This window comes from Pogoniulus pusillus, chromosome 31 (assembly GCF_015220805.1).
Source record: "Pogoniulus pusillus isolate bPogPus1 chromosome 31, bPogPus1.pri, whole genome shotgun sequence".
Classification (NCBI taxonomy): domain Eukaryota; kingdom Metazoa; phylum Chordata; class Aves; order Piciformes; family Lybiidae; genus Pogoniulus; species Pogoniulus pusillus.
Genome location: NC_087294.1, coordinates 7,495,264 through 7,567,352, shown reverse-complemented (window position 1 = coordinate 7,567,352; position 72,089 = coordinate 7,495,264). Strand labels below are relative to the sequence as shown.

The 72,089-nt window shown below is 42.3% G+C and overlaps 2 protein-coding genes and 1 long non-coding RNA gene across 10 annotated transcripts in view; 1 reads left to right on the top strand and 2 right to left on the bottom strand.

The window, feature by feature from the left end:
- REPS1 (RALBP1 associated Eps domain containing 1) overlaps positions 1-26,384 on the bottom strand; it is a 67,409-nt gene extending 41,025 nt beyond the window's left edge. For 4 of the 5 annotated variants that reach the window (XM_064169481.1, XM_064169482.1, XM_064169484.1 and 1 more), the window contains exons 1-3: positions 26,044-26,380; positions 10,447-10,570; positions 6,599-6,795 (exon numbers count right to left, since the gene is read on the bottom strand). In XM_064169481.1, coding sequence (XP_064025551.1) covers positions 6,599-6,795; positions 10,447-10,570; positions 26,044-26,196 — 474 coding nt within the window. In that variant the 5' untranslated portion in view covers positions 26,197-26,380. Of the gene's footprint in view, positions 1-6,598; positions 6,796-10,446; positions 10,571-26,043 lie in introns of all 5 variants that reach the window. The other variant, XM_064169486.1, reaches the window with a different exon arrangement.
- A 17,640-nt stretch (positions 26,385-44,024) lies between these two features.
- Positions 44,025-48,222, top strand: ABRACL (ABRA C-terminal like). 2 transcript variants are annotated; one of them, XM_064169347.1, is made up of 3 exons: positions 44,025-44,234; positions 46,647-46,713; positions 47,691-48,222. In XM_064169347.1, the coding sequence occupies exons 2-3, from the start codon at positions 46,653-46,655 to the stop codon at positions 47,873-47,875; spliced, it is 246 nt and encodes an 81-aa protein (XP_064025417.1). In that variant the 5' UTR covers positions 44,025-44,234; positions 46,647-46,652; the 3' UTR covers positions 47,876-48,222. The 2 variants fall into 2 exon arrangements, with proteins under 2 accessions (XP_064025417.1, XP_064025416.1); XM_064169346.1 differs by lacking the exon at positions 44,025-44,234 and adding an exon at positions 44,303-44,658.
- A 5,990-nt stretch (positions 48,223-54,212) lies between these two features.
- On the bottom strand, positions 54,213-68,625 carry LOC135189234 (uncharacterized). 3 transcript variants are annotated; one of them, XR_010307980.1, is made up of 3 exons: positions 68,499-68,625; positions 63,115-63,562; positions 54,213-54,780 (listed from the first exon to the last, which is right to left on the bottom strand). It is a non-coding gene; the product is annotated as an uncharacterized LOC135189234 (long non-coding RNA). The 3 variants fall into 3 exon arrangements; XR_010307982.1 differs by having other exon boundaries at positions 54,213-54,777; XR_010307981.1 differs by lacking the exon at positions 54,213-54,780 and adding an exon at positions 57,291-57,401.
- Between the last annotated feature and the right edge of the window lie 3,464 nt (positions 68,626-72,089).

The following is a 72,089-nucleotide window of genomic DNA, read 5'->3' as shown; positions in this document are numbered from 1 at the left end:
TTCATTCACTTTCCTCTGTCCAATCTATTAATAGCCTGAAATATCCTTCACCATACTTTGTGAGAACAGTAGGCTACAGAAAATAGTTTAACTGCACTTCAAAATCCTAACGTGTAACAACTACAATTTGCCTAATTTGTGTTACTGGTAACTCAGCAGTTTTGAATTTCACCAATTCTAGAAGAAATAACCCACCTAATGCTTTCAGGAAGTTTGACAATTTTACTTGCTCTCCACATTCTATAGTTGTTGTACCATTGATTAGATCAGCTACTATTAAAATCATATTTTGATAAACTGTTTTAGCACTTTCAAAGCAATTATAAACATTTATAAGCGCTAACTTTTCATTTCCCTTCAAGCAAACCTGAATAAAAATCATAACAATCACAATGTCTTGTGTTTTGCTATCTTAAGATGTTTATCCTTCCTCTTTACATTATTCCAGAAAACAGATCTAAGTAAGAGTATGTTAACATAAATAGTTAATAACTATTAAATAATTTGTGTGTTAAAAACAAACTGCTCAGAACATTCTTCTCAATAACTAATAAAAAAAGAGGAAGTTTATGTCTGCTACTCAAAAATTCAAGACTCTCAGTTAAAAGAAAGCATTTCAAAAGTTGTAACAAAGGCTTGGGTTTTGAGAAACTGGAAATGCAAAACTAAGACCCTATGAAGGACTCAGAACTTTGGAGTTTTTATTCAGTGACAAGCAGTTACTAAAAATGGTATGTTAATTCAAAGAAGTGACATAATATATGGCTCTCAAAGAACCACCTCAGGTGAAGTCAAACAGACTGGTGTTAGGCAACACAACACTGCTAAAGCAACTTCAGAGAGATCTCAACCTCGGAAGGGCATTGCAAGCAAACATGAGTCAAATGAGATGATAAACCTTTTCCTGGATCTCACACCTCAGGCCAGAAGAAAGCCTCCTAAGGACAACTCCAGAGACAATGAAGCCAGACATGGTATCCGAAGGGTAGCTCTAAGGGTGTTGGGATCCAGGTCCTGATACCACACAGCCTGCATAAGAGTCAGGGAACAGATCCAACATGAAGAAAGAATATGCTAGAGATGGTTAACTGCATTGCAGAACCCAAGTTTTTGTAATGAAGTAGCACTCATACTGAAGAACAAAACTCTGCCTGCTTCAATGTGAACTTCTTCCCATGCAGTACTACACGTTTTGAGAGAGGATGGGTGTGGTTCAGCCAATTACAAACTAGTTTGTCTGACCTGAACAGTTTAAAATACTTTGGGCTCTGAAGAAAACAACAATTAAAAACCACAGAGACAAGCAGAAAAGAGATGAATCACAGCATGGGAAATCCTACTTAAGGTGACTGATACTATTTTCTGGACAAAGGAACTGCACTACATTTAACCTGAACCTCAGCATACATGACTGGGGTGCAATACAATTCCAATAATGTGGCAACTAATACAAGAGCTTAAGGTGCAATAGGACTGGCTACAGAGGGAGCAAAGGCAGACTGCATTGGAAAGGGAACTACACTCTCTCTGTGTTCTTCACAGAGAGAGTGATTTCCCATTGGAATGGGCTGCCCAGGGAGGTGGTGGAGGCACCGTCCCTGGGGGTCTTCAAGAAAAGACTGGATGAGGCACTTAGTGCCATGGTCTGGTTGATTGGTTAGGGCTGGGTGATAGGTTGGACTGGATGATCTTGGAGGTCTCTTCCAACCTGGTTGATTCTATGATTCTATGATTCCACAGGATTGAAGCATAGTGTCTAATAATGCTCTTGAACGACTGATTTGGGAAATGATCTTATTTTCTACTTTAGATAACTGATAATGCACACTAAATAGCATGCTGATAAGCTCTAACAAATGTTAAGGAGATGGATGGATTCCTTCCAGGACACAGGCAACAGTAAAAATTGAATACAGCTTCTTGCATAATGGAAATTAACACCGAAGTGCACCATGAGAATCTGTCAGCTGAGAACAGAAGACTGAAAGCACAGGTCCACTATCAGACCACTGTGGTATGTCAAATATGACAGATGTGTTTTATTCACAACTGCTAAAGTGTACGGGGTGTGAATATTAAGCAGAATTAGGATGGTACCCTACAAAATAGTATTAGGTAAGATGTCATTTGGAGTAAGAAATACAAACCCAGTAAAATGTTTCCAGTAAGAACTAACTCAGATTGGCTCAAAGGCAGAGAGAATGATCATGAGAGTTACTGGCAACTACTTGGAGACAAAACTGAGACTGTGGACTAAAGCAAAAACCAAAGCTCAGAGGGAACACAGCAGTTTTGTAGTAAATACAGTGGTGACCTGCAGCTGCTCAAAGAACAAAGTTAAGTGGGAATTTCCACCACATTCCCACAGCTGTCCCACTATGTCATTATTCAGGCTCTAAAATAGCTCTCCCCAAAATGGCCAAGGTAGATAAAGGGCCATCATTTCAAGAAAGACCTCTGTTTTTGAAAAACTCATCTAATAGAATTCCTCATGAAAACAGAAGGTCAGCCTCGATGACACAAGACCTTTTTCAATTCTGTGCTCCCAATTTATTTAATTCCAGATATTTTACCTGGAATTGCCTGGTCAATCTACAAAACAGAAGCCAATAAAAATGGACAACAGATAAAATCTTAAAGTCACACAATTCCTTCCACAGTTACAAAGTTGAAATTATCAAATTGTGACTGCCAAATTTGATCTGTTTCCCTCAAGGTTGCACTATCAGGACAATAAATAGTGTCATCTAGACTGCCAGTATTATGCTTAATGCACAGAGGTTGTTTTCAGCTTTGTTTTTAAATACCTTTTATTTTCACCTGGATACAGCACAGTTCAGCCAATGCTTCAGCTGTTAAGAGCCTCAGCTTCTATTGAAACTTAACTATTCCCCTTTTCCTGGAAAAGGTGGCAAGCCAAGTGAAAGCATCCTAAAGCAGTACCTGACTAACATCTGGATCACACAAGGACTGGAAGAAGTGTTTGCATTTTGTCTGTAACAACAAACCACAAAAATCATCCAAAGGCAGTATCTAACAGATTGGTATTATGAACATTTAGTCACTTGTAAGACACTTCCAGAAGACAGAAAATACTTCCCAATTTCACATTATTGATTCTTCCAAGAAAACAATTCTGGTCCATTTGTCTTATTCTTTAAAAATAAAAAGGCAGCCAAAAAGGGTTCCACCTGCAATAACAGCTTCCAACTCTACTAGAAGGATTTATTAAAAATAAAACACAACAAATAACAAGAACTCAATGTCATCTAGGTGCTCAAGAATGATCTGAATTAACATTTTTTGTAGCATAGCTGCTTCTATAAAGTTAGAGAGACATGTTTAGGTACATTAACCATGGTGTGTGCGTCAACAAAAGTGCTCCTATACAGGTCACACTGTCAACAGAGGTATTCAAATCTATTCAAACCCTATTATTTTTTAAAGGAAAAAAAAGCTCCTCTAGGATGCAGTCAACATGCTGATATGTTTCATTTACTTGGGTTGACTCCTAGAATCAGTTCTGCAGCTACCATGACAGCTGGGCATGACTTCAGCCATCTTCTATTAACACTAAAAAAAGAACCATAGAATGGTTTAGGTTAGAAGGGACCTCAAGGACAACCTAGTTCCAACCTCCCACCATAGGCAGGGACATCTCCCACTGGAACAGGTTACTCAAGGCCTCATCCAGCCTAGCCTTGAGCACTTCCAGGGAGGGAGCATCCACAACCTCCCCGGGCAACTCGTTCCAGTGTTAACAGCATATAAACTTCTGGACAATGCTATTTTTTACACAATATTTAGGCAGGGTAAACTAAAAATGCCACCACAAAAATGGCTACAGATTGAAAAAAAAAGAAAAAGATGTTACTGAACTTAGCTCACACTTGAAGCATGAACTCATTTATGGCTACTCTTTGGAAACACAACCTGATACCTTGCCTTGAAGCTGCCACAATAATGCATTGTTAAAGAAATAGTTTGAGCTACAACATTTCAGTAGATGATAGTTCAAATGAAATCATTTTACATAAACTATTTGTAATTATAAGTATTAGGCAACGCACAATGAATCTCACCAAAACGAAAAGCTGTGCATAAATGAATCCATTTTTAAGAACATGAACATTATCTTACTAACATCAAACTATTTCAGCCAGAACCTGTTATGAAATCAATGTATTCTGAAGTGCCAGACGTATTATCAAAGCCTGTAAACAGTTTAAGAGGGGGAAAAAAAAAAATCACTAATAGAGCAGCCTTGAGAAGACTCAGAGGGAATCTTATCAGCATCTCTAAATTCTGAAGGGTGGGTGTCAAGATGAAGGTGCCTGGCTCATATCAAGTGCTGCCCAGTGACAGGATAAGAAACAACAGGTACAAGCTAGAACACAGGAGGTTCCACCTCAACACAAGACACTTCTTTACAGTGAGGGTGATGGGACACTGGAACAGGCTGTCCAGAGAGGTTGTGGAGTCTCCTTCTCAGGAGTCCTTCAAAACCTGCTTGGATGTGTTCCTGTGTGGCCTGTCCTAGGTGATTCTGCTTTGGCAGGGAGGTTGAAGCCTGTCTCTGGAGTTCTCTTTAAACCCCCAACATCCCATGAATCCGAGAGTTAGATAACAGTCATATGACAGTCTCTAAAATTGAAACACCCAAGCTTAAGTGTATTTCCAGAAAGAATAGTGATCCCCAGAAACATGGCATGCTATACTTCAGTTCACAGACCTCAGCTCTTTCTGTCCTCATCACTTAACGAGGTGGCATTTAATGAGAATTCAGTCTGAACCTCATTCTACATTTTATAGATCTGAATGGTATCTTCAGGTAAAGACAACCGGATCAGCAATTTCTACCAAAAAAAATATGAATAAAAGCTGCATCAACCTTTCAGAAAATTATCCAATTAGATTATTGGCAGAGTAAGTGAGAAATCTGGGCTCAAGCCTCTTTTTCATTTTGTTTCTAACACAGTGTCTGATAACAGACACTATGCTTGAATTAATTGTATAGTCAGAAATGCAGAATCAGTCACAGAAAACAGAGTTTTACAATAAGTTGTTAATTTAGACAATAATTCCCTGACATTCCAGACCACAGAGCTTAACACTGCTGGGCTCAAAGTTGTGCCATCTGTTACTTTTGCTCCAAGTCTCTTTTCTGGGACAGATCTCGCAAAGAACTAATATACAGTTTCTTTAGTCTGATGATCCCTTATAGGCTTGTGGGAAAGATTGATACCAAGCTGCTTCTATCAGCTAAGACAGAGGAATGAAACTTGGATGCTTACCTATCTTTGTGAATATGTGGCTTCTTTATCCAGAACTTGGAAGAGCTCTAACACTTTGCTGCTGTTTTGAAGTTACACCAGTACAGATTCTCTATCCAATTACAGCTGTTCACTAAAACTCAATACCATGATGGAATCATACAAAGCACTATTTTAACCAAACTAAAAATCTATCACCAGATGAATGAGATTTATGATTGTTGGTTTCTTTGTGAAGAACTTGGTAGATTTAACATACCTACCCAAGACTAGACAATGACATGCTATCTTCAAATCCACTGCCAGACCTCTTTTCATTAGTGCCAGTCTTCAGTTTGGGAAAAAGGAAGCGGCAGCCAAACACTGATTATGAATGATCTCTGCTCATTTTCTTTTTCTATATATTGGCTCCACCTGGACTATTCCCCTGGGAGCTTAATAAATGCTTATGAATGATTCTTTGATTCCTACAGAAATGCTCAGGAAAGAGTATACCATGGGGAAGAAAGCTGGTCGTTCAGAAGTTATGCACAGACACACATGCACCCAACTCAAATTTAGTATTCTTCTCTTCTACAAGCAAGAACATTGAATACAATAAATAAAAAAAATCTTCATGGAGAGAATATGAAATTGCTATAAAAAAGGAGGAATTATGAGGAGATCAAGTAGTAAGTCTTTGCAGATTTTCAACATTCAAGTATCCTGTAGCTGAAGGTGGAAACCAGTGAGCAGATGAAAATCAGTTTTCTCATTATTAGAACACAAGAAAAAAAAATTCTATGTGAAACCTTCTGTCTGTTATTTCTGATTCTCATTGTCTTAACAATTCAATAGCTGATCAATCAAATGTATAGCAAAGTAATCATGAGCTTTAATTTTTTTTCCTAAAACACAATGCTTCAGATTTAGAGGTACTGGAGCACGTTGAAGGATTAGCAAATCAGTCTCGTACCACATTCAGCACCACTGCTCCAATGACCAGGAAGCCAATATGAACTAATAGATGAGGTACCATTATCATGATTTCAACTTCAATGCATATCTTATGCATTCATTTTCTGTTCTGACTCAATTCCCTGATCATTACCACCCATATTTTAAACACAAATTTGATAATGACTTGAAAAGAAAAAAAACAAACCCAAATCACCTTTCACATGGAAGTGCTTCAGAAGCATGTGTGATCTTCATGCAGAACATACACTAGATTTTTTTTTTAAACCAAACTGCACTGAAAGCAGCAAAGCTCAAAACCCTTATCAAATGGACCACTATGTTAAGTTGTGATTAGAAGCCTCATTTAATCTTTTAAGTTAACTTACCTGTTGATCAGTTGATGTACGTTGCTGAACTGCATCATGGCTCACAGAGCCTTTTTTGACTTGTATCCTGCCAGGTGGAGGAGGAATCACACCTGAATATGAAGCTGAGTTATCAGCATCTGAAGAATACAAGGCTGTATGTCTTGATTCCTGCTCATTCTTTGACACAACAAATCTGGGAAGAGGGAGGTCTTTCACTGTTAAAAAAAAAAATATAGTGCAGGCCATTTAGTACACAGAATTATGATGCTTAAAAATAAAAATGCTGTTCTATGGTGCAGATAAAATTTCAAAAGTGCCTTAATTGCTTAAACATTGAAACTGCTGCCATACTCAAGCAACTTCTCAAAAGCTTAATTTTCCAACAAAAAAAAGTACAGGTAACACTCAAATTTAGTCTCTCTTGCTGACTGCTTACATTGGTTACTTTTGGTGTTGGAAGTGAATCAGTGCTACCATCAACTGTACTAAATTAGATGAAATTGCACACAACTTACTACCTAAAAATGAAACTGTAAAGAGTCCATAGTACTCATAATAGCTGTAGTATTCAACAACTAGGTATCAGACATCTTTATGTATCCAGTATTACAGAACACTGCTCCAGATAGAACATAAATTCCTAATTTAAGCCTCTGTCACTAAGCACAATTCAACGTGCCAAACAGCTTTCATTACACAGATGGAACATGCAACACAGTTTCTTTGCCAAATTTGTTGTTATCCATCACACAGACACACTGTTAAAGCAATTCCTGATGCTTTTCTCATTCCTAATTGCTAACTTTCACACTAACGTTGCACCCTGCAGAGGAAAGTCATCGATGTAGCTAAACAGCGAAGTACAGCCAGTATGCAAAAAAATCACTGCATACAGAAGCCTAAGTGGTCTTCATGTACACCATACATCAGATAGACAAGTGGAAACTGCATTCCATTGTTAGAAAAGAAGCATTTTGAAATAGGTAGGTGCTGTTCATTGATTTCTCAAGTTTTACCTTCTTAGAAGAAAGTTTCTGGGACAGCAAAGGAAAACCAGATCTAGAGGCTTGTAGTGTTAACAACTAAACTTAGTATTTTTACTACACTGCGCATCTGAGTGAATCAAATGGATAACACTGGTGTTGGATGGATTTAGTACTGAAAATCTGACTGTTGTCTCCACTCAGTAACTCACCTAAAGCAAGCTTCCTGTCTACTGAAGAGATGCACAGTGAACTAAAGAACAAAATACCAAGCTAAGAGTAATATTGGAAAATTAGTGAATAAAACGTGCATAGAATACAGCCCTAAAAAGTAATGTCCTAATATATAAGCTTTAGGTAATTTAAAATGTTTTACTTTGGAGACAGAAAGAGTACAGAGTTTATTTAAGGATGGCTCTAGTGGTTCCCTTCCTAGATCTTCTGGAGTGTGGGCAGAATCCAGTTGGCCAGGCTGCTGAATCCAAATTATCAAAGAAAGGTAACCCAAGCTCAAGATCATTTTGCAGGTCTTCAGACTGTTGCATTTGAGCTGTTTAGTGGCTGCTAAAACAGCACCTGAATCATTCTAAAAGCAGGAGTTTTGTAGACAGGACTGGAACCACTGCAACCAAGGCAAGCGACAACCAAAGCTAAAAACAGTTAGGGTAAAAATAAATGTTCTGTCAATTTTATTTGTTGTATTTAGCAGGTTTGGAAACAGTTAAAGAAAATTATTCCTAAAAGCCAGGTAATCATTACAATCATTTCCAGCTTGGTCCAGAATCAAGGAAATTAATTCCATTATAAACATTCCATTGGCTGCTGATTTCACAGCAACATATTTCATATTGTGAAGTTAATTCTGTACCCTAAATTAAATTCCTTCCTTCAATTTTTCGTTTTAATATAAGATCTCCTTCCAGTTAAGGAATCTTACCTTAAAATAAAACCATATTAAAACTCTGGGAAAAGCTACATACACAAATTTTAGTCTTTGCCTTCCTCGAAAGACATCTGATAAGAAATTTCACATTTTTTATATCAATTCCCAGTTCTATCTAATATTAAGAGTCAAAGGTCCTTTTTCCAACTTGAGGATCTCTGCTACAATGTGCTGAAGCTTTAGAACTGGGAACACTCATCAGAAAAATGAGGTAAATGATTTATAAAGAGTGGATTTTGAGCAGAAAGGAATCCCAGCAAAATTGTTTCAGTTGACTGAAACCATGCACTTTCCCTAAAACCTACCCAAACAGCCCCATGAAATTAGTATGTACTGTTTGAACAAGCCTTGAATAAACAGAACTGTGAAAGTATATAGACTTAATTCTTGATTTTTTTATAGGTTCATCAAATACTTCAGTCCTACCAGACTGCTTTTAACACAATCTCCTCAGCTACTATTTTTAATCTATATCCTTTAGACACAAAAATCTTCTGAGCATTCTTTTAATTACTAGTGTATATAAGTGACATTTGTAACATGTATTTGACAGACAAAATCTACTAAGAAAGTCACCTTAGTGCAAAGCTGTACTCCAGAGATAGTTTCAAGTTGTGAATTGTGTACTACATTGCAAAAAGCTACAGTGGCATAAAACTCTCTACTTATCTTCCTAAGGTTCTTTTCATCTTACAGAGCAACAATGACATGGATTCACTTACATCACGTAGAAAGCTACAGTAAAGCCTCATATACCCAAGCTCTTTCTGCTGTTCTGAACCATCTTCCTAGAGTGAGCCTTTCTGTCTGACTGCACACACCACAGCTGACCTTTGAAAAGCAGGATTAACAGGTGTTTTGGCTGATAACAGACTTTAAAGGCCAGGTTTACAGGTCTTTACGGAGGCCAGATGGGTTGTTTTGGGTGCTACTCACCCCGCTACTCTTATGAAATCACCCAGACTAGACTCAGCCAAGCTGGAAGTTAAGGAATTAATCTTTCTATTCACAGCTAGCACAATATACAAGCAGATATTTACAATATATACAGCTATATAGAGAAATATACAAGGTAAAGGTAATACAGAAACACAATACCCCTCTCAGAAATCAGAGTCCCCAGGAGGAGCTCCCAATCACCCTTCCACCTTGTTTCTAGCCCCCTATCTTATACCAGAGTTTACCTTACATGCAAAGTGAATTTGGAGGATCAGGAACGGGGTTAGAAAGCAGGAGGATTAGTTACACAGAAGCAGCCCAGGGAGAAATCACAGGCTCCAACAGAGAGCCCCACAGAGTCTTACCTATGTTTAGTGTTCTTGTTTTTAAACATCTCAGCAAGACTATGAGTGAAATAGACATCACCAATGTTTCCTTTTCACAGCCTAGAATCTAATTTCTCTCATGGAAATATTCCAATTAGCCTCAAACTAGCACATCAGACTTTACAGGTCAGGTTTGAACCACTAATCTTTGTATTTGTGTTAAGGGAGATAAAATTGCCAGGCCAAGTGTGAAGGAATGCAACTTTAGAAAAGATGATTTGTTGCAATCAAGCCTTCATAAACTCAGTAACTACAAAAGTCTGCAACTGTGCATTCTTTTTTCCCTTCCAATTCACATTAGTCCCATTAGTATATTCAGAAGAATCCAAGTACTCACATTAGCAATCTACAGAATTAACTTCTACCTACTCAACAGGCAGTAGGAGTTCTTTACCCCACGATGAACACAACACATATTCACTAAGAATAAGGTACTTCGCCTCATATTTATCTTAGCCTAAGAATAAAGTTCCTCATAGTCTCTCTGCAGTTTTTAAGTTAGCAACATGTGCAAAAAGACAGACTACACATTTACAGGGCTAATCTACAACAATCTGTGAGCCAATTATACAATAATTCTACTTATCAAATTGCTGTCACTGCCCTGTGATTTACCTGTATTTAAGCTTTCCACTCTTAGAGGGAGACCAGATTGGGCCACAGCAACAAGTTTTAAAGCAATGTAGAATTGACTTCTTCCAAAATAGCCAAGTCTTGTTGCACCACAGAGCTCCATGATCTGAAACAAAACACAGTTACTTGTACAAATAAACTTAAAACATGAACAGAGGCAATCTCATACATTACACAGCAGCCTGCCTTGTACAGAATGCTTTTAACAACTTCCTTACACAATCATTCAGTAACAACTTCACATGTAATCTCTAAATGTTATATAACAGGAGTCAGAGTATGCAAAAAAAGCAAAAGCATCAAGTCTAAAACTTCTGTTTTTTCCGCAATTATCCACCTTTTCTTTCACCTAGGCTTTATAGGTTCTGCAAAGTTGATAAGGCAGAGTAAGAGATGGTAACTAGCAAAACCAACTCTTCCCCCTCTGAACAACTTTAAAAACACACACAAAAAGAAAAAGGCCAAGAGAGCACATAATAAACATTCTATGTCACTATTAGCTATTCAATTAGAAGTTGTATCATTGAATCATGGAACTGTTTTTGTTGGAAAAGACCTTTTCAGATTGAGTCCAACCATTACCTAGCTATGAAACCCAGCACTAAACCATGTCCCTTGGCATCACATCTACACATCTTCTAAACATCACCACGGAGAGAAATTCAACCACTTCCCTGTAACCGCAATAGAAAACAGCATTCAACATTTTTAGCATTAGTAAACCAGAAACAGAAAATGAAGACTTCCAAATAATTCTCACACAGAATTGAACAGTGCATTAGTGATGAAGTTAAAGAAAGAGTCTGTCTCCAAATGTGCCCCTAAAGAATTTCAGTGACAAGGTTAGAATTTAGTAGAAGTGAAAGAGCTAGTCAGTTGTAAACGACACCTTCTGATACAGGCTTGATAAAGCTCAACTTTCAACTTCTAAAACAAACTTATAAGGCATTCATGCAGTCCACAAAGCATCTGCATACGTGCATGGATTTCAGCACTGAGGTTTCAGGTTCTCCAAGCAATGCCAGAGATGCTGTTTCACTTAAGACATGAAACAAAGTGGTGTCCTGTTGTGATCTTTACAACTACTCAAAGAAATGGTTAACTTGCAATGACATCAGCTAGCTTTCTCAACACCCTCAGAAGAGCCCCATCTAATCTCATGATCTTGAGATTTCTCACAATATCCATCTATCTACTTGTAGTACTAATAATTTCTCTCCTCCTTCAATTTCACACGGAAAGTAGTAACTGTAAACTGAGGAGTAACAACTCAAATGACAAAACTTGGAGGCATCAACGTCTAAAATAAATTGCCTCTACCCAGCCGCACGTCCAAAATAACCACAGTGAGTTTAAGCAACTGCCAGAACTAGAGCAGTGGAGATTAAAGAGACAGGTATCAATTGAAACCAGTGTGATAGCAAAAACATTCCTTTTTTTTTAAAGCACTGTATTCTGGAAGAATGATAAATATCTACAAACTTAACTATACTCAACACAGAAAAAATTTGTGGAGCTGGTGGCCTAGCACTGATAGATGAATAACTGAGCAGATTCTGAAAGAGCTTCTTGTGCAAGGAAGCAATGACATGTGAATTTGGAGCATATGGAATCATTAAACAGTAAGCTCTGGTCATTTTCAAAGCTAGAAATTATCTTGTTTGGAGCTAATCAGTACCACCAGACTGAAAGTTCAGTTAAAATCTGAACTAATAATTAAGCTACCATGACAGATAAATACTAGCAAGACAAGCACAGACTCAAAGTAAATAGATATAAATGAAGAAAATATGCCAGATCTAAGCATTGAGAAAAGAAAAAAGCTAAGAATATAAAACCCACAAAACTAACAAAACCCCCATCCCAACACCCTCTTATGCTGCTCAACAAGAAGCTGTCAAATTTATTCACAGATAGCCAGAGAAGTCCTGTATTTCACACAGAATACAATCCAGTCAGAAACATAACTAAAGGTTGAAGAAAATCACTAAAAGCAAACATCTAATGGAGACTTCTCTGCTGGCAAAATGTTTGAACATAAAACAGGCAATCTATAATCTCCTTGAAAGAGGATTTAATCATTCAACAGGCAATAAGCTATCTAAGACGGAGGGTAGAATAATAAAGTAATGAAGGGATTGCTTCTCCAAGATCAGAGTTTAGTGCTTTCATCTTCTTAGGAAGAGAGAGGATATGGAATTTCCTTAAAGTTCTCAAGGACTGCAGAGACCCCTTCAAGACAAAATACTCTATCATCTCCTTAGATCTGAAGAAATGACACTACTGCAATTAGCTGGATTAAGGCAAGTAACTCGGAAGCTCCAGAACTGCTAGACACAAACAAAACACAACAACCCACAAATGAACAAAGCCCCCACAAAACAAAAATACCAAAGCACCACTCAGTGCAGTAGCTGTAGATTACAAAGTTGCACATGCAGCCATCATATTGAAGTAGCAACAGCACCAACAACACCAGAAGATGGTGCAGATCAGACAGGCACAGGAAATTGTGCTGACAAATGGCACTGTTTCAAGCACATACCTTCTACAACTCTTGCAAGTTTAAAGAAGAGGTCCTTGAACTTGGAAACGTTTGTGAACCAAAGCCACTAAGGCTGGATGGAGAACCCTTAAAAATTCCAAGTGAGGTAGAAAAAACACATCTCCACCAAAACTGGAAAGACACACTTTTCAGAACTCAGAGAAACTCTCCAGGAGAGTTTTCCAGCATATCACAGTCCACCTGCCCCCAGGTTTCTTTTACAAAGCAAATCAAAGCCATCATCTGTAAGCACTGTTTCCGCAAAGGCACAACAGTATTTAGGCGAGGATGACTTCAGTGCTAAAACAACAAATGAAGCAACATGCATGCTACCTACGTATTAAAGATTAGAAACATCTACTCTTTGTTGACAGTTACTGAAGTACCTACTGTTCCATACCAGAGGGTGGTAAGAGGCAAGACCTTAGGGCAGTTTCAGAAGGCTGGAACTCACAACATGCATGGCGTATGCTGACAGCCAGGAGGAGGGAATTAACTCATAGCAGGATCTTTTTTGTATCACCTCAAACTATGACATTAACATAAATCTATCCACTGAAGAGTGGGGAGGGGGGAAGAAGAAAACACATTGATATAATGCAAGAAAAGAAAATCTGGGATTCTGAATCATAGAATCAATCAGGTTGGAAGAGACCTCCAAGATCATCCAGTCTAACCTATCACATTTAGTCCTGATTTTATTAACAAATTCTTAATTTGAGGCATTCTAGTAGTCTAGTAGTGTTTGTATTATTGGTGTAATTAACAAACATATAGAAACCCTATGAGAAATCACAGAATTCCTGCTCAGAATGGTCCTTGAGATCATCCACTCCACTTCCCCTGCTCAAAGAAGGCTCAGCTACAACAGGCTTCTTAGGACCATGTCCAGTTGGAATATATCCAAGGAGGGAGACTCTACAAACTCTGAGTAACTTCAAATGTCTGATCACCCTTAGAATAAGACATTTCCCCCTTACATTTAAATGAAACAATACTATATAAAGTATGCATCAGGGATGCAAACCAAATTTTCATGTTAATTTTACAATATTTGATACAAATAAGAGTTAAATCAGATTGTATGATTACACCTGTCCTTCCGTATTCAGTTTTGAGTTTTACTGTGCATACTGACAATAACCTTTCAACAAAAAGCAAGAAACATTTCTTTCTAAAAAAGGTCATGGTTACCTCAGCTAAAAATGCCCAAAAATTAAGAACAAAAATCAGCACTGAGTTCTAGGTTGTTTAATAAAAATGTAACCCATTAGACTGACTTTGATTCACAGTTGAAAATGAAAAACACTATCACATCAACAACGTTATTTATGTCCCTTATGCAGGAATACACTGATGAGAATTCTAAAGTTCTTACCAAATTTAAGCATTAAATAAATACAACAGGAAGTTTTCTGACTCAGAAGTTTATTAGAATTACCCTCAAACTGAATACTAGAATATCCTGTCCTACAAACATACCTTCCTGAAGTCATGTAACAACAAAAATTAATCCTACATTCACAGTGTAATGTAATCTAGAGCTATACAAGGGCAGTTTAAAAAAAACCCTCTTCTAATCACTGCTGCTATAGCAGAAAAAAGCATCTGACCACCACTACATACCAACTATCTATCCAAAAAATCCTTCATGCTTTTTCTAGAGTAAATATTTTTTTCCTAGCAACTTGTTACCTTCTAATCTTTTTAATCGTCTGTTTAATAGATCAATTCCTGCCACTTCACTTATCTCAATCTGCCTCACTAACTGCAGACCACAGTCTGACAGTTTTCTAACTACACTCTCTCATCTATCATCAAGTGGACAAAGCAACGCTGATGAATTACTCATCAGCAGTTTTCAACTTTCCTTCAGAAAAATCTCACTTTGATAGTAGCTTTTCTCAGATGCAACAGTTGATAGCAGTGTGTAGCAGAAACAAGACAGAACTGACAAAGATCCTCCTTTTGATGAGTTATTTTTAACCAAGTCTCTGACCCAGTTCTCTGCAAGGCTCTAGAAATGCTGGCACACAGTGACACGTAAGGAAAAAAGGTATTAAAAGGACACTGGACAAAAGAAAAGAATCCTTAAAAAGTCCAAGTATTGCTCCAAATTGTTTCAGCACTAATAGCACTGTGTGAGAAACAAATAGTCTTACATCTATCTGAAGACCTTTTGCAAAATCGATTTATGAAGGATACTGAGAACTACATTTAATAAGTGCAGACAAACAGCAAGCATAACATTACCTCTAATAAGTATCTTTATCTTATTAGGTACTTAAGAAGCATAGTAGTAAATATAGTTAACTACTTGATATCCTGTGCTTGGGAATTCTTAGTATATTTGGGACATTGTTGTGCTTTGTTGTGTAACAAGTAACAAAATCTCCCTTTTAAGTCTTACAAACTGTTTCATGAAGATGGATCTCTGACAATAACACAAACCTGGATTAAGAACACAGACCTTTAAAGAAATAAAGGCAGTAGCACTGGAGGACTTCCAAGACAGCACACTTTCTGGCAACAAACTGTTTAGAGTCTCCTACTGTCTGAGCCTCTCCTTATACCTCTCCACCCTTGATTTTCTCACTTCACATATCCACAGTGAGAGCGAACTGCTAAAACACCAACAGTGAGAAAAAGCTACTGGGCAGCTCTGACAGTGATTTTTCTATAGATACTAAGAACTAAACTTTCTCATTCCACAAGACATTTTGAGTTCAATTAAATGAAATTTCAGAATTATCACATCAGAAATAAAGAACTAGCTGCTCACAAAACAACCCAGTATTCTAAGCCTGGGAAGGAATGATTCTGCCCTTGTATTTTGAGATCTGTTTCACAAGGGTGTCCACTCCCAGAGTAAGCACTGACAGATGGGAAATCATGCTTCCACTGTTCACAGAAAAGCAGGAGACAAAAGGCACTGAAAATTTAAGTCTGATTTATGAGAAAGGCACATGAAACATATGCATCTCAGCAAATGGCTACAGTGAGTACCACACACCAAAAAAACAAACCAACAGAATTTTCACCTATTCTTGTACTTTCAAACCACATATTTTAGGTCATTCCTGACTTTGACCCATTCCAGAAGCAGTCTACAGCATCTCCTGTTCTTCCTAAAAGCATGTATGCTCAGGGTGGATTAGCCTCAGTTATCAAAGACATTTCCTAATGCAGTACCTTTGATTTTTCCATTTGCAATCAACATTTGTGGTCTTGCTTACAGCTCCTAAAAAGCTCTTACAAGGCATACACACAAATCTTACCAGCAGAGCTCCACAGCTCAGTAGTTCACCTGTTGATTTGGTAGCAAACTGTAACCAACATCAATCAACTGACAAAAATGAGGCAGATGCACCCTACACTCAAACTACAAAAAAGTTCAAGATATTAGTTTAGAGAGGACATTTCCCCAAATATCTAGACCCACAGACTGTCCTACTTGATTATAACTCAAAACCAAATTACTGACAAATATCCTCAAAAAAAGGACAGAACAAAGAGGCATATTCCCTTCTGACATGTTCAACAGCACCAACAAAGGCAAATCCAGACAACCAGATGAACATTCACCCAAAAAAAGAGTTAGTACCCTCCCAAGTCAAAAGTCACAGCTGAAAGACCTCAAGGCAAGCTGCTCTTCACTTTTATTAAGATTCTCTCTGCTGCTGTTCTGGCAGAGCAGGTGTTCATGAGAAAGGCACCTTACAAGCAGCAATGGCAACAAAGAACCAAGATATGGAAATAAATTAAAAATAAAGTCTGAAGCAGAAAAGACAGCCTAGGGACCTATGAGAACCACTACTAATTTCTGATACACAAAGAGAAGCTCTTTTAAAAGCTGATATTCCACATACCTGTCTCCTCTTACCATGTCATTTTACATCACTACTTAACCTAAATAGATCCTACTTCCTCTACTCTCAGCTGTATGATTCCCCATTCCTGAGTACTAATTGTTGCTGATCTATTTTATCCCAAAGCATTACTTCACTCAGTAGCACCACAAAAAGTTACTGTGTTAGTTATCCACCCTTTCATTAAATTCAATCTGTCTACCATACAACCAACCAACACCTCAGCAGCTAAAAGGCACATGAGAACACAATGGCTGGTAGTACAAGTTTGTCTGTCTCTAAACTTCTTGTAAGGCTGCAGCCTCGGGAAAGCTGTATGCTTTGCATTTAGGAGGGGCAGAAAAGGCAAAAATGAGGCTTTCTGTTCACCTGGCACATTAAGAGCACTTTGTAACTCCAATTTTTTTGCCTTGCCCAACAAAATTCTCCTCAGAAAGATATATTCATGCATCAGGCTAGGAACTGCCCTCATAACAAGGGCACCTCCTTTTTCCTGGTGATGCCATGAACAGTTCAAGCCATAGGAGACAAAGAAAGACAAATCAGCAAGAAAGCTCAATGCCTGAGCCTGTGATGATTTGAGACTCCAAGATGATCCTGTAACGCTCTTGGGATTTTATCTTTTAGAAGCAGCAACAGCAGCCAATGTATCTATATAAGCACCAAGAAAGCAGAAGACACTGGAGAGCTATTTTCCCACAATAATATATTTAGCATTTTAAATTATTACTGCAATAAGTAGTGCAAGAGAGGTTGCATGGGCATTTTAAGTTCTAAGCACTGTGGATGCTCCTGCCATGAAGCATTAAGTTGTAATTTTTCCTGTAAAATGTCTACATAATTGCTAATGCTGAGGAGAGCAGCACATTTTGATTCCTTGGGGATCTCCTTTACAATTAAGGCATTCTAGTAATTGAAATTCCTTGCTAGCAATTTTTTGTTCACTATTCCCGTTTTAATATTTTCTGAACACATCACCTCTCATCACTATGCCACAACAAACATATGGCAAAAGTTCTGAAAGAATGAAGAGAAGTTTCTGGCTTTTTGCTAATGTAAAGTGGAGACTACAGCATTCTCAGATCCCAGAATCAGCAGTTGTGACCTGGGCAAATAGGACTGCCCAGATCTGGTCTTGTTATTCCTGACTACAAGTCTACCGAAGCAACTTCACCCAGTGCTTTTATGTCTCTTTCCCATCTCAATCTGTTTTCCTCTGAGCAATCTGACCAGTGTTAATTAGTTACCTAGCTCTGCCCTGCTCTCCTTCTCCCTAGTAAGGCCCTACAAGGATTAACAATCTGTCTGTCAAAGTTTAAACAAACCACAGTTCTAAAATCCACACATTCACAGAGCTATATTTGAAACTCAGAATAGAGCTGCTAACACTGAGGCTTAAACTATTTTAGACATTTCATGTCAGAAAAAAAAAGTAGTCATATGCACTACTGCAGCAAGAACAGACTTTTCTTCAAAATTAATGACTAAGAGTCCAAATCAGAAGTAAATTAGCACCTAATGCTAGATTTTACTCAGCTCAGTCCTGGCCTCTTCTCTGGGATAACAGAAGTTGAAAGATATATTTGAAACAGAGTCTACTCACTACTCTGTTACATACTTCAGGAGCATTTTAGATGTCAGAAATCAATTACCTCAGAAATTCAGGTCAGACTCTCATCTCTTTCAAGCCCTTTAACCTATCAAAATATAGCTCTTCCAAACAGACAGGCATGCCTAAGTTATGCAGTATTTTTTTTGTGTAACAAGTGCAGGAGATAATTTAACTCTTTTAAACACCAACCTCAATGGGAAAAACAAACAAGTCACAAACATGGTCATCAGTTCAGTGCATTAGTTTAGAAGGAATGACACTGCTGGCTTAATAATACCTCTGTGATCTAAAGGAAGTGTAAGGGGAAAGAACAAGGGAGAAATACATTCTTACACTAATCAATACTGGAACTCCAGCAAGAAAAATCTGATATAATATTGTTCCCACCCTCACTTCTGACTAAGCTTGAGCAAAGAGCAGAATTCCAGTCTGATGTCTAGGAAGATGTCTAGAAATCCTACAAGAAAGACCAACCTAAATGGTTAATATTTATGACCTAACAGGTGTGAAGTTTGTCTATAGGACTAATGTCTTGAAAGACAGAAAACAATTGAAAATTCACAAGACTGTAAGCAAAGTCCTCTATTTTCCTAGTATCTGCAGTAATATTTATTAATGATTAGACTAAGAGGAAGGTATATTTGCCATTTTTTATTGACAATGGGTGAAATGCTCAAAACTTTTAACACAAAAGAATCATCTTTACAAGTAAAAAACACGAAGCTTACTGTGATGGTTTGGGTGTCACACTGTTTTCCTTCCAGAGTCTGTAATCTAATTCTTCTCACCAAAACATTCTAGCTAGCTTCAAACTAGCACACTTACAGTCCACAATTTTTTACAGGTTACTTGATTCTAAGACAGCTGGATTTGCCAAAGGCCCTCATATTTCCAAACAGATCTTAGAATTCTATCCAGTCATGTCAGAAAGGATATTAATCATCCCTGCTGTCATCTGACAGCACATTTAAAAAGAAAAAAATAAACTGTTTTCAAACAAAGCTGAGCTGTGATACTTGAAATTAGCCGAGTGCTGCGCTAGCACATGTAATTATGAAGGAATTATTTACTAGATAAGCAACTACACAGTGTGAATGCCAGTCAAGGCATTCAAAGGCTCAACATAATTACATTTATTTTAGGCTGATTTCTTAGTGTAAGTCAAACACACTTAATCTACACTCTTAAAGTTCTGTTATAAATGTCCTGCCCTTCAACTTGCAAACAATGATTATTCTGTGACTAAATGCCGCTGAGATATGAAGCTACTCAGGCCAATTAACTGCAAAGAGAAAATAGTTTGCAACCTGCTATAGGGTTTGTGAAGGTAGCATCATTGAAGCAAACACTTCCAACAGAATTCTGCAGAAAACTCAAAGCACAGTTCACAGGATGCAGAGCAGACAAAGTGCCATTTCTGGCACAGAAAGCAGACTGCTTATATATCTCTTCATTAAACAAAATGAACCTACTGCTCAGCCAAGAGAAAAGAAAAATACTAACGTTTGAGGGGGGAAAAATGTGCAATTCACAAACTGGGTATTCTTAACTGCAGATTCAGACACTGTATTTACAACAGATTTCTGACAACTCTTATTTCCTAAACAAGACCTGAGCTATAGCACACCACGGGTACAAACATCCTTCAAGTACACAAATACTACATATAGAAATTTAAATATAAATTATGTACAATTATAATCATAAAGGCTATGGATTCATCTGGGTTTTGGTGCTCGGGATAAAATACTATGAATTTGTAAGAAAAATCCTGTAGTTCTACATTTCTACACTGAAAAAGGCCTTAGTTGTGAATACTGTCTCAGAAGAAATTAAACTGTTTTCAAATGTCACAAACAGAAGTCTGAGGTTTAAAGAAAAACAACAAACCAACCAAACAACAAACTCAAAAACTCAATTGAGTGATTTCTTTTTCAAAATTTGGCATTCTTTGCAGATTAGGTAAAGGTTAATACTAGGAGAGGAATACACCTGTGTATTTTAAAGTTCTAGAAGTGGTATTTTATTTTAAAGAGACTGACTCCAGATCCAAAATGCTGAAGGGAAGGCAAGTCATTTGACACTTAAGGAATTCTAACTTCTTACTCCACCAGTTCTGAAAAGATAATATATTAAGCAAATTAACCGGAACGAGGTTGAGTCTTCCACATGTCTCCACCTCACAAGTAATCCTAAGCATGGCTCAGCTTCCATTTGCAGTTGTCACTCAAACTGCAGCTGATGAACAAGGCTTTGTGCTAAGAGTCTGGACTTTACAAGGAAGCAGCTGCATCACAAGTATTCACCTCCTTCCAACTCCTGACACGAAGGCAGCAAACTGACAGAACTGAGGCAGACAACCAGAGACAGCAACTTTTTCTAATCAATGACCTGAGGACAATCAAAACTGTAGAATCCTCAGAAATAAAAAAGCCCACACCAAGCCATAACAAACACCACCCCACATCCCTAAAAAAAAACAAAACCACCACCACAACCCCCAAGCACCTTGGAATTGGCTTACAAGGGCTAAACTTAGGCTTTACACAAAGTTTTTAACAGGCCAGCGCCAGTATATTGGAATTGAAGATACTTGGCATAATTGTACAATTCATCATTTCAAAGGCTTTCTAACACTAAATCAGCAGTCAGGTAACATTGCTGTACAATGTCAACACTAAAGGTGAACATTTTTTTTATGAAGTTCTGGGCCCCCCAGTTTAGGAGGGACATTGAGATGCTTGAGTGTGTCCAGAGAAGGGCAACGAGGCTGGGGAGAGGCCTTGAGCACAGCCCTACGAGGAGAGGCTGAGGGAGCTGGGATTGGTTAGCCTGGAGAAGAGGAGGCTCAGGGCAGACCTTATTGCTGTCTACAACTACCTGAGGGGTGGTTGTGGCCAGGGGGAGGTTGCTCTCTTCTCTCAGGTGGCCAGCACCAGAACGAGAGGACACAGCCTCAGGCTGCGCCAGGGGAGATTTAGGCTTGAGGTGAGGAGAAAGTTCTTCCCTGAGAGAGTCATTGGACACTGGAATGGGCTGCCCGGGGAGGTGGTGGAGTCGCCGTCCCTGGAGCTGTTCAAGGCAGGATTGGACGTGGCACTTGGTGCCATGGTCTAGCCTTGAGAATTGTGGTAAGGGGTTGGACTTGATTACCTCTGAGGTCTTTTCCAACCTTGTTGATACTGTGATACATGCAGATACTCATATATTTCTTGAGTTATAGCAATGTTGTATCTTAAAGTATGATGCCCTGAATTATTTACAAATGCAAAACTGATTTGTTTCTTGTCTTGCAATTCAAAATCAGAGTAAAAAGTGAAAGTTCAAACATTCTGTGGTTAAATGATCTAAATAAGGATTCTACAAACTGGACAAGTGGGACAACCATTACTCCCATGCACAAATACAGATGCAATGTAGATGTACACAGTGTTTATATAATACAAACTTCACAACATGTTTTTTGGTTCACAGTAGCTTTTACAAGCAACTTCATTGTAACTACAGAGGCACCAAGAACTGACTTTAAAGAGCATATCTACATTGGTATTTCAGGTGAGATGCAAAATGTGCTTTGGAAGTCAATTTTCTGATCACACTCCCAGCTCTGGCTCCTACTGTACAGCTACTTCAGAATAGGCAACTAGTTGTTTTTTTTTTCCATGAAGCTAACCTAGAAATACTCTAGAAGTGCACCCAACGAATCCCTGATAACATTCAGCCTACAAAATCAGGCCAGAACTTTACTAAAGGATAACTTCTGAAATAAATACACAGGGCTGATGTCAGCTCATCAGCATCACTTGTGTCATACTACTTGCTAGTACAAACATCGATGCACATGCAATTAAGCCATAACTCAAGCAGCTGAGTCAAGTGAAAAGTAACTCAACAAAACTCGGTAACTTTTGGCTGAACAAGTTCCCTGAACCAGCTCACTGTCTGTTCAAATGAGCGCCAGTGCCAAAATAAGGCAATTCCTGCTTCTAGCGGTTTAAGTTACCATGAAACCCACACTAGTTCACAACTATCTAATTGCTCAAGAAAATAAGTTCTCTTTTACTCCAGCCTTGCTTCCTTCCTTGTGCCAGCACTGACATTCATTCAGCCCCACTTTTATCTGATAAAGTTAAAACCAACAAAAAGTTCCGATTAACTTTCTGCTTGTATAGCCCCCGATGACAGCGTACAACAGCATTGGCTAGCACTCTTGAAAGGAGAAACAGCAGGAGGAGCACATGGCTGGGGGAAGGGGGAGAACTGAATCACCTACTTCAGCAGCAACCCACCGCTAGATTGGTTTAGCTGCAGTGTGAAACCACACCCTGAAAGCAACTGAAAGACTCATGCTAACTGTTGTGAAGTAGCTGGACTTGTTCTCCCAACACACGTTTTTATTCGGCGTTCTATGCAAATCCTGATTTCAGGGATGTGCACAAAACCCCCACAAATATGGGTTAATAAAGATTGGCGTTCTCACAGTGTGGTTAAGGTAACACCTTCGGTATGGTGTTTTTGTCCTGGTAATAAGGCTGTCCTTTTGTAGATGTGTACCAAGTGGATATTCAGCTTTTCTTTCACATGGCTTTGTTCCTTTGTGAGCATATGATTTGTATTCAGCAACCATAAGTGTTCCTGTTTTCCAGAGATTCGTTTATTCCCATTTAACAGTCAGCTAACAATGTCTCTTAGAGACAGAAATGAGAGTGATTAGGAACAATTACCCACATGTATTAACTTCTCATGATGCAAGACAGGTATCACACAAAGATAAATATTCACAGGAAAGGAGGCACATATATACAGCCTTTAAACAACAGCTTTGCAGGCAAAACAAGTTACCAGTCTAAAAATGCAATGCTGCACATTTTCATTTCTAACACTCAATCCTGAATTATTCAGTAGTATGGGTCTGCAGATACCTTTGAAGAGGAAAAACTCTGAGGTAGTTAGGATTACTTGGTCCTGGTGAGTTTGAAGATCTGTACTTCTGCACTGTGTTTTCCACACCTACAAAGGCACTTAGCATTTGCGTGGCTAGTACACTTGTCCTCCAGGATTATATAAGCATTGGGTAACTGAATCAAGTTCCTTTCCCCGTGAGCATCAGGTGCTCCAAATGAACAGGAAAGAACACAACACTACGCAGTCAAAAGAAAACTCTATCTCCTCCACTGGGTTTCCTTATTTCTTAAGCTACATCATCTTGATGTTTCAGTTAGTTACAGCTTCCAAAAGGTCAAATGGAATTTTTCGAAGAAGCCCTCATCCAGTGCATTCCTGCATGTTAACCTGAGGTACAACCACACTCTAAAGAGAACATGAAGTCACCACACAAGTAGATTCTCCTGCTTACAAGTACAAGGCATTTTAGAGGTGACCAACAGTGAGGTACTCTTAATGAATCAAACTGCTAAGGACATTCTGAGTTTCTTTGTATTATTTACAGTCTCATTCCTCAGGCAATCTAATATCTTGTTTGCCATTTTAACTACAAGGTTTTCCTTAAGATCACTACAGTGATAAGCAAGGTCTGCCTGCTTCTTGAGTTAATGTATTTAGAACCTGTGGAATGATGTCTGAATAGTTTCTCTTCTTCAGATGCAACCTGCTTTGCAAGAAAATATCTCAGGGGAGATATTTTCAGGAGACCTTATTGCTGTCTACAACTACCTGAAGAAAGGTCGTAGTCAGGTGGGGGTTGGTCTCCTCTCCCAGACAACCAGTGACAGATTGAGGGGACAGTCTCAAGCTGTGCCAGGGCAGGTTTAGGACGGATGTTAGGAAGAAGTTCTTCACAAGAAGAGTGATTTCCCATTGGAATGGGCTGCCTGGGGAGGTGGAGTCACCGTCCCTGGAGGTGCTTAAAAGGAGACTGGATGAGGTAGTGCCATGGTTTAGTTAATCAGAAGGTGTTACGTTGGACTCGATGATCTCGAAGGTCTTTTCCAACCTGGTTAATTCTGTGATTCTGTAACCTTCTGTGCACAGATATGGACATAAAGTGGCCACTTGTATTTAAAATTCCAAGTCTTCTCAAGTTTTTGTACTAAATCCTTGCATAAAACAAAATCCCTAGCACTACCCTGCTTTACCTATACAGTGATGCACATCAGGTTTTTTGCAAAATAGATTTAAAATACAAAAAATATGTAAACATTCACTTTCCTGGGATGATTTTTTCCAAAATTGGTTTGTCACACGGAAAAGCAGCAGTGAGTGGCCCCTGAGAAACTTCACTCATAATACTGAGCATGCAGACTCTCTTAAGTCCAGTCTAACAAGTCCTCAAATACAGTATTACTAGTTTTACCAGCAAGAAGCACTTGTTATTCAGCAAGAAGCACTTGTTATTCAGTCCTCTTCCACTTTTCAGCATCTTAAACTATTTTAACTATCCACATTGCACTCAGGAGCCCAAAGCACATCAACAGTAACCCTAGCTACTACTGAAGTACTCTCCTAAGCCTGGTACTAAATTGCAGAACACTGAAATTTGTGTAATCTATTTCTGGCTATGACAACTTTAAAGCTCTGTTAAAAGGGCTGCTTATCTCATTAGGTTGAGGATGAAACTGCATAAAAGGCAGCGCAGCTTTTTAGATAGAGTTAAAACTACATAAACTTTAAATCGCTAAATAATGGCAAAGGGAACGGCAGAAGCAGCAAATTATTACAAACAGTGATCCATAAGAGCAGCTCACTGAGAATACACTCCTCAAAGAATCACACATGGTGCATCAGAACAGACTTTTTCTTCTGTAGGTCAGCAGCTCTACAATACTGCTACTACTTTCAGGCATAACCTGGCTAAGGAATTAAGTGCACTTATGTACTGCAAGTACAGGTTCGTGTCATTCTCAACACTGCATTTTTCAGTGTTGGAAGTGTTTTGATGACTGCAGGTAAATCAATACTTGCTGGGTATCAGTATCAAAAAAACACGCACATTTTAGGGGAACTGGATCAGGGTCAGGAGCACCCAACGATACAAACCCAGACCTCCTTCTGTGCTGCTCTTTATCAGTAGATTGTGGGATCAATCTGACCCTCGTCCCCAAAATCCATTGGGATTCTCATGCTTTGGACGGCCTCTGCGACATGAAGCAAACAAGACGCTTTCCTACCAGTTGCTGAACACGGCCAGCAGAGATTATCAGCAGCCCTTCCCAGCCCTGTAGACAGAGGCCCCACAAGTACGTACGCGGGGGCCTGCTGCGGCCACACTCCTCAGCGCAGCAACTAACTGCAGCCCCCACCCTTCACTCCGCGTCGGCGAGATTCAAGCCTTCTGCTCCTGCCTGGCCTCAGGTGGCCGGTTCCTGGCCCGGACAATAGCTCCCGAGTACGCCGGCGGGTCCCGCTCCGGCCTCCCAGCGCTGGCCCGCCACTGCCGGCGGGATGACCCCTGCCAGAGGGCTGCTGGGGGTGAGGGCCGAACTGAGCGCGGCAGAGGGGAGGGGCGGCAGCTCCCAGCAGGGCTGGCTCCCCGCGGGCACTAACGGCGAGCGAGTGCCGAGCCCGCTGCCCCCCCAGGAGTCTGCAACGGCTACCTGCATGACCACGTCGTTGGGCAGCTGCGCGGCGCGGAAGAGCTCCAGGACTCGCCCGTTGGACGCCACTTTCTTGGTGCTCTCGGTGTCGCAGTAGGAGAAGAGGTCGCAGTAGTAGCGCTGCTCCGCCTCGCTCAGCGTCAGGCCCTCCATCTTACACCCCGGCTCCGCGCGGCGCTGCTCCTGCTGCTGCCGCCACCCCGCATCCAACGGCGGCGGCCCGGCGGGCGCGGGGGAACTGCAGCGGAGAAGGCGCGGGGCTGCTCCGCGCCGCCCGGCCCGTCGCGGGGGTTGGGGGGGGGAAAGCGCCGCCGCCAGCCGCCGCGCGCGAGCAGCTGCTCACACCTTCCCCCCACCAACCGCCCACCCGCTCCGCCCTCCCGCCCGCACGGCGGCGCGCCTGCGCTTCCCCCGCGCCTGCGCCGACCGCCCGGCGGCAGCGCGCCCTGGAAAGGGGGCAGAGAGAGAGCGCCCAGCGCCAGGCGCCACCGAGCCCCGTGGGCAGAGGGGACCCGGGCCCCGCTGCACGAGCGGCGTGGGGAGCGCCAGGCCGGGGGGCGGGGCTAACAGGGAAAAGGGCCAACCGTGTTCGCCGCCGCCTGCGGGCCCGCCCCCCCGCGGAGCAGCGCCGACACCGACAGCGGCGCACCAGCGGCCGCGGAGAGCGTGAGAGGAGCGCTGACTGCCGAGGCGCTCTGCCCCCGTTCCGGGTCCCGGATGTGCGGTGCGGCCGGGGCTGACAGCGCCCCCTATGAGCGTGGCGGTATGGGGAGCGGGGTTAGAGATGCCTACGGCGCTCCGGCGTGCCGCGCTCACAGCGCTGGTACGCAGGCACTCCGCTCTCGGGGAGAGCTCCCGGGGCTCTCCAGACAGCGAAGTAGGCGTCCCTCGCTGGCTCAGCTGTGTCTGCCGTCAACTGCTCAGGGCGCCGACAAAGCTCCCCAGGAAACGACGCGGGGATACGCGGCATCGCTGCATACGTAGCCGGCAAGGCTTTGCGGGTCTCTTGCCCCGCTTGCAAGCTCCACAGCATTCACCTTCTGCGGACCAGTCTGGAAAGCAGAGGAGAGCAAGCCGGCAGCACCAGCGGGAGGCGGTAAGGCAGGGCTGAGCAGCGTTCTTGCCGAGGGTGCCGGCACACAGGGCCACCACTGGTGCAAGTTTTCCTGGTAGCCGGTGAAGAATTGCCCATTCAGCCACACAGGCCCAGCTGGCAGTCACTGCTGCCCTCAGCATGCTGTCTCAACACCTCGTCACACACAAGTGGCACGGATCATAACTCTGTAGTTGTGTCAGTCGTCGGACATGGGAGCAGCCGCAGCTCCCCTCACTTTGCACATCTGGAACACGAACCCTATGAGGAGAGGCTGAGGGAGCTGGGGGTGTTTAGCCTGGAGAAGAGGAGGCTCAGGGGTGACCTCATTGCTGTCTACAACTACCTGAAGGGAGGTTGTAGCCAGGTGTGGGGTTGGTTTCTTCTGCCAGGCAACCAGCAACAGAACAAGGGGACACAGTCTCAAGTTGTGCCAGGGGAGGTCTAGGCTGGATGTTAGGAGGAAGTTGTTGGCAGAGAGAGTGATTGGCATTGGAATGGGCTGCCCAGGGAGGTGGTGGAGGCACCATCCCTGGAGGTCTTCAAGAAAAGCCTGGCTGAGGCACTGAGTGCCATGGTCTGGTTGACTGGCTAGGGCTGGGTGCTAGGTTGGACTGGATGATCTTGGAGTTCTCTTCCAACCTGGTTGATTCTATGATTCTATGATCTCTTGGCTCTATATTCCTGGACCTGGTGTGTTTCTCTGAGTAAATCTATACTCCTGCTGCAGTACCCTAACATAGTTTCCTCCAAGTAGCATTGGTTTCTGCAGAGAGTTTAACGTCTCTGAGAGTAAAGGGCTTATGCAGATGCTGTGATCTCTTCTACACCCTTTTGACTGCGATCTGTTTAAATCCTGCTATGGTGGCAGTCCCTTATTTCATAATCAGAGACACTCCCTCATTTATCCTTCCTTTTTCCACTTCACCTTCCTTAAAAACTCTTTCAATTCTTCTCTTTACAGATTGTTGTTATCATCTGCTCTACTCCTTTAAGCATCCTTTCTGCCTCTTAGACACTGATCTTCCTTGCCTTCTGCAACATGCAGTATGTCCTTTAGCTGTTGACTAAAGTTTCCAAAAGGTACTGATATGTTAGCTTACAGTTAACAGACAAAAAGATCTTCACAGAAATGTGCCATTATTAAGCTTTTGCGACCTTGAGTGGGATTCATAGAATCAACCAGGTTGGAAGAGACCTCTAAGATCATCCAGTCCAACCTAGCACCCAGCCCTATCCAGTCAACTAGACCATGGCACTGATCACATTTCTCAGTTATGCACATACAAAATACACTATACTGAAGAAATAATTCACTTTTTTGTTATTACCAGGTTATTAGGATTTTACAGACAGAATACCCAATAAAAGGTATAATTACTAATAACCCTTTGATACAGTAGATTTCAGCCTTTGGTGCGTGCAAACCTTGATTTAATATCCTTGAATTATGATTTGAACAGAGTACAAAGACAAACTTTTCTTGGCTTTCTAGGTATTGTGCCTTTATTCTCTCTTTTTAATGTATCTTCTTGGAATTGAGAGCTCTGAATAGCTAGGAATTATGCTATTCCCCACAAAATGCTCAATTATACTGCTTTTTTATTGTCTGTGAAGCAGCTCTTATATGTCATATATTAATATCAAAGCAGATATCCTTTTAAGAGCTCAGAGGAAATCATCATCATCAGAAAGCCAAATCTAATGACCCATATGGAAAGAAGTACAAAGTTGGTTTGCTGCCCATAACAGCTCTTAGAAACAGAGACAAATTATACATCAATAAAGCATTTATTTTGTTTTAGCAAAGGAATGCTTTTCCAACTTGGTATGCAACCAGAAATACGTTTGTGTATTGCTACTGAAAAAAACAACTTCAAAGTAATGTTTTATTCCTTTAAGGGAAATGCCAATTAAAACACTGCTCAGATTTCAGAATCTTTGTCAGCTGTGAAATTACTACTGGTTTTAAAAATCTAGTTGGAACACATACCTCTAAAACTAAAAAAATCATACACCTATGCATTAACTGGGAGGTCCATGTCTAGAATCTGCCTGCTTTTGATGGGCCTCTGAATCTCTTGAGTTCTTATGACACTTAGTGAGTCTCCTGTACTACCTTATGTGCACTAAAGTAAGCTATATGCTCTGATTTATGTTTTTATTTTATCAAAACACTTTCAAATAACTTGCAACCTTGTTAAGTATGTATATGGGTCTACTTTCCATCTTGCACCTGGTTCCCCAAGCTTAGAAGAATGGCCCCAAGGTTGTTTGTCATTGCCTTTCTAAATTCTTCTGCATACATAATGCTGTAGAGCAGGTTTTACAATCTCTGCCAATACACTCCTTTACTTACAGCTCATCAGGAATTACAGGAACCTGTTCTATCCTGATTCTGTAGTGGAAAGGCAAGTAGATTAAGGTGAGAAATGAATGGGAGATGTTAAAAATAACCTGATGTCTCAGACTGTAGAGCTGTTTTATTGCTACTGCCTGATCTGCTCAAAAAGAAGATGCCTTTGGAGGCAGGGTACCTTCTTCCCAGACAGGAGAGTATTTTGAGAATGTGTCAACACTTACCAATGCAAGAAGCCTTTTCTAAAAGCATCCTTGTGTACCATTTCATGTTTGTAAATTTCTGTTATGCATGTTCTGCGTGCTACAATTTCCAACCTCTTTCCAACCAATCTTGATGTTTCTATTCTGGCAATTTTGAAAAACATCTGCTTGTCATATGGTCAAATTTCACCTGCTGCTGGTTTTACCATCTACAAAATGGCATCTTTATTACAAAGAACCTTCCCTCTGTTCTGCTAGTCCTGCTGGGATGGTTTCCCCATCAGAAGGACATCCCACATTTAAGGCTGTAGTGGATGAAAAAATCTTTTCTGTGCAGAGCCATGTAGCAGACAGCAACAAGGAGTGGGGCTATTGTACAAGGGGAGTGCCTTTGCAAGGCACGTACCAAAAGGGAAAATAATTACTTCTTTCTCAGCAGCATGTTGTGCCAGCACCAAAATATGTATGGAATCCTAGCTGGAGACACCTACTATCTGTGAAACATCTTTCTCTGTGTAGATTTCCTCAATGGAGAATGACTACTACCTTTTTCATATCATTCACTGTTACATCCTCTCTCCTGTAAGAGAGATTTTAACTGGTATTTATCTATCATGGTCCTTGATAAAAATTGTACATATTTCCAAAGTTGCCTTTTTTTCATCCAAATGTATCGATTTATTGAAAGGAGTCAAATGAAAGTCTCCCAAGGAAAATGCTTGTGGTTAGACAATCCAAGTGGAGGATGGTGAAAGGGAGAAATACCTGCTCCTTTATGATTTTGGCAGATTTCTGCATGAAATGTCATCTCTGCGTGGTAAGGCAAGGGGCATCTACCCTCACTTCAGCACAGCTATATGTATTTGGTAGGTTCCAGGAAGGAATTCCTTCAGAGTATTAATTGAAGACAGAGTGCCTTTGCATGTTTACCTGAGCACCTCAAAAACCTGAGCAGCTGGTCCAATCCCACCTCTCTTGACAGTTTAAAACTGTCCTTGTTTCTTCCAAAACGAGATGATCACAGAATCATGGACTGTTAGGGGTTGCAAGGGATCTCAAAAGATCATCAAGCCCAACCCCTCTGCTAGAGCAGGATCACCTAGACCAGATCACATAGGAGTGCATGCAGGCAGGTTCTGAATATATCTAAAGGTGCAGACTACATAACCCCTCTGGGCAGCCTGTTCCAATGTTCTGTCATCCTCACAGTGAATTTGCACTATTGAAGCCACCAGCTAGTTTAAAACTATCTTACACCTCCTTCACTACTTTTATTTACTTAGCCCCCACATCCCCAGATCCTTAAGCAGTTCTCATTGTTCTACTTTTCACTCTTTCCTCTTGCTCCCTGAACGTGGAAGTGCACTGTAACTTGCTTATGGAAGAGGATGTTATCCCTTCCTAATGGATCATTATTCCATTGAATAATGATCTCCATCTGGGAGGGCTGTTAATGGCTACCTCAGGAAACTTCTGACACATTACTGAATTTATCAGAAATCGGTTACAAGGTGGCAAGAAGTCCTGAAAGCAGAATTTCACCTCTCAGTTTCCCATATTACACATACACTTCACCTCCTTTTCTTTTTCCTACTCTTTGCTTTTAGCTGCATGTGTAAATGTACCTTTCCTTTTCCATGTCACTTGTATTTTAGTTTCTTACTTATTTTTTTAAATTTATATTTACTTATTTTACTTATCTTACTTATTTTTCCTTAGCAGTTTTCACCTATAATCAGTTACTCAAGGATTTTATTTCCCCCCTTTAATCTTTGTATGTATTTCTTCCTCATACTAGCTATACAATCCCCGATATTGATAGTCTTGAGTGTTCACACTCCAACTCACTCTTTCCTTGTGCTTTGGTACCTTCTTTATTCAGAATTCACCAGTTTGTTATTTCATAGCATGATTCTGCCTTCTGGTCAGAATTTAGCTCAGCCTGTTTTCAATTAAATTCAGTTTCCCAAGGATTTTAATCCCTTCCTTTTTGTCTATGTCACCATGTGGGCTGCTCTTGACATGTTAAGATAAATAAAATGTAAAACTCCCCCTGTGTCTTATGTTTGTTTAAGATAACAACAGTCTAGTTTATTTCTTTTTCTCAAACTCCTCTAGATCAAAATCATCCCACTTACTTTCAGATCTGCCTGTAGAAAGGAGACAACTAATTAAAGGTCTCTCCCTCAGTGTAGCTTTGCTTTAATATGTTATAGACTCTCATTTCTTCACATTTTCTCATTTTTAGGGTGGTTTTTTTTCTGTTGCTTGTCTTTTATTTTTCCTTTTCTTTTTTTTTTTTCCCTCTGAGCATCTTGATTTATTTTGAAGAATCTATTTCAAAGTGCATCTCTTTATCCACATTTGTTGTCAGGGATTAGCAAAGGAAACCAGGAGCTGAGTGTGATGACAAAACAGGCAGTGGCCGTCTTTGCTGACTAAAGTCTCATCCTGCCACCCCTAGCCAGGGCACTGGGCAGGGCTGAGAGGTCTGGAGCAGTAGACCATAGCCAGGAACATGCAGGGTTGTGATGCAGCAGAGCTGCAGCTGTAGACAGGCTCTACAGCAGGGCCTCAGATGAAGAAAGCTCCTGTGGGACAAGATTTGCCCTGGCTGTGGCTGCCCATGCAGCAGCTGTTTTGCAGCTGTCCCTGACACTCGCAGCCAAACCTCTACCTAAATTTAGGTCATTGTCCTCACCTCCATGTCCCAAACTTGTATATATGGTTGAAAAAGCCAGAATATTTCTGTCACACTGAGAAGTGTAAACTTAGCATTTACATTGTTGTACTTGGGAGCAGGAACTGATGTTAACTGGCAGCACTTCATTGCACAACCTTTCCTATTCCCAGAAACCCCTTTTTTTTTTTGAGTTTGGCAGTAAGATACACACAGCATACACAGAACTGGTATTTTTCTTTGCATTAGGAGTATCATAATGTCACAGAAGAAATATGTATTTTTTTCCCATTAGAGTCAGAGAATCAGAGAATGGTTTGAGTTGGAAAGGATCTCCAAAGGTCATCTAGTCCCCCTGCAGTCAATAGGGACATTCTCCACTACATGAGGTTGCTCAGAGCCTTGGCATTCTGGGCTGCAAACACATGCTGTTGGCTCATGTCCAGCTTCTCATCCACCAACACCCCCAAGTGCAACCCCATTACTGATTAATGTGACCAAGAATGAATATGTAAGAGAAACCTAGAGGTGATGGAGAGGGTGTTTCAAACACCAACCATGCAGAACTGCAGAAAACCTGACAATCAGTTGTATCACTTGAATAAACACTTAGCCTGTCTGCTCTGAGCCACCAGAATGTCACTGATGCTGTACTGAAGCAAAGATCTTGCCACTATAACTTCCTGATAAACTTGATTCAGTTAGCAAATACTAATGACAGTCCTGTGATGTAAAATCAATATTATCTAAACCAAATCTACTATTTGAGCAGGGTGGAAATGTACTTAATTAGCACACATTCAAATATTCTGAAGAAATTACATTTATTTTTGAAACATCATGTTCTGTTCCAGTCATTTTACAAGGACTATATTTGGTAGAATTGAGGCTAAGCCTACACAGTGCTGTGTAACTCTGAATTTAAGTGGAATCATTGCCAAGTACTTCATTTTTCCATGTTCTTCTAGGGGAAAAAAAAAAGGTTCAGATCTTACAGTTCTTTAATCATATGAGAAATTGGCAGGATGGTAACAGGTTGAACTTGATGATCTATGAGGTCTTTTCCAACCTTGGTGATACTGTGATACTGTGGTCTAGCCTTGAGCTCTGTGGTAAAGGGTTGGACTTGATGATCTATGAGGTCTCTTCCAACCTTGGTGATACTGTGATCTAGCCTTGAGCTCTGTGGTAAAGGGTTGGACTTGATGATCTATGAGGTCTCTTCCAGCCTTGGTGATACTGTGATACTGTGAATTAATAAATGTGCATAAACACAGAGAGACAATTGCATCTTTTCCTATGCATCCTCCTCTTCCAACCCAGAGATGTCCTAGCAGCTTTCTTCATGGCCAGCTTTGGGTGGTGTCTGAGTAGAGTTTGTTTTTATAGCTGTCTTACAAATGTCTGAGACTGCAAGGCCAAGCCTCAGGCAGACCATCTGCAATTCTTTTGAAGGGGGTCTCGGATGGATAGAAGAAACAGCACTGAACAGCATAACAGAGCTTGCTGGGAGCATATGGGTGGTTCATTCTTACTTCCCCAGATTGCCAGTTACAGCTTGTCACCAAATGAGGGCAGAAACTTCTTGTACCTCTTCCCATTTTATTCCAAGGAAAAAAGCCTGGGACTAAGGTAGCCAAGAACGGTCCAAATTTGCTTAATGAGTCAAACCTTTCTCTTGTTTATAGTTGATACTCCAGACACTGAAATGATTGGAGACTTAGGAAAAGCAGCTGAGAAACTAAACAACAGTTCATCAAGATTTTGTGAGATGTTTATGTATTTGTATAGCTTGGTCTTACTATCTTACAAGAGAGAACCTTTTGAAGGTTCATATGTCATATGAAAGTAAAACAAAAAGGTAGCAGCTACCTTTGACATACAACCTTTTTATCAATGAAGGCTTTTCTGGCACTGTCTGTGTACTACAAGAGCCACTTATGTATAATTAGATATCCAAATACACTAAATGGAGACGATGCACTCCAAGTGGTAGACCTCTTTTTTGAATGAGGCATAGTGAAAAAGGAGGCAGGAAACTGTAAGAACAATAGGTCTGGTTCCATTTTCCTCTTCTCTTTATATAGAGATTTTGAAGGAAATGCAATAGCTCTGTTTCCTCACATCTGACCTGTGAGAAAAATAGCCTGTGCAGTCAGTTTTTCACTTGGGAACACATACAGACTTGATTTCCCAGTAAAGAAACAAAGGATGTGTATTCCTTAGACAGTGGGATCACTAAAGAACACCTCCATTTCTTCTGGTGTGAACTTAGGCTTTCCATCTTCTGGTGCCTCTGGCATGGAAACGTTCTGAAGTAACCAATTAACCAGTGGGACAAGTCTTTATTGACAGCCATTCACTACTGTGAGACGCTGTTAATACTGAGGATAATTAGTTTATTTGCTTAGAGAATCTGTGGTTAATTGATGGAATGGGGTCTACAGTACAGACTCAGTACTTTATATGTTTCTTAGCTTACAGATGTGACTACATGCCTTTAGCTACCTAAAATCATAGAATCAGCCAGGTTGGAAGAGACCTCCAAGATCATCCAGTCCAACCTATCATCCAGCCCTATCCACTCAACTAGACCATGGCACTAAGTGCCCCATCCAGTCTTTCCTTGAACACCTCCATGGATGGCAACTCCACCACCTCCCTGGGCAGCCCATTCCAATGCCAATCACTCTCTCTGGGAAGAACTTCCTCCTAACATCCAGCCTATACCTCCCTGGCACAACTTGAGACTGTGTCCCCTTGTTCTGTTGCTGGTTGCCTGGGAGAGCAGAGCAACCCCACCTAGCTACAACCTCCCTTCAGGTAGTTGTAGACAGCAATGAGGTCACCTCTGAGCCTCCAGGCTAAACACCCCCAGCTCCCTCAGCCTCTCCTGTCCCTGCTGAGCTCACCCCTGGTTAGCTTCTTTTTGGCTATCCACTGAGAGCATCCAGGCTGGCTAATGCTCCACTATCAACCCTTTGCTGCCCATCCAAAACAAAGAGGGGTGGAGGAGGCTGTCCTTCATCCAGGTCTCATGGCAATGCAGGGAAAAGTGTGGGATGGACTAGATGGAAGTCAGTTGTCATGTCTGACATAGAAGCACTCTAGACTATAGGGTCACTTTTTGGAAGGTGAAATATTTATCTCTCTTCATTACTACAGAGACAGAACTATATATGCAGCAAGTCAAGTAACTAACTTAGTCACCTTATTTTCAAGTATCTAAAGTCTGTTGAGATGAATGCTGATTTAAGGTATACACACAGCTAATGCAATTTAAAAGCCTGACTGAAAATGAGGAAACTTTCAAGTCCTACCCAGAATCTTAGCCACTGCATTCTACCCAATGGTTTCTTATGTGCCTGATGACTCTATGCAGTTCACATTAGCTGTTAGCTAATTAGCAGTTAGCTGTTAGCATCTGCAGATACAACTGTCCATTTCTGTTCCCTTGCTGTAAGAGCAAGCTGCTCTAAACTTGCATAAAGAAGACTTGGATTCAGAGGAAGTGCAATGAGAAGTGTCTGTAATTTTTCAGTTGTTTAGTTTCACTGAGAAAACTCTTGTCTGTCTGCAGAACAGCTTTTGTGCTTCAAAATATGATGTCACAACACCTGGTGATGCAATTATTGTTCATATACATGCAACAGAACTACCTGGGATAACTGAACCAAAAAAAGATGGTTAAACTCTATTTTCTTAATTGTGTTTTTAAATCTAAGCTTCTGTTAGCATTTCTGAATGCTTAGGCAAAAATTCCTTGAGAAAAGCTAAAAAATGAAAAAAGAAGTTTGGGATTCACCATTACAATTAACTTTGCAGATGAAAAATGCAAGAAAATTCATAAAACACAGATGAAGGGGAAAAAAATGGCACATCCTTTGTAATCAACCCACATGGTGTGTTTAAAAGTATAAATTAATTTGCTATTCTCATAGTGCCTCCCTGGTAGATATTTATCTACTATTTGAAATCAGCAGACAGTTTGACCTTCTCTACACCATGACATAAATTCCTCCTGGGCAGTTAGGTAAACAGGTGAGACCATCAGCAGTGCACTGTGGAATGCTGCACTAGGAGTCTGATTGCTCTTGGGTCTTGCAGTTTCAAACAGCATGAAATCAAATTATTTGGGATCAAAAGGCTTGTGGCTGCAGTGAAATTAATAAAGTTTGATTAGTTACAAATTTGAGGCTCATTTGTATTTTACAGCTCTATCTTGAAAACAGAAAAGAATTCCTAAAAGGCAGTTTATATATAAACTTAGCCCTAAAAACACACTTTGCCATATGCAGGAGCCAATAAAGTGCTCTTGTATTTATTTGGCTTCAAAATACAGTATAAAATCAGTGTAATTGCAAAGGTCATCCTATTTGAATGAACCAGTGTGCACCTTATGCAGAGTTTTTGCACTATGAACCTGAAAATCAGACCAACAAAATTACAAGTTTATCCCTAAAAGTGGTTATAAACAAGATCTTTGCATTAAATGGATATTAACTATAACTAATCCAGTGATAACAGAAGTTTTCTTATGTTCTTTTCTTTTTAGCCATCCATAAATTTCTGTGCAGCATCCTTGGATGGCCAATAGGAGGTCTTGGCATTTCATTTAAAAATGTGAATGTAGTAACTTTCACTGTGACAAGACTTTGTATGTTAAATAAATGCATTTTGACAAGTATCAGTCCATGGTTCCATTTCAGCAACATTTCCTTCAGGAAAAGATTTGATGTGCTTCTGTTGTGAGTCATTATAAATGCCTGAGCTTTAGGAAGAAAATATATATGAAACTAATAAATAAAGATATTACACCTAAAGCTGTATTTGATGTGGATGTGAATAGCAATTCTATATTAATGCAGCTGTCATCTCTGCTACAAATTATATGACATCTTCATGCAAAGGCAGTATTTTTGGCTTTCTGGAACAGTGCCCTGAGTGTCAGTTTGTGTGTGTAAATGTGTAGAGGAGAAAGGAGGAGAGGATGTGATTTCTTTTCTTTTTCATGATACACACTGAACAAGAAGAGTACAGAAGGACTGTACTGGGGCCTCCAGCATAACAAAGACATGGATCTTCACCTGCAGGGCAGAAGAGGGACATGAAGATAACCAAGGGGCTGGAACACCTGACTTAAGATGAAAGGCCAAAGGCTGTTGAGATTGTTAGCGTGGAGAAGGGAAGGCTCCAGGGAGACTTTATAGCAGCATTCCAGTACTTAAAGGGGAGCTACAGGAAAGATGGGGAGGGAGTGTTTATCAGAGAGAGTAGTGACAGGATGAGGGGCAAGAGTTTCAAACTGAAAGAGGGTAGATTTTCATTACATATAGGGAAGAAATTCTTTACTGTGAGGGTAGTGAGGCACTGGAACAGGGTGCCCAGAGAGGCTGTGGATGCCCATCTCTGGAAATGCTTAAGATCAGGTTGAATGGGGCTTTGGGAGGTTGAAATTAGATATCTTTAGGGTCCTTTCCAGCTCAAACCATTCTGTTTCTACGATTCTATGATTCAGCTGTTGCCATGCTGTCTGAAGGTCAGAGGTACTGCTACTTCTCTGCCACAAAAGATCTTTTTGATACTAGAGATCTGAGAAAATAATTAGTCTTCATGTTCCTCTTCTCTCTCTCATATTCAGATGTTATCACAAACAACACCATAAAACACAGCCAGCTATTTATAGATTTTTCTTTTCACACTGTCACCAAACCCTTTTTGATACTTTACTCTCTCCAGACATCACTACACATCCTCTTTACTTCACATGCGGAAAAGCATCATCCAGGCTCAACAATACTCCCCCTACTAATTCTGACCTTGAGAATATTTAGGGAGCTTCCAAGAAGCTCCTCTCAGACAGATTATTAACATCCTGCTTTTACAGTGCATGCTGTGCTGATACAGCATCTTTCTGCCATTCCACACAGACATTTACTCTTGGTTTAGGTGTCCAGCAAGTGACTTTGCTGATTTACATCAAGATTTTAAATAGCTTATCTTGAATAGAGAATTCATCTGCAGTAAAGATTTACATGCCTAATTTAGGAAGCAGCAGCATTACACTGTGGGGCACCCAGAGGATAACAAGAAGCGTATGATGCCCCAAGACCATTTCAGAAGAAGTCACCTCTCCTGGAGAGACACAGGTGAGTGTGGGCTCCTCAATTTAAGGAAAATGTTGAGGTGCTTGAACGTGTCCTGAGAAAGACAACAAGGCTGGTGAGGGGAGTGGAGCACAGCCCTATGAGGAGAGGCTAAAGGAGCTGAGGTTGTTCAGCCTGGGGAAGAGGAGGCTCAGGGGAGACCTTATTGCTGTCTACAACTACCTGAAAGGAGGCTGTAGCCAGGCGGGGGTTGGTCTGTTCTCCCAAGCAGCCAGTGACAGAACAAAAGGACATAGCCTCAAGCTGCACCAGGGCAGGTCTAGGCTGGATGTTAGGAAGAAGTTCTTCACAGGAAGTGATTGGCATTAGAATGGGCTGCCTGGGGAGGTGGTGGAGTCACCATCCCTGGAGGTGTTTAAAAGGAGGCTGGATGCAGCACTTAGTGCCATGGGTTAGTTAATTAGAAGGGTTAGGCAGTAGGTTGGATCCCATGATCTCAAAGGTCTTTTCTAACCTGGTTAACTCTGTGAGTAACCGTGTACATGGATCACTCCATTTACCTCAATGGAAGTACTCTTTAAAGTGCCAAGATAGCAGTCACTGTGTTTGTATTTGTAGTCTCTATTGTTCTGAGGCTGCTCCACTGTGTTTTCTTTTACACTAAAAGAAATGGTTATGTTTTGCCAAATTACTTTTTCAACTCACTGAGAGAGAAAAGAGAGAAAGGAAAGCGAGGTTTTCTCGTCTGGTTTTGGGTTTGGTTTGTTTGTTACAGGAAAAGTAAAGCTATGAGCCTATACAATTCATATTTTAAAATATGGCTTTACAGGCACATTTTTCAGAGCATAACTTTTCATTTCAGTAAAATATTTTTCTCCCTTGAAACAACTACTGACTTAAGACAGAGAGAACAGACAAGTAAGACAAGGGACTGCACCAAACATAACGGAGATGCTTTGGATATGGAGCTCATTAGAGTGCTATTTTCCTGGTTGGTTGGCTTGCATCAAACAATATACTTGTTCTACCTCTAACAAACATACTCTCTGACTGTTGCATGTTCCTCTTAGATTTCTACAACATCACTGATTTGCTGTAATTTTTTCTTCTTTCTTATTGTAGTCAAGGATCCTGTCTTATCCTAGGAGAAGGTATCTAACTTTTCCTGTGGTACTGTGCTAGTTTGAAGCAGGCTAGAATGTTTTGGTGAGAAGAACTAGATTACAGGCTGGGAAAGGAAAACAAGGGTGATGTCTACTTCACTCACAGGCTTGCTGAGATGTATAGGAACAAGAAATAAAAACATTAGATAACCACTCGGCACCACTCTCGCTGGGGCTGCTGGCTGAGCTGTATCTCTCTAACCTCACCCTCCATTTTTGGCTAACCCACTTTGCTTCCTAACCCCCTGGCTGAACCTCCATTCTTCCTTGGGACTGGGGTAAGGTTGAGAGGGACAGGGGGAAAGTGAAGGGGTGGTTGAGAGCCCTGCCTGGGGACTCAGGCTACTGGGAGGGCTGTTGTGTTTCTGTATTACCTTTCACCTTGTCTATTTCTGTCTATAAGTGTATCTACTGTAAATATCTGCCTGTATATTGTGCCAGCCATAAATATAAGCTTCATTCATATTCCCAGAGCTGGCTGAGTCTAGTCTGGGTGATTTCTAAAGTGGGGGGTGGGGGGGGTGCAGGGAACACCCAAACCATCACAGATATTACAAAGTCTACAGGAATAAGGAGTGTAGTAGATGCTCTACCACTTGAAATCTTTCCATCATGCAAAGACAGATTTTTAAAGACCTGTTTTGGCCTGGGCTAAAGTGGCTTTACAATTTCATCTTGAATCATAAGCCTACAGTGCGTTGCATAATACGGCACACCCGTATTAAGAAGTGACTCATGGCAAGCCAAAGGCACTGCTACGTGATGGGCTTGGGCTAAGACAAGACAAACACACGTGCACTCCTGGTTGAATCACAGCACTGTAGCTTCTGTCCAGCTTTGGAGGCAGTAAGGAGAATCCCTGGCACTTTGCACAGGTGTAAATTGCTGCTGTTAAAGTAAAGGCATTGGACACAGGCACATGTGATTTGCCATTGGAATGGGCTGCCCAGGGAGGTGGTGGAGTTGCCATCCCTGGAGGTGTTGAAAAGAACTAAGGAAATAAGGAATTACAGATTTGTGTTCATCTTTCTCAGAGGTACAGTTGATCTGCTTCTTATTGTTTAGGGGCTACATTTCAAAACAGAGTTGGAAAATAATTTCTAACACAGATAGCAGCAGCAGCATACTTTTGGTCTGAAAAGTCCCAAACTATTATTTGATCAAAAATTAATTACCCATAATAACAGTCACATTATGCAGAGTGAAGGCCTACAGTAGTTGTGCAAATGCAAATGTTCTGATGAGTAAGGATTCTAGAACACGTGTGTGATACAGCTGAAAGCATGTTCTTAATAACAGACCCAGAAAATAAGCACTTTCATTCTGTACTGCTAAATCACTGGAATATTTGCTGTATTTGCTAGCATGCTAATAAGAATAATAGAATCAGGAAATCAAAGAACAGTCCAGCCTGGAAGGGACCTCCAAAGATCATCCAGTCCAATCTCCCCCTGCAGTCAGGAGGGATATCCTCAACTAGATCAGGTTGCTCAGATCCCTGTTGATTCTCACCTTGAATATCTCCAGGGACAGGGCCCTGGGCAACCTGTTCTAGTGCTTCGTCACCCTCATAGCAAAGAACTTGTTCCTAACGTCCAATCTAAATCTGCTCTCTTCTAGTTTGAAGCCACTGCAGACTTGGTAAACAGTCTCCACCCTTCTTGCAGGCCCCCTTCAGATACTGTACTAGGTCTCCCTGGAGCCTCCTCTTCTCCAGGCTGAACAACCCCAGCTCCCCTGACAGTCTTTGCAGCAGAGGTGCTCCAACCCCCTGATCATTTTTGTGGCCCTCCTCTGGACCATCAGGTCCACGTCCTTCCTATACTGAAAGCTCCAAACCAGAACGCTGTACTCCAGGTGAGGTCTCACCAGAGTAAAGTGACAGAATCACCTCTAGATCTGCTGGCAATGCATCTTTTAATGCAGACCAGGAGAGATTGTCTTTTAAAAGGTTTATCTCAGAATTTCCTTCCAAAATTATTATCTATTAAAATATTATCTATTAAATTCTATTCTTTTCACCATTGACCTGGCGATGCTGGGTTCATGGTTGAACTCAATGATCTTTGAGGCCTTTTCCAACCTTAATAATTCTATAACTCTATACTGTAGTATTTAGCATTGTGTTGGCTAACAAAATGAAGATCTTAGGAAACACAGTGTCTTAATACAAGCACGTATGCCATCATATGCACAGAGCATCAATGCTTTTCAGATCCCACCTTTTTTTTTTTTTTCTGAGAATTTTCTATTGTCTTTTGAGTCAATCCAGACAGATTTTTATTACATTAATTTCATTATCATCATAGAATCATAGAATCAACCAGGTTGGAAGAGACCTCCAAGATCATCTAGTCCAACCTAGCACCCAGCCCTAGCCAGTCAACTAGACCGTGGCACTAAGTGCCTCATCCAGGCTTTTCTTGAAGACCCCCAGGGGCGGTGCCTCCACCACCTCCCTGGGCAGCCCATTCCAATGCCAATCACTCTCTCTGTGAAGAACTTCTTCCTAATATCCAGCCTATACCTACCCTGGCACAACTTGAGACTGTGTCCCCTTGTTCTATTGCTGGTTACCTGGGAGAAGAGGCCACCCCCCACCTGTCTACAATGCCCCTTCAGGTAGTTGTAGACAGCAATAAGATCACCCCTGAGCCTCCTCTTCTCCAGGCTAAACAGGCCCAGCTCCCTCAGCCTCTCCTCATAGGATTTGTGCTCCAGGCCCCTCCCCAGCTTTGTTGCCCTTCTCTGGACATGTTCCAGCACCTCAACATCATAGGGCAACTCCCTCAATCTTAGCTTGCATTCGTAACTTCAGGGTTTGTTTTTTGAAGAGTGTCTCTTCCTGATGTCAAATACAGCTAATCTGCTTGGGAAAATGGTTTTATATGCTGTCACCTGCTGAATATACATCTCCTTGAGTAGAAAGCAGAAGTGTCTAAGTGGGAGTGAGTAATTAAAGATTCTTTTACTGATACATAGTGATTGTTCTAAGGAAATGCTAACCTTGTAACAAAAAGGTTATATACAGCCCCGGAGTGATAACAGTGGGATCTTCTTGGCATTGTTTCCACTGTGCAAAACGATTTACCTAGCTGCAGGGTTTGCCGAACGAACCCTAGCTGAAACTTGCTGTAGTGGTTTACGGTGCCAGTAGCTACGTCCTCGTCCTTATACCAGGGATAGGAGAGTGTAGTAAGGGACCAGATCTAATTGGCACAGCTCACAGGATGAGAAAGTATCACAGCTTCACCTTCAGAAGCTAACGCATGAAAATGTCAATTGAAAGGGCTGGAAATAGCTTCTCGTACCAACTGTGCTTCAGAGGCAGTCATGCCTGATAGTGATGTGGGAGAGACAACTGGGAGCAGACGTGCCTTGAGCTGTGCCAGTGAGAATTTCCTGGAGATGCCTGGTGTGAGCCTTGCCTCTGACTAGCTGCTTGGCAGCATCCTCATTACTTTGTAGGAGTTAATGCAGCTCTCAGTTTTAATCCCTGTGCCTTGAGAAAACATGTAAACATTTGAGGCGAAGAGGAAGCAAGACAGACACAACCAGTTGAAAATACCAAGACAGAAGATGGAAACAATTAAATTGCATTTTCTCTGCAGTGTGGAGTGCAAGGATATCACAGAATCATAGAATCAACCAGGTTGGAAGAGACCTCCAAGATCATCCAGTCCAACCTAGATATGATGCTGAACAAAACATTAGATAACCAAACCTTGAATTTCTCCAGGGTAAATGATGTTAACTTAGCCCATTCGCTTTTTCTAGACCAAGAACTGGTTTTCTAGTACACAAATGTGAGTGACTTAAGAAAACAGTGTGGCATGGTGTCACCTGGGGGAGCCAGCAGAGGTGGAAGGTGCGAGGCATAGTACAGTGAAGCAACAGGGAGAGCAGACCTACAGGAAGAGAGGGAGTTACGGAAGGGCAGGCTGTGGGCGGCATCTTACTCACTCCTTAATGCCTTTGGCCACAAGAAGGGAGCTTGTTGGTCAAATGGCACAAAGCAGGGAGTCGTTGCTGTGGCATCACAGAATGACAGAGACTGGAAGGGAACCCCACAGAGTATCGAGTCCAACGTCCCTGCCGAAAGCAGGATCACATAGGGTAGTCCCAACAGGAACACCTACAGGCGGGTTTTGAAAGTCTCCAGAGGCGACTGCACAACCCCCTGGGCAGCCTGTTCCAGCGACAGGAGCGAAATACTCACAGTGGGGAGATCACCAGGCTTCTTTACCCGGGCACGGAGTGCCAAGTCCCGGGAAGGTGCCGAGGGAAAGGCGGGCTCGGCGCCAGCGGCACAGTGCCGGCGGGACGCTGCCGCCCTCCGGCCCCGGCGGCGCACGCCCACGCCGCCGCCCCCAGCGCCGCCCCACGCAAGATGGCCGGGGGCACCGCACCGGGAGCGCGGAGCTGCGGAGGGGCTGGGCGGGGCGAGGCCTCGGCGGAGGCCGGGCAGCTACCGCCCCCCGCCTCCCCTGCCCCCACCTTCCGCCTCAGGACCGTGGGATCCTGCGCTGCTGGGCGCCCTTCTCGCTGGCGGCGGCACCTCGCGGCGACGGCAGCCACGGCAGCGGGTGAGTGGCGGAGGCGGCGGGGAGCGGGCCCGGGGCGCCGCTCTGGGGCAGCCGTCCTTCGCTCCGCTCGGCAGAAAGGCGGGCGCTGCCCAGACGCTTGCCCGGGCAGCCTGCCGAGCAGCGGCGGGCGGTGCGCCTGCGGCTCCTCTCACCCGGGTGGGGCCCGTTTCCTGGTGCGGCCTCGGTCGCAGAGCGGTACGAGCCCCGGCTCGGTCGTGCCCTGGCAGAACCCGGAGGGACAGTGGGGGTCTTGCTGGGGGGTGCCTCAGTGGGAAGGGGACCGGCTCTACCTGTGAACACGGCCCCGCCGAAGAGCCATCTCCTCAGGTACTTGCAGTGTGTGCAGCGATCGAGGTCGGTGCGGCTGCTCGCAAAGATGGATTTCTCCTCATTAACCGCGACGTGAATTTCCAGCGATCGAAGGGCAGTATAGCTCTCGTACTACAGACTGAAAAGTCATGCTGATTTCTAGCCATGTGTTGACATCGTTTGAGTAGTTAGAGCGCACTTTCGGTCCTCCAGAAGAAGACAGTATAATGTAAATATTTAAGTGTGCTTAACTACACAGAATCTCATCGTCCTTACACAACCAGGGCCTTCCAATCTCAAAAGTTTTCCATAATAATGGAGGTTTTTATTTTGGTGTTAATTCTAACCATCACTATTTAAATCGATAGAAAAGAATTTGAAGAGTTAAAGCAAAAAAGTCTCCAACGTTCAAAGAACATCTTTAAACAGAAGCCAATGATGCCATTGTAACGACCGATATTAAAATGGGCAATCTGACAAATTAAGAAGGACAGATGAATTATTTTTGCTAGATGGGTGATATTTTCCGTGGTGCCTTGTACAATGTACTTAATGCTCAGTTAAGCAATGTCTGAATGTTTGTAGAAATCATCTAAGGCGGTAAAATTCTGCAGCCCTGCACCATGTCCATTTAAGGCAGCTTTGCCGAGGCGATGCCACAGCAGCGCATCATCCTCTTGCAATGTTACTCGTGGGTTTGTTCATGCCCACCTGAGCGTTTGCTGTTGCCATGTGTTAGAGATGACACTGAGGCTTGGATGGGGGGGTTGCATGAGACCCGTGCTGATACTCAGCTTGCTCGGGTTTGCATGTTAAAAAAAGACAGATTTTTTTCCGAATGAATTTGAAATCTGAAAATCAGCTCACTTTAAAAGGTTTTTGCTTCTTGGGTAAGTCATGAGGGGTCAGGAGGAGGAACTGTGTCACTTACTGTTACTCATTTAAAAAAGAGAGGGGAAGCCTTTCTTTTAGGAAGAATTTGTGGTATATCCAGATGTCAGTTTTCTGACTCTAGTTACTTACCAGATCTGCACAGAAATCCGAGTTTCTTGAACAACGGAGAAGGTCTCAGTGTTCACGGAGCCCTTTTTGGACAGTATTTTGCTCTGGAAAGTCTCAACCTTTTGTTCTGGGCTCCGCTGTTAGCACCTATGGAAGCTGCATTTGACTCATTGCATTGTCTGTGGTTTCCAGTTTTTCGTGATTACCTTGATGCCAGTTTTTGCTTACAGACTCTCCTATCTAAAAATTTCATTGTGTTGCTGCTGCTTTACACAGCATAGATACCAAAACGCTTTCTGGGTGCCTGCAGTTAAAAACCATGAAGGCTTTGTACCAGAATAGTGGTTTGCGTGACTGTAGTGTTGCCATCTACCAAGCTGAAAGGCATTTGTGCACGCCGATGAAAACTGTGGTGTTTGACAAGGATACACAGCATATGTTTGGCAGTGTAGCAGTTCCTTGGGATCACTATCAATGGAAATAAATATTGACCTTCTTAGGGCGCTGGGGTAGTTTGTCTCTGGTTCAGTTCCGTTCTCAGTAAGCAGGAGCGTGGTGAACTTTCCCGTGCCATGTGGATAGGCCTCACATCAGCTGGATGTCTGCAGTGTGGTGCCAGGATAAGTGGAAAGCTGTGGTGTGATGTAAAAAAACCCAATGAATCCACCACATATCCCATATCCCAGAGAGGATTTTAAAGGACAACATTCCATTTTTATTGAGGGCATTGATAGAAAGTTGCAAAGCCCTGAGGGCCTGTGATGTCAAGATGCTCTGATTCTGTGGCAGCCTAATCTCCTTCTTTTAAAACATGCACACTTCCCCACCTCAACTTTACCACATTTTTCATGTTTTGAGTTTAACTCCCTATATTTGTGTTTAGATTGTACTGAGTTTATAATCTCTATTCCCTTCCCCACAAATGTGGAGGTGCTGTGGTTCTTCATCCATTCAAGACTGAAATACCAGATTATCCTGTAGCCACATGTTTTCAGGCTACTGAAATTTACTGCAGCATTCCTGATGAAATGTGAGCAGGCCAAGATAACACAAAGGATTTATAGGTCTAATAACTTTGCAAACATGTATTTTATTTTTTAGACCACAATGAATGTGGAACACGAAATTGGCCTCTTGGTTGAGGAGATTCGACGATTGGGAACCAGAAGTAAGTATTGCAGTATCTCTGGTCTTGCAGATGTAGTCCTATTATACACACTTGTATATGTATATGACATACATGTCATACAGATGTAGTCATATCAACCTGTAAGCTTGGCCCATTTAATTAAATGGGCTCAGGTAACCTGAAAACCCATGTACATATTTCATGTGGGACTATATGGTACTGCAAGTATCTCCTCCTTTAAAGTAGTTCTGTTACAAACTTAAACATTGAAGGCTCTGCAGCCTCTGCATGCCTGAAATGAATCCAGGGGTTCTAAGTGTAGTCTCAACCTTCCTTCCTTAGGAGGTAGCCTTTTCTCTTAAGATTGTTGTTGCATGTTAAAAATCCTCTTTGCAAGTATTTATGCAGTTCGTGTGTGTGTGTGCTGCCTGCTCTCAGAATTCTCTTCTGCTGCAATGTCATTCAGTTCCGTTTGTTTGTCCAAACCTAAGTGCACCTCCTACATTTTATATGGCTGCAGCTGCATTCTAGGAACAACTTAGCCAACCTTAAGACATATTTTTAAATTCTTTTTGTGTGGAAAATGAATTCACATTGCAGGTTTTTCAGTGTGTACCTTAAACATTAGTAAGTGGATGCAATTGTTTTTGAAAAAAATAATGAACATTTTAATGATTTCAAACTAAATTTCTTCACAGTATCACCAGGGTTGGAAAAGACCTCACAGATCATCAAGTCCAACCCTCCTTATGCTTCAGAGCAGTTCAGTAGCCTGTGCTGGTCACAGGTTTCAGAAAGTCGTCAGTAAAAATAGACATAGCAAATACATGGTCTAGAAAAAGGGGAGGAGTTCAGCCTATGATTTACTGTTACCATTCAAGATACGTTCCCCAATAAACTAGGAAACACTGTGGGGTTTACTTTCATCATGCTGATGGTGTGTCACTTTGTTTCCCTAATAATCTCCTAACTTAAAGAAAACCTGCATGTGTTTTTGTGTTGTATCTTTGAATCAGATGCTGATGGACAAGTGAGTGTGAAGTTTGGTGTGCTCTTTGCTGATGAAAAGTGTGCCAACCTCTTTGAAGCCCTAGTGGGAACTCTTAAGGCTGCAAAACGACGGAAGATTGTCAGTTATAATGGAGAGCTACTTTTACAAGGTGTTCATGACAATGTTGATATCATGCTGCTGCAGGACTGATGCAGTATTTCAGCTATGCATCAATGGAATTGTTTGACTCAGTGACTTGCAACATCCTCTTAATAAGGCTGATCATTCTAAAGTGTTCCGATGTATTTTCTATGTCTTTATAGTCAAAAGGAAATTGTCCTATTTTGAAAAACATTCCCTTTTGTAATTCTTCCTAAAATGGTACTGTATGTGAGTAAGGTAAAAGATGCCAGTCTCTCTTTAAAAAAAAAAAACAACTCAGGTATTCTTTTCCAATGTCTGGTGGTTATTTTCAACATAGGAAGAAGGAGGCTTGTAATTTAATGTTTACAGATCAAAATGTGCCATGCAATTATAAAATAAAAGCACATTCTTCAGTTTGTGTGATTCTTATTGCTGTCCTTTCTCATTTTAGTTGCAATACGAAGTGCAAGCAAAGTGAATTCTTGTAAGATGCATAGTTAAGTAACTGCAGAAAGCATGGCTGTGAGAGAGAAATAATATTGCAGCATGATTCAGATGAAGAATGCTTTTCCTTCAGAGTAACCAGGTTATGCACAAAAAGCCATGAATGATGAATGTACTACATTAATCTCTGTCAGGATAATATCATAGAATCATAGAATCAACCAGGTTGGAAGAGACCTCCAAGATCATCCAGTCCAACCTAGCACCCAGCTCTATCCAGTCAACTAGACCATGGCACTAAGTGCCTCATCCAGTCTTTTCTTGAACACCTCCAGGGACGGTGACTCCACCACCTCCCTGGGCAGCCTATTCCAATATGCTTTCATTTTTCTTTTTGTCCTCTAGATTTTTGAAGGAAGTGGGTGAGGAGCTTCCTCAATGCAGTGTTAACTAGAAAGACTGTACAGCAACTTCAGGTTGCTATTATTTTCCCTACAGGAATCATACGTTCTCTAAGTCGCCCCAGGCAAAAAGGCGGAGGGGGAAAAGCCCTTTCGATTGTTTCGGTTGCTTACTGTTATTTCTTTGCAAGTAAAAAGGCTTCCTTCAATAAAGGAGAAAGAGTTGGTTCATGAGGAAAGCAGCAGTGGGTAAGCAACCTGCTTACTGCTCTAGGCTTCCACTTTGCAGCTGCAGCTATTGAAAGTTGTAGGGCGGGTAAATTTCTCTTCACTTAGCTGTCTTTTTCAAATGCATAATGCTTGAAAAGTGTTTCGTTATTTCCAGATACAGGAAATGCACACGTGGTTATGGGATCTGTGTAATTCCAGCTGCTGCTCCTTTCATCTTTCTTTGTTCAGCTTCACAAAACAGGAAAACAACTTAAATCCTGTGTGCAAACAGATCTGGGCTGCCTCTGCCTGTGCTGGCCCCAGAATCTGCAGAGCAAGGAAGTGATACAGAGAAACTTGAGCTGTCTGGGTCCAAGCCAGCTGGAGCAGAGAAGCAAAGTAGAAGCTCAGCACAGCTTACTGTTTCCAGTGTCCTATCGCTCCAGTGCAGCTATTGTGCTTGTAGACTTGAGCTGACAAATGCCTGCACCCTTGTGCTCCACAGGGAAAGAAGGGGGACTGAGATCCAGGCCGTCTGCATTAGAGCTGCAGCCAGATAGCTGTGAGTTACCAGATGATCACAGTTGATTTTCTCCTCTGCCTCTATTTTGTGAAAATCTTGAGTGTTCACAAGATAGCCTGAGTGTATGCTGGTGGATGCTGAGCACTGCCTGACTGAGATGATGGTTTTGGTGTGGCAGAACACCAGTCTGCCCCAGACAGGGTACAAATATGTGACAAAATACACTGGGATTTTTTTCTGCTTCCCTACAGACCAGTCAAATTCTGCTTTGGAAACTGTACATTAAACTTAGGAAAAAGACCCAAACTGTTTCCTTTGGTCTGTTTATTGTGTACCAGAGAGAAAGACAAGGACACAAGAACTTCTTAGTGCTCTCCAATACATAAAGACAGAACCAAAGCCAAGACTGTTAATGTTACAGGCGACACTGGAAAACAGTCTGCTTTTGCTTGAAGGTCTAGCATCTATTCTGACTTAGATCTCCTAAGGATTTGATTTTCAAGGTGAAATATTTTTTGTGTTTCAACCTCAAGTGGCACTCCCAAAGGAAATGAGTAGCAAGTTAAAGAGTTGCTCTAGTGCAATTATTTCAAGGAACCTTGATTCTTTTCCATATTTCCAGGTAGTCATGGAATCACAGAATCAGTCAAGGTTGGAAGGGAATACTATGCTCATCTAGTTCCAGACCCCCTGCCATGGGGGGGAACACCTCACACTAGATCAGGTTGTCTGGAGCCTTATCCAGCCTGGCCTTAAACACCTCCAGGGATGGGGCTTCAACCCTTTTAAGAAAGAAAAAAAAGGCATCTGAATGGGTTAGTTAAGAATAACCATTTGACAGCATTTCTAGAAAGCCATTATAGAAACATAGAATCATAGAATGGCAGGGGTTGGAGGGAACCTCTGGAGAGCATCTAGTACAACACTCCTGCTAAAGCAGGTATGTCTAGAGAAGGTTTCATAGGATCGCATCCAAGTGGGTTTTGAGTATCTCCACCAGAGAAAGAGACTCCACAACTCTTCTGGGCAGTCTGTTCCAACACTCTGTCACCCTCAAAAAAAATTATTTCCTTAAGTGTATTTAAGATCTAGTTACATAAACTGCTTAACATGAAATTGTTTTAATAAAGTTTTCCTGAGGGTGGCAGTTCATTTTAGTTCTGCCACTGAGTACACCTGAGTACGCGAAAGCACTGCAGTTACATATTTAAGCAGCTGAAGCAGTCTCCTGGCAGGTACTTTGCATAATACACCAGAAGAAGCATTGTCTTGCAGTGTAGCATAGATGTCACAGCAGATTATATTTATCACTGCCAAAACAACTGAGCAATTTGGGGAGGTTAAATGCCAGGCTGGTAACCTGGGGAGGGCATAGTGCCATCTACAAACACGCTCCAGAGTCCTGTCAGATCAGATCCAGATCAAACATCTTTTCAGAGGAATGCTTAGAATCAGACCTGAGCATTTTCCACTACAGCATTTTCACAAATACAGCAGCATTATGTCCATGACCTTGCTCCTTTCTGGAGCTTATTCCTGCACAGCCACTGCACGCTGAGTGACACTAAGAATCTTATGGCCACCTTGTCATTCTAAAGCTATTCTCCAGAGAAGACAATGCCACGTACTTGTGTCTCTATATTATGCAGATTGGTACAACAGGCACTCAAAACCTGACTACATTTTTGCTGTCAGGAAACTCTTGAGTACATCAGCAATTATGTTTGAATGGGAATACAGCGAGCTGCATTTTCTGGTCTTGTTAAGTCTGCTACCTGCCACAGAAGATCACATTAGAGTAATTGACAGTTTGTACCTTACAGAATTAGGTCTTTTATGAAGCTTTGGTGATAGGAGACATATTATTGCCAGATCCATATTAGTCAAGAGGCCTTAGTCTGTCTCTACACCTAATGTTCTAAAAACCTCCCTTTATAAAGTATTTTGAGCACACTATGAGTTTTTGGAAACCTGCTTTCAGTTTTCTTGACATAAAAACCATTAAAAATATGTAAAGAAAACAGCAGTTGGACATCACTGGTCAGCAGGAGTTCTGCACAATATAGCAGTTGACACAGAAGCCAAGATCCAGACATGGAAATAACTGCATCACAGGTACCTCAAACTGTGCCAGGGGAGGCATAGGCTGGATATTAGGAGGAAGTTCTTCACAGTGAGAGTGATTTGCCATTGGAATGGGCTGCCCAGGGAGGTGGTGGAGTTGCTGTCTCTGGAGACGTTCAAGAATGGATGAGGCACTTAGTGCCATAGTCTAGTTGATTGGGCAGGGCTGGGTGATAGATTGGACTGGATGATTTTGGAGGTCTCTTCCAACCTGGTTGATTCTATGATTCTATTCTTGATGCCCAGAGACACTGCCATGTTGTCTGTGCTGAACACCAAAGTGCCCATCTCACTCCAGAGGGGATCCAGTGCACATTTAAGCCTAAGCTTCCCCATAATCTATGCTGAGAAGCAGGGACACTGAGTGGTCCTAGGTCTTGGAAAGAAATGTAATTTTCTTCTAAAGAGTCTCTTAAGAGACCTTCTGTTATCTTGAGAAATGATTGTGGATTGAAGGGGGTGGGTGCAGGTTGTTCCTAGGCTGCGTGTGCTTACTCCTTGAATGGCATGCAGTGTGCTGGAAAACATGTCAGCAGGTGGAATCATGACATAAAAACCCTGTGCCTTCAGTGCCTTAGCAAGTCTGTCTGTGCCTGTGTTAGCAACACCAAGGCTGAATGGTTTGCTCAGAGCCAAGAGTGGGAATCCCTAACCGGTGTCTTGCTTTGTGTTGTGGAAAACAATGCCGCTCTGTGTGCTTACAGTTGTAGTGTGCTACACTCAAGCAAGCCCAGCCAGCTGCCCCTAATAGTGAGGAACTGCTGTAGAGGGACTTTCAGAATTGTCTTCCTGGTAAACACCTTTGAAAGTTTATGGAGTTAGAGAATATCTCAAGTTGGAAGAGGCTGCTGAGTTTGTAGCACACATCAACTCAAATATCTTGCATGGTGAGAAAGAGAGCTCCCAGTCGTGCCTATGACAAGGTTCATAGATGTGTTTCCTGGTGAGGGTCTTTACAACCCCGTTGACATTACTGAACACATCTCGTCTTAAAAGTATAATATGCAGAGCTCAGCAAAGGAAGCATTAAAAAACGCCAATACCACAGTCCCACTTTCATCACTAGATTCAGGCTTGTACCCATGATGCCTCCCTTACACTTTAAAAGCAGGATTTGCATTTGAATGTCAGAGCCAGACCTTGTCCTCTGTGGTCTGCAGCCAGAGCACTAGCAGGATGTGGCAATGGGTGACAGCCAGGGCTGAAACACAGCCTTGGGCTTCTGCAGAAGAGAAAACGAAACTCATTCACTTCAGCAGAAGCAAGAGGAAGTGAATGGCATAAACAGCACAAAATAAATGATAATGTGAGGTTTTGCTATACTGCAAGCCAGACTGCTCGAGATCATGGCAGTACCTATTTTAAATGGCTACCTTCATAATCTCCATTTTAAACAAAAAAAGAAACAGCACTTGAAACGGTCTAGGAAAAACCTGGCTTGAGCTATACCTTTTAAGCTGTATGTACTGCTGCCAAGTCTTACAACACTCCTTTAGATTTAAGAGACAAAGCAAATCATCTTTGCTCTATTAGTTATAGACACAGACAACAGCAATAATTGTGGCCAGCTAATGATGCCTTGAGGGTCAAATGCAGACAGTTGGCACTTTATCTATTTATAACCATTTTTAAAATGGCAGTGCCATCCCTGCACTCCCACTCTACATCTCCCACACACACTCAGCACCTTATGAGTCAGGCTGCGAAAATATATAGAGAGGCTGATGTAAAGATGAGCTTTTGGAAAGTTAGTGTTTCAAAGAATGTTTGAGGTGCTTTTTTTGGTTGCCTTTCTTTTTTTAATGGCTGCAAATGGGTCATGTTTCTAAGCCACTGCCTGCAGTACGAGGGTAAGGTTTTTATTAAATCTAAAATCTGAGGATACTCTGTTGTTAAGGTAAGGCCATGAGAGAATTTCTCCCCCCCCCCCCATCACATTTCTAAGAATATTTTTGCCTTTCATAGGACCTTCAGTTTTGCAAGTACTTAAGAGTCAATGGGGCTGTTCATATGTGATCAAGCCATATATATGGCTGTGCCTATAGAAGCCAGGGGATCATCAGTCTGAAAATCACAAGTGTCACTGCTGCAAGCACTATTTATTAATGTTCCCATCCCCAGCACAAGTAGCTTGTGAGCTACATCCAGACATAATGACTGCATGACCACAGTATCACTGACCAGATGGCAACAAGGACACAGCTTGGACTTATGATAATATTCTGGATACATTTGTCTCATGAGAGAGGTTTTTATTACCCTTTTAACCCATTAATATTATTGGTTAATAAAGTACATGTGGCATGAGATGTGTTTCAAGTTTAAAGGTTCACTGGGCTAGTACAGGTACGAAGGCTGCTAGCTGACCGTGGGGAGAAGCCCAGGCTGAAACTTCTGAGTAAGCTTGAGGTACAGCTGGGTGCTTAGTCTAGTCCTGCCCGTGGTTGTAAGATGGGTCTCCACTCCAGGGACACTGCTATCTCTACCTGGGAAACACCCATGTAGATCCTCCTTACCCAGCCATCCACAGAGTCTCCACATCCCACTGCTCTGAGCTGTGGTATTTGGGGTCACTGTCCAAATGGGTGACTGTCTGCCTTTGCAGCAGAAAGTGTGAGTTGGTGCAACAGTTTAGTCTGAGGGCTAAATCATCTGCTCCCCCAACAAAAAAGTGAGGAAGGTAAGACATGCAACTCAGGACTGAGATAAAGAGTTGAGAGTTTAATGTAACATAAGATATCATAAGCACAGTGCAGAATTACCCTAGCTAGTAATCCAGTCAATCTAATAATACAAGGCATGATCACCTTAGTTTAGCCTAGTTGCAGAAGAAATGCAGTGAAATACAGAGGGGAAAAAAAAGCCCAGCATAAAACAGAAAGCCAAAATCCAGCAGCTACCCAACTGCCACTCTTTCCGCTGCCATGCCTGCGGAAAAGAGCCAACATCCAAAAAGTTGGAACCCAGAAGCAGCAACCAGAACAGGAAGCCTCCCATGTTGCAGTCTGAACTTCAAGCCCCATAATACTTTGCTTCAGTTAGCACTTTAATTTTTGAAGCTGGCGTGACTGTGGCAGGATGGAATAACAACAGCAGGTTCAACTCAATTCCTAACAGTTGGTGTCTCTCTAGCAATAGCAGTTCATTTTACATGCCTCTATTCTTCAGTTTTGGCTTGTATCTCCAGGATAAACTCTGTCCTAGTGAGACCACACCTGGAATACTGTGTCGAGTTTTAGGCTCCTCAGTTCAGGACAGACAGGGATCTGCTGGAGAGAGTCCCGTGGAGAGTCATGAGGATGACTGGGGAACTTGAGCATCTCCCCTGTGAAAGAGAGACTGAGCGACCTAGGACTGTTTAGTCTGGAGAAGAGAAGACTGGGAGGAGATCTGATCAATGTATACAAATATCTGAGGGGTAGTTGCCAAGTGGATAGGGCCAATCTCTTGTTGGTGGTTTGCAGCAGTAAGACAAGGAGCAACAACCACAAACTGCAGCACAGAAGGTTTCACCTCAACATGAGGAGAAACTTCATTACAGTGAGAGTGACAGAGCACTGAACAGGCTATCTATAATGGTTGTGGCTGCCCAGGGAGGTGGTGGAGTTGCTGTCCCTGTAGGTGTTCAAAAAAAGACTGAATGAAGCACTTAGTGCCACGGTTGAGTTGATTGGACAGGGCTGGGTGCTAGGTTGGGCTGGATGATCTTGGAGGTCTCTTCCAACCTAGTTGATTCTATCATTCTAAGAGTCTATGATTCTATGTCCCTTCAGATATTGGGCACTTTGTGTTTGTACACAGGACAGGCCTCAGATGGATTTTCCCATGGTAGATCACTCCAAGGAGAAATTCCTCCTTTTGGGTCCTTTGAGCTATTAAATAATTTCCTTACAAGAAAACAACTCCGTTCCTAAAGAATGTTTGCAGAACTTCTTGCTGCACTTTCAGATAAAGGCAAGGTGAGTGGTAATCACTGGTACCAAGTGGGACCTGCTCACAGGCTCCTCTGTTATACTGAGGAGGTTGAGTTTATCCTGCAGCACAATGCAGGGTGAAGGCCATGATGGACATGTGGCATGGCACAGCACAGGCTTGGGACTGTTTAGATTCACTGTGGTGTGGATGACTGACACCTCAATGCACAGAGCTCTCCTAGACAGGATCACTGCACAGATGCTTTCAAGTCTTCAGTTTATTCCTCTCAACAAGCTAAGCTACCTCTTGGCTCATCTCTGAAAAGTCGTTTAACATACCAGTGGTAACAGGAGTCAAAATTGGGAGAGTAATTTCTGTTGTTTTCAAGTAGAGTAGTGTCAAGGGTTAGGGCTGGATGTGCCACTAGATATATGACAGACACTATTAAGCCTCTTCCTTCCCAAAAGGGAAGAGAAGGGGAGTAAGGAGAGACTTATGAATTGGAAAAGAATACTAGAACCACTTCAATGAAAATAACAATAAAATTAAATATGTACAAATATACACAGACAATATCAAAGCCAACTCCTATAATGGCAATTATGTCATCATCACCACTTGTGATGTGGCAGGCACCGGAGAAATCCCAGACTAGATTCAGTAGCAGATGGGAACCAGATTCAGGAGCTAGATTCTGGAACTGGATTCAGGAACACATGGATCAGGACAGTCTTCCTTGGACACTGGCCATTAAAGTTGAGAGCTTGACCCTTGTGATCCCTCCGCTTTTCACTGGACATGGTATATATGGAATGGAATACCTTGCTAGTCAGTTTATGATCACCTGCCCTGTTCACTCCTCCCTGCAGATGTGCGCCCCAAATGCAGTTCCACAAGAGCAAGCATGAGCAAGAGCCTTTCTGCATACCAGCCACAAACATCAGGTGTTATCACTTCCAGAAGCAGACACTGTCTGCAAAAAGATGCCACTAACTTTAAAAAGTGCAGTTACACAGGAGAGACTGAGCTGAAAAGTAAAATCACTGAACAGAATTTGTCCTGTTGTAACTCAAACCAGGACAAGTACTGGTCTTTCACAAAACCTGGGGGTTCATGTGCCAGGGTGGAGCTTAAACACTGTCCTAAGGGGAATCTTCCAAATGCAGATTTTGTTACGGAAGAACTATCACAAAGAGTTGGAATAGCAATAAATACCTAATCCTACTGGGTGTCATGGCCTGTTTCTGCCCCTTCACATTCTTACAAAGACTTACTCTTTTCAGATCTTCAAGGCTGCCAGGTGCTCTGATGTTGGCCCATGCTATACTAACCCACACACTTCTTTTCCACCCTGTCATGTTTATCCTGCTGATTCACTGTCTGTGAAGGAGACTGAGGGAACTGTGGTTATGGTCAGGAAGGAGAGTCTATAGCAGTGACAGGGACACAAGGAGGTTTATCTTGTAATATTCCAAATGACATGCCCTCTCCTGAAGTCTCCTGCCTTTACTCCTTGCAGATATTTCATTTCCTACATAGTAGAGCAAATGAAGCAAGGAGCCTCATTAATTCCCAGTCTTGCTTCTTTTTCTTATCACTGTTCTCACCATATGACAAGATTACTGTATAAAAAGAGAAGAACATTTAACTAAAGGTTTTCTTCCATTGCATACACAAGGAATTGGATTAAGGCTGCATGGAAAGTGTCTAGAGTGTTTAACCTCAGCCTAGAGCATATTGTGTATGTGCTGTATGTACAAGCACGTATACATATTGATAAGCATTACCTCCATATTGATAAACATTTATACATACAAGCCCTCCACGAGGAAAATGATAAATAGGGTCTCACTCTATGAGTATGAGTTATTCCTGGTAGCACACTCTGTCCTCCTCCTTTGAAAGGGCTCATGCTCATTTTTTTCTGGCAGGCTCTTGACTGTGCAAATGCAGATGGCAGAAGGATCAAAGCAACCTGAAAAACATTTTGTCATCCAAGCTTGAATGAAGCTCCGTGGAAGGCAGGCAGAGCACTTGTCACCACTGTCTTCCAGACTTGTAAAGCCTTGCTACAAGGCAGAGGTAGCAACTGAGCTACTCCATAAAGAGGTCAGATATAACAAGGCAGAGGTAGCAGTTTAGCTCCTCCAAAAAGGGTCAGATCACAAGGCATAGGCAGCAACTGGGCTTCTCCAAAAAGGGCTAGGTATCTTTTGCAATAGCAAATATTAGTCAAGCTAAATATGTAACTCTTCACAATTTACACATACAAGTCTAGTTTACTGTTCCACATCATTTTTACTGCTGAACCAAGTCATGGTGAAAGACAGGGAAACTTCAGAAGAAAGACTTTGGGTATGCTTAGAACTTGAGTAGACTTGGAAATGTTTTATTCTTTTCTCTGTGGATGCACACTGGCTTTTAGAAGCAAGCAGAGTGTCTGAATACATCTCATCTTATCCAGTACCACTAATTACATCTAACTGAGCATCACCTGTTGACAGCTGTTTGTTCCTAAAGCCTTTTTAGAGCTTTCCTTTCTTAACATTTCCTATGAGCACAATACCACATCTCAGACAGTGCACATCCAGCATAAATAATACATAAACTGGATGCAAGCTGCGTTTTCCCTCCAGTGCTCATACTGCCTGCAAGCATGGTTAGAAGACCAGATGGTAAAGATGATAACATTTTCCTACTCTCCAGATTATGTTGGTCATAGAAATGAAGCTGCTGTGCTGTCTGTTCTTCTTCTACTTCCATTTTGTGCAACTTCCACGATTGTGTGAATGTCCTTCATCTTTCCATCTTTGGTTTTTTTCCTTATTATAGAATTACAGAATCATAGTATGGCTTAGGTTGGAAGAGACCTTAAATATCATATAGTTCTAATGTCCCTGCAGTAAGCACAGACACCTCTCACTTAGACCTAATCAACCAAAGCCACATCCAACCTGGCTTTCAACAATACCAGTGACTGGGCATCCACAACTTGTCACTCTGAGGAATCTGTTCCAGTGTCTCAGTACCCTCATGGTGAGGAGATTCTTCTGTACATTCAGCCTAAATCTACCCTTTCTAGTTTATTACCTTTGCCCCTTGTCCTGTCACCACAAGCCCTGCTAAAAAGATTGTCCATATCTTTCTTACAGGCCCCATCTAAATACTGAAAAGCTGTCATAAAGTCTCCCAAAAGCCTTTTCTTCTCCAGGCTGAACAACTCCAGCTTTCTCAACTTGTCCTTACAGGAGAGGTTTCCAGCACTCTGATTATTTTTGTAGTCCTCTTCTAGACTCACTTCAACAAGTTCATGGTCTTTTTATGTTGTGAGTGAACATATGTAGAGTGAACATAGTTGGTTCACATTGAGGTTCTTCTCAACTAACACCCCCAAGTCCTTATCAGGGCTGCTTTCTATCCAAACTCTCCAAACTATCAAACTGTATTTGTGCTTGGGATTCCCTTGAGCCAGGTGCAGGACCTTGTACTTGGCCTTCTTGAATCCCATGAGGTTTGCACAGGCCCACCTCTTCAGCCTGAATTGAAACCCTTCCCTCCAGTGTGTTGACCACGCTGTACAACTTGGTGTTGTTAGCAAACTTGCCAAGGTTGCACTTAGTCCCACCCTCTTTGTCACTAACAAAGGTGTTAAACAGCATTGGTCCCAACACTGACTTCTGAGGAATGCCATTTTTCAGTGATCTTCAAGCTGTTGAGCACAACTCTTTGAGTACAACCATTTAGACAATTTCTTATCCTCTGAGTTGTCCATCCATCAAATTCATGTCCCTCCAATTTAGAGATGAGGATGTCATGCAGGACAGTGTGCTTTGCACAAATCCATGAAGATATGACATCAATTGCTCTTTCTTTATCCACCAATGCCATACCCCTGTTATGGAAGGGCACCAAATTGATCAGGCACAGTTTGCCCTTAGTGAAACCGAGTTGGCTGCCACCAATCACTTCCTTATTTTTATTATACCTTCCCATACTTTCCAGGAGCAGCTGCTCCACAGTGTTGCCAGGCATAAAGGTGAGACTGGGTGGCAAAATGTTGTAGATCAGAAAAGGTGTTTGTGCTCAGTTTGCACAACAGCAGGTTATTGTGCCAAGTGCAAACTGCTGTACAATTAAGCCTGGTGTTTCTAAATATATACAGAGCCAGAGAGGGTAAATTTTACTGGAAGGGTTCCAGCAGAACGTATTTGATCTTGCAGCTTGTACTTTGATGTTTGCTGAATATGTCTCAATCAGAGATGTAGGGTTGGGCTCAGTGTATCTAAAGCAGTTTGAAGCTTTCAAGACCATGTCTTTCTTTTCCATTTCCAAACCCAGTGGTTTCAATAATCACATTCCACCGCAGCTGAAGTGATTTATAAGTCTTAGCAGTGCTGCAAATTGCAGCCTTCTAACCTGGAACTCTCCCTGCAAGGTATGAATGCTCCCCAATGATTTCACATCACTTCACTTCACACACTATAAAAAGGGCTACGTTATTAACACCCTTAAAAATTCCTTCTGTTTGGTGAAGCTTTACATTTGAATCCTAGACATGTAGAAAGTCAGGCTGGTACAAACCATAACATGTATTAAGTTGTACATTTGAATGTGAAAGGTATTTCTGAAGCTTTTTGCTCTATCATTCAACTACACTTATTGGAGTCTGTAAAATCATTTTCTGCCTCTTAACTTCAGCATGTTCTAGTAAAAAAACAAAACAAAACAACCCAAAGCTAGGAAAATTGGTGGGATTTTTTTTGCATAAAAGGCAAACTCTGCCACTATTATATTAATATTCCCTAAACCATATATTGTCCCTGTTTCTCACTATCCTTTCTTCTCCATGGGCTGTACATATTCAATGCTCACCATAGGGTATATTTCATATAAACAATGGAGTGGCTCTGATACCAAAGCTGCATACAAGGGTTAGAGTATATCTGCTGTATTTCTCCCTCCTTCCCCTTTTCTACGATCCAGCAAAATGAGGGGACATAGAATAAGTGCATGTGAGTTTGGATCAGTCAGTGTTATGTTGGTCAGAAGCAGATTTGTTGTCAGTGGATACAAAGGTATTTGTACAGGTGGAGTAAGAACAGTTCAGTCTGGAAATTCTCCTTCTGTTTTTTGTTTGTTTGAATGCAGAACAGGGTAAACTTTTACTTTCTGGAAAGAAAAAGGGAGAGTTTATTGCCTCCCCTAACTCTGCTTGGAAGCCCAAAATCTATCCCCTTCTATCCTTGTGCACATAAACACCACATTCACTTATTCTGGGACTGTGTATAGAAGAACTCTTCCAGCCAGGTTCAAAACCTTGTCTCTTCCTCATGTTTCTTTCGCTCTACCACACTTTTGTTTCCTCATACAAGTAATGTTCCTGTTGGTATATATAACCTCAGAACTATCGTGAACTCCATTTGCTGCTGGGACAGCAACTTCAGCCTCTGAATGCTTACTGCCATTTCTCCCACCAACAGAGTTTCCCACTGTGCCAGTAGTGTCCACAGAGGCCTGTTCCTTGGTGTTAACCTGAATGTTAGAGCCAAAATCTGTTAATTTGCCTCATCCCGTCACTCTGTGCCTAAATTCTGCTGTCAACACATCACTGGCACATCACTACAGCCAGTCCCATTCAAGGGTATAACGGCAGGGCAAGATCAGGTGCATACAGTAATTGTGGTACAAAAAACAAAGCTTTTTTGATGAAAGGATCCTTTCCTAAAGAATGTGGCTAGAGGATTCCATCAGCAGCTCCAAGAGCAAACAAGCTGAACCACATACTGCTTTTGTAGCAGAGAGAATTACTGATGTGATAGGAGGGTAAATCAATTGGCAGCTCCCCCAGAGAACTCAGTTTGGCCAAGTGTCTTGTTTTCTCTGATAAGTTTGGTGTTGGGGATTTAAAATGTTACTTATTTATTCATTATGTTTTCTTTCTTCTGTTGTGAGAGGAGAGGGATCCAAGCTGAACAATACCTGTGTGCTTATTTGAAGACAGGCACTCTTATGGGCCTAGAAGCAGTGTTTCTGTAGGATGAGCTGAGTTATAACAACAAGAGTAAGAAGTTTGTACTGGCTTGCCTTTGAAAAGGCAGCCAGCTGTGGGACTATGAATCATGATGCCTAGTGGTGCCTCTAACTTTAAGGAAAGTTCAAGCTATTGGTTTTATTATTTAATGAGAAGCTTTTGATCTACATCTGCATTTTTATGCACACATACAGAATGCTGAAAACTAAAACAAAAATGAAACATAACCTGATCCTCAAAGCCTGTAGCTGTTTTGTTGGGTTTTTTATTTTTCTGCCTGCTACTTTGCTACTATAGAAGCAATCAGAAGCCCCTAGAACTACCACATGGGGCTCCTCAAGATCACAGTTCCTCCCAACAAATAAAGAACAAGTTAGCAGAAGCCCAAAATTAGGAAGTGCAAAATGCTCCTGGCAAAGAGCAGAATGACAGAAACACAGGATCACAGAACTTTAGGGTTTGGAAAGGACCTCCAGAGATCATTGAGTCCAACCTCCCTGCCAAGGCAGGATCCCTAGGGTAGTCCACATAGCAATGCACCCAGTCAGGTTTGGAAAGTCTCCAGAGAAGGAGACTCCACAACTTCTCTGGGTAGCCTGTTCCAGTGCTCCATCTCCCTCACTGTAAAGAAGTTTCTCCTCATGTTGAGTTGAAACCTTCTATGCTCAAGTTTGCATCCACTGCTCCTTGTCTTATTACTGTGCACCACCAAAAAAAGATTGGCCCTATCTGCTTGACATCCACCCCTCAGATATTTATAGACACTGCTAAGATCTCTTCTCAGTCTTCTCCAGACTAAACAGCCCCAGGTCTCTCAGTCTGTCTCCACAGAGGAGATGCTCAAGTCCCCCAACCATCCTCACAGCCCTCCATTGGACTCTCTCCAGCAGGTCTCTGTCTCAATCTGGCTGCCCCAGATGATCCATGGGACATAAGAGCAAGTTTGCTGTTGCCTGCTGCTCTTTTAGAGGAGCTAGCTTGAGTCTGATTCCACAGATCAGTTTTGATGCCTGAGGAAGCAGGATGAAACCTGACACATTGGAGAGATTGGATGCCTGTTTCCTGGTCCAGGCACTGGCCCCAGTCCTTTCTTTGACAGCCTAATGACTCATTTTTCCTCTATGTAAGACGAAGGTGGTAATATTGTCTTGGGTTTGAGCAGGCAGAAAAGCTATTTTACTCCTTCACAAAGAAGTAAGATAAAAATGCTCCACACTGGGCTGGAAGTTTAAATGGAAATACTACTGACATATACAGAAATACACAATGCACAAATCCATATTCAGCTTGACAATCTCATTAGGCCAAAACTTTCCAAAGCCTTTCCACCAAACCAGGCCTGAATCCCAGGCTACAGTGCCCCCCATACCCAATAAAAACTAGTCTAGCTGCTCAAGGCCAAGAGCTTCATCTCCCCTGTAAATACCAGAGATATACCAGCTTGGTGTACCAGGAGAAGAGAGAGGGAGAGAAAAAGGGGGAGAAAATGACTATGCAGCCAGTTTATACAGGGAAGAGAGATGCAGCCTGATGGGAACAAAACAGCAAAAGTTTACATTTTCTGGTGTCCACCTCCTGGGCTGTCTAGTCCCTGGAGGGCTGCACTCAATGGTTAAGACATCCCAGTTCTTTAAACCCATCACAAGTGTGTACTTACCTGGCAAGGTGAAGTGATGATTAATTTGCCTTCGTTTTTACCATCTGATGTGCAGAGTGTGATTAGTTGCCATACTTGCACACATGCCCCCAGGCAGGCTGTCTTCCGGCTGCTCTCTGTGGCGTGAACGTGCACCCCAGCAGAAGCAGCTGCTTTCAACTCTTCCTGAACCAGGGAGGGAGGTGCCTGGGTCTTCCCTTCTTCAGTCCCACACAGTTGTCTTTTACTTGAAGATTTAGTGCAGATATGGGTGTTCTATTATCTTCTCCTTTTTGTGCTTTCAAACTGCAATGAGAGCTTTTCTCAGCTTTCCCCTGAAATTATCCGAGGTGGACTCCATTCATTTGATGCAACGCTCAGCAGCGGAGCCTGTGAGAGAGACCGCAAGGTGCAGCATTCACTGCCTGGACAGTGCCACTCTGCAAGCAGCCCAGGAGGACCTGCATACCTGAGAAGAAGGTAGTAAAGCCAAGCATAAGTTATAGTGTAAATAAGCTCAAGGAAAATGGTACTGGGAAAATCTCTGGTGAGCCAGGTGCTGGTGGCTGGCCATATTGGACTCCCTTCTGAGAAGCTGTTTGCAGCTTACTGGTTTCTGCTTTCTTCAAGGAAGCAAAGTTTTGTACATTATTTGTAAACAATTGGAGCTGTGTCAAATATACTAATTTCTCATCATTTTTTCCTCTTTTATAAAAGAAAATTACTATAGAACCTTGAATTTTGGCTAAGAGTCAGGGCTAAAACACAAAAAGACGAGGAATGATAATTTTAAATCACAAGACACGTTTGGTTCTTGACAGGCATCCTGCAGATTTCCCTGGAGCCTTCTCTTCTCCGGGCTGAACAACTCCAAGTCTCTCAGCCTGTCTTCAAAGAAGAGGTGCTCCTCTGAAAACCTTGATTGATGCAAGTTATATGTAACTGCATAAGACAGTTGGTTTTGTCTCCATTTAATACTAATGGAAAAGGTCTGGAAGTAAACCAGTTGCAAAAATAATGTAAAAACAGTTAGTTGGAAGAGATCTGTGAATAACACCATTGAGGCTAAACCAATAGGTTTAATTTATCTTTTTTTTTTGCCTTGTTTTCATACAGCTGCAAATTATAGCTGCCCCTTTGCTACAAAACATCTTGTTCAGGGCAATTAAAAACTCGTGGATAGTGTTTTGGTGAACAGCAGAACTTGAAAACAGAGCAAGGATTTGCTTGAAAACTCAGATAGTCTTACTTGCTTTTTAAATGGGAATCTGTGGATTTCATGCTCCTAAAAGTAAATTAATAGGGCCTGAATCCTTAATATGGGCTTCAAAGACCTTGTGACATTTAGTAAGCACATTTTCTGTTCTTTCCTGTACCTGTAATTCATTATGAAATCCTTAACAGTAGCATCTTCCCTCCCCTCCCTCCCTTTTCCTCCTCCTCACTTTGCCTCATCTTGCCTTGTGTTGCATCTCTGCTCCTTTTTGGCAGGTCCAAAAGCATTGTCCTAAGAGCTCAAAGCTGCCCAGTGCACATTGACCCCTGTGGTCACAAACAAATATAAGCATGAGCTTCTTCTGACTCTGTAAGTCTTTGTAGGACTGAGATGTAGTGCAGGCTCTTTGGAATCCACCCATTTTTGTCAGGCATATTTGACCCATATGCTAAGAGACAGAACTTGCTGGATGCTAATAGCAGGGTAGAGATCCACTACCTGGTGTTATCTAATCATACCAGTCCATTTCTCCTGTGAGTCTGGGGGAAATAAAAACAAACCAAGAGCTCACACAGACATCTAAGCTATTCTACAACAGGTTTAAAGCCTGGGATGTCTTTCTGGAAAACATATTTACCCTTTGGTATACTGACACATGCTGTCAGAATGATCAGTCTAGATTAGCTCTTAAAATAAAATCAAGCTTTCAGTAGCAGCAGCCGTAACAGGGCTGTCATCAGCAGGACCCAGACTTGGTGCATGCTGAGGGGAACAGCTGGTGCAGAGAAATGAATAGCCAGCCATTGTCCTTGCACCTGGCCGGTACCGGCTCTCGCAGCCAGAGATGGCAAACAGGGCTACCACAGAGACAACTGGTGTGTTCTTCTGAGAGGCTTAAATTAAATGATAATTGTGGCAGAAGTGTATGATGTGCAAGAATTACATATAAAAGAGATGTGATGAACACGATCCTCCAACGTCCCCCATCAGCGAAAGCTTTTTAGCTCTCTTGTCTTAGAGACAGAAAGACATTGGGGGGTCCTTTCATAAAATGGAAAAATGGGGAACAGCCAGATCAGAGAATGCAAATGAGCCTCCTGGAACACTGGATGAGACTCTAATCCTCATTATTCTTTGTGGATGCAGTGGTGATTTTGACTGTTGCTTTTGTTAGCCAAATGCAACTGAGACAGGACTTGTACATGAGGCCCATCTGTTTATAAGAGTGAGGATGGTGGGAGAACAGCAAGCGCTGAACACAGACGGCCCTGCTGCTTACACTGGGGGGCATATGCAATCAGAACAAACACTAGTGATGCCTTCAGACATGGAATATGGAATAACTGCCCACTATCACCATGCAGGGCTTTATTTTGTGACTGAGACAGGTAAGCCTGCTCCGCTGTCTGCACTCAAGAGGCTAGAGAAATCCTATTGTCTGTGCATAAATCACACATGTCCTGCTCCAAATACTGAGAAATAAGGTCTGGGGTGGAAGAAACAGGGTTCAGTACAAAGTGAACATCATGCTCATGCATTGCTGGAGTCAGAGCCTGCAATAACTCACTTGAGCATCTTGAATACTGTGTTCGGTTTTGGGCCCCTCACTACAAGAAAGACATTGAGTCACTGGAGTGTGTCCAGAGAAGGACAACAAAGCTGGTGAAGGGCACAGAGAACAAGTCTTATGAGCAACAGCTGAAGGAACTGCACTTGTTTAGTTTGAAGAAGAGGAGACTGAGGGGAGACTTCATTACTCACTACAACTACCTGAAAGGAGGCTGTAGTGAAGTGGGGAGTCAGTCTCTTCTCCCTAGTATCAAGTGACAGAATAAGAGAAAATGGCCTGAAATTGTGCCAGGGGAGGTTTAGATTGGATATCAGGAATAATCTAATCACTGAAAGAGTGGTCAGACATTGGAATAGGTTGCCCATGGAGGTAGTGGGGTCACCATCTATGAAGGTATTCAAAACGCATATAGACATGGCCCTTTAGGATATGGTTTAATGACCATGGTGGTCTTCGGTTGATGGTTGGACTCAGTGATCTTAGAAGCCTTTTCCAACCAAAACTATTCTATGGTTCTATGAATGCACATGCTACTCTGCTTCATTTCACATACAGCTCTGCAGTGCCTTGCAGTTTCCTTACCACGGATGTCTAAACTAATCTTCCTGTTCAAACGACTAATAGCAATTAGCAATAGCAGAACCCATCTCCTGAGATCTCATTACAAATCCCCAAACCCAGGCGTTTACGTATAGTTAGCGATAGCAAAAGACTGACCCCCTGTCTGTCACCCAGCACAGGGCACAGATCCCAGGGATGGCAAATGCTTCTGCACTGGATGCTTGGAAACTTAGTCCAGTTTTTCAAGAGTAAACACTCCATCTCTTTTCCTTCAATAACTGTTACTATACCATCTTCCTGCAGACAGTGAAAACCTGGCTGTGCATCACCTGGGGTCTTTGGAAAAAACAGCATCCATTATTCAAAGGATGAGCTCGCAGCTACATGTGTATCCTTTTCAGGTTAAGAAAAGCATGGGGGAAATGCTAACAGCTGCTTTGCAATAAACACTCACGGGCAACTGGAAAGACTTGCAGGTTGTGGATAATTTTGTAGGTACGAAACAGGTATTTTTCACAGAGGCATGATACTCCCTTCGAAAATCCATGTGCGGCCTGTCATCTCATCAGTAATTATGTGAAATTGATATACCTTCATCACCTACCCACTTCTCAGCAGCAGCAGCAAAGGCGACAAATGCCACAAACTCTCCCCTGCAAAAGCTTGCTCCCTTACAGAGCAAAGCTGGAGGTGGTCTAGCCTTGAGCTCTGTGGTTAAGGGTTGGACTTGATGATCTGTGAGATCTCTTCCAACCCTGATGATACTGTGATACTGTGTGATACTGTGAGAGGCTTCAGACTGGACATGAAGAGGAAGTTGTTCAGCATGAGAGTGGTGAGAGCCTGGAATGGGTTGCCCGGGGAGGTGGTTGAGGTCCCATCCCTGGAGGTGTTTAAGGTCAGGCTGGATGAGGTTCTGGTAGGGTGTCCCTGCCCATGGCAGGGGAGATGCAATTAGATGATCCTTGTGGTCCCTTCCAACCCTCACTGATTCTATGATTCTAAACCTTCAAATGTGCTGCTCTGCAACCAGAGTCCCAGGACTTGAGAAACACTTAGGGTGTCGTGTCTCTTAAAGAGCCGACAGAATGGGTCTCTTTCAAATGAATTGGAGAGAAATGCAGAATTCTATTTGAAGAGAAAGCTACAGAAAAAAAATCACAGAGCACATACAGGATGCTGTTGTAAATGGGACTAGCTGAAATCTGAGTTTGGGGTAAAATGCAATGAGGCAGATTTTAAAGTTATGAAATATTTATTAATATACCCAAAATAATTCCCCCAAACTTATTTGCACCTATCCACACAAGTTCATGGATGCGGTGAGCAGAACTATTTCACAGGCTGTCTATGCACAATGGAATTTTGAAAGATTTCAGAATATGTCTTTGATAGAGAGTCCGGAGGCTTCATTCACAGTATCACAGTATTATTAGGATTGGAAGAGAACTCACAGATCATCAAGTCCAACCCTTTACCACAGAGCTCAAGGCCAGACCATGGCACCAAGTGCCACGTCCAGTCCTGCCTTGAACAGCTCCAGGGACGGTGACTCCACCACCTCCCCGGGCAGCCCATTCCAGTGTCCAATGACTCTCTCAGTGAAGAACTTTCTCCTCACCTCCAGCCTAAATTTCCCCTGGCACAGCCTGAGGCTGTGTCCTCTTGTTCTGGTGCTGGCCACCTAAGAGAGCAACCTCCTCCTGGCCACAACCTCCCCTCAGGTAGTTGTAGACAGCAATAAGGTCACCCCTGAGCCTCCTCTTCTCCAGGCTAACCAATCCCAGCTCCCTCAGCCTCTCCTCGTAGGGCTGTGCTCAAGGCCTCTCCCCAGCCTCGTCGCCCTTCTCTGGACACGCTCAAGCATCTCAATGTCCCTCCTAAACTGGGGGGCCCAGAACTGAACACAGCACTCAAGGTGTGGTCTAACCAGTGCAGAGTACAGGGGCAGAATGACCTCCCTGCTCCTGCTGGCCACACCATTCCTGATGCAATTCGCCGCTTGGGAGGCTGATTAAAATCCTTTAGCAACTTGAACAAAGAATGGAGAATACTCACTATTCCTAAAGCCCGTGGCCCAAAACATAGGCAGGAAAATATCCAACAGAAGTCCTGTGGCAAACTCCACGTTGGGCCGCGCAGTGAAAATCCGCTGCTGTCTGAGGCGGCTTGAGGCGGCCGAGGCGGCGGCTGGCGGGCGGGCGAGTGGCAGATCAGCGAGGAATGAATGAACACGCCAGCACCTTTTCCCCTGTTTACCCCCCATTTATACGGGAATGGCCGAAGCTAATGGTCTCATCGACCACACGATCACCCAATCACCTCTGGCAATCACCCAAGTAGACACAGAAATGGAAGAACCCACAGGCTGTGTTGTCCTCCACAAAGTGGGGGCGCATAAGCCTACCACGGGACAGGGGCGCGGTCCCCATGAAACTCCCCTCAGGCAAAGAGAGTAAGTTGCCTGGGTTTCTTTTGTCCTTTGGGACTATTCGCCACAGATACATAGTGACCTGCTTGCATTTTCCCCCAGCCTCCAAACCCCAGTGCTCCAATCTTTGCCCGCCTCCCCAGCGCCCCCGCCACCCATAGGCTTAAACAAAGCCTGTGGAGGCCCCAGACAGGCCCACTCCTTACATGTTTACCCAGATAAGTAGCTCCAAGCCAGACACAGGAGGAAGAGGAAAGGAGAACGACCTGCCCTTGCCGCCAGCTTATAGAGAGCAGAACAACAGCACTGAATAACAACTTTACACTTTTCCTGCGTCCACCTCCAGACTCTGCTAGTCCCTAAAGGATTCTTTTAACCCTGTAGTTCCCAGCCTACAACACAGGGCTTCACAAGAGTGCAGTCAGCCGATTACTCACATTAAACTGCATCCCCCTAGCAAAACTAATTGACCAACTGCAATGAGAACAGCCTGCTTGACGTTATTCCACATTAAGGAGAGACAGCAATGCTTTGGGAAACCCAGCTTTTATTGTGGTGAAATTTGGAAGAACTCATGTAACACTGCTTAGGAAAAATGAGTGACTTGTTGGGCTAAAACTACTTGAGAGTGGGTTGAAGAACCAACGTCGCTTCATCAGTCTGGAGAGAAGACTCTGAGGAAACATCATTGTGACCTTTCAGTATCTGAAGGGAGCCTATAAGAAACTCAGTGAGGGACTTTTTAGGATGTCAGGTAGTGATAAGACTAAGGGGAATGGAGCAAAACTAGAAGTGGGTAGATTCAGATTGGATGTTAGGAAGAAGTTCTTCCCTGTGAGGGTGGTGAGACACTGGAACAGGCTGCCCAGAGAGGTGGTAGAAGCCTCATCCTTGTAGTTCTTTAAGGCCAGGCTGGATGGGTGCTCTGAGCAACCTGATCTAGTGCGAGGTGTCTGTGCCCATGGCAGGGGGGTTGGAACTAGATGATCCTTGAGGTCCCTTCCAGCCCTGACAATTCTAAGATTCTATGATCTCTTGCTTTATCAATTTTCAGTCAAAGACGTTTGGGAAGAAAGAAGCTGCAGCACAGCTGTTTCTGGGTACTCAACTAGTGGGTCTGCTAACAGTAGATAGGAAGCAAAAAGACCATGGCAGCACCAGTGGGAAGCACAGCTGAGGAGTGGAGTGAGAGAGGGTGAGGCACTCATCTCTCTTGAGAGGGCATTCTCAAGAGTTAACTAATTGGAGCCCAGAGGTGAGTTTTCAGTCATCTTATGTAGCTGGGTGGGCACCAACCTATTTCTGGTGAGGTGACAGTAACAACTAGCAATTAAATAAACCAGAAGAAGTAGTTAATTTTGTTTCCCACAAAGGATGCTTTAATTTTATTTCTTATTTATGGGTAGTTCCAGTTAACAGTTTGAAATTGGACTTGAATTAACATTTTCAAGCTGTGCAGGAGCAATGCAGAGGTCTGCGTGTTTTTCCTGTTCTAATCTTTCTTTTCAACCCTCTGCATCCATAGAAGTGCCTAAAGTTTAAAATACAGGATATTTGTATTGAATATTTCTGATAGGAAGATTCCAGAATTATTCATGACACCTTCCCATTAGCTCTCACTCACACCTTTTGACAGCCATGGAGTGGCATATGGTACTCACACTGTCTGACACCAATTTAAGTGAAATGGCACTATTTTATCTACTCCCATTTCTTGTCAACTGAGTCTCTTTTCAACATATGACCCTGATTTCAAGTGTCTTGTCTGTATCTGTTAAGAGAGTCTTGCTTGTTCCTGTATCGTTGTACTGCTTAGGTGCAGCTATTTATGTTATTGATGTTTTTAAGCTCATTTTTGTCAGCCTCAAAGGACAAGAGACACTAAGAACAAAATTCTGGCCAATATCTCTAAATCCAAAATATATTCATTAAGGGGATTATTTCTTCTCTGTTTACTACATTTTCTCAAAGTCTCTTGATGCTTACTATGGATCTCTTTTGAAGGATACAAACGTGATGCTAATACAGCTGGGTGTTTAGGTGCCTTTTATTTATGTTCTAAATCAAAATTGGGAGAAATGTAGTGATTTCTGAATGTCTGCAGCTTTCTGGGACTGTTGCTAGCCCTTTGTATAGGGAGAGAAATTAAATACCACAAAATACAAACAAGTAGAACTAAAATGCTGTGAAAGGTGACTTGTTTAAAACATTTATTTATTAAAGGAAGATCTGAGGGAGTACAATATATGGAAAAGATCCAAGGAAGAAGAGAAATCAGGTTCAGTTTTTCAAAATTTGTGTGAATAATATAACTACTTAACTGGCTTTTAAAATGCCTCCCTCCAGAGTGAAACGGTCACAACTCCTCTGTCCACTATATACAGAAAGAGATGCTTGGTTTTTGATATATGAAAAGCAAGGCAAAGGACTGGACTGTACAGAAAAAATGTGTGGTTCCAGCTGACGTGGACAAATTGCATTTGCGTTTCCAAGACAAAGCCTGGCTGATGATGGGCAAGGATCCACACAGAGCCACTTCGCTCCATGTGACAGGGAGCTGGAAGGCCTTTGCCAAGAGGACGGTGGAGACACCTCACTCTCCTAACTACAAAAACCTACAGGTCTAAGTAGAAAAACGCGTGTACTAGGCGATTGTGGTGACCTACCCACTTACACTTGACCTGTGGTGCCCAGACAGTTCATGCAAGCTCTTGTCTTTGCAGCCACAGACTACTAACCATAAATGCTCTATGAAGGTGCCTTCTTCTAGGCCTATGTACTTCTTCCCAAAGGAAATAACAGAAACCTAATCTGGGTCAGAAGGGGAAAAGAGTTCATTTCTGTGCGCAGAAAAGCTTCCCAGGCTCAGAATAACTTCTCAGCTCGGGAGCTGGCATGCCATTCTTACGGCTGCTTTTATTTTTCATTCTCTGGTTGGATAAAAGGGCAGATGGCAAGATGAGCACATCAGCAAATGCTACTCAGGAGCAGAGAGCCATTGGTCAGCCAGGCAAAAGCGTGTTACAAGTGCTGTGGTTTCGCAGCTGGCTGGCAGCGCCTCTCCTGCCTGGGTGCAGGAATCCCGTGAATATTTGTTAACAGTTCTCTGCAATGCCTCCCACCGAGCCGGGACTCCGGCAGAAGCTGAGGCTGCTGGCCCTCAATAACGCTTGCTGAGGTGCGGTGGCTTCTGCCTGTGAAAGTTCGACAGTCTTCAC

What these genes read in the sequence shown, in the direction of transcription:
- ABRACL (XM_064169347.1), top strand. Translation starts at nt 46,653, where the DNA reads ATGAATGTGGAACACGAAATTGGCCTCTTGGTTGAGGAGATTCGACGA. An exon ending in TCGACGATTGGGAACCAGAA is followed by an intron (nt 46,714 to 47,690) that starts GTAAGTATTGCA and finishes TCTTTGAATCAG; the next exon opens with ATGCTGATGGACAAGTGAGT.